Here is a 72,089-nt window from a genome sequence, read left to right as displayed (position 1 = left end):
GAAAATACGGCCACAAATCTGAATTTTGAGCAAATATACAAAATTTCGACCTCATTTAACTCAAAAAGTAGTTCTTGAAGGTATATTTTTTTTTTACATATTTGATTTAATCAGGTAATCTGTATGTTATCATATAACTGTATAATGAATTTACGAATGACCATTTTTTAAATTTTCTATCAGTCGTTTCAACAACTTCCGGTAATGATCAAGGGACCATCTCAAAGTTATTATTCTGCATAAGTTCATCTAGTATTTCCGACTTTTTTTATATCGAATATTTGTTAAAGATTGAAGTTAATATACGAAGGGAAACATTAAGTATGGTGTGTTTATTTTAGTTTTAAATGCCCATATATGAGCCTCCTCATACCCGTAGCCAGGGGGGGGGGGGGGGTTCGGTTCGGTTAATGAAAACAAATAAGCACTGTTAAAGTCAATGTTCTGTTCGAATTGTGACTGTTAAAGTCGAGTTTGTGAGTCCAACGACCCCCCCCCCCCCTTGGAAATTCCTGGCTACGGGCCTGCTCCTTATGGGTTTTTTATTATGTGATAATACTGCCATATTATAGTGATTATTTGATAACCAGACCAAATATTTAATGATTATAATATTTGATTATTTGATAATCTATGATTTTATTTTTGTAATTTAATTATCTTGTTTATAAAATTGATTATGTGATTACATGGCAAAAACCGAATGTGATTATGTGACTACTTTGACACCCCATTAGGTGCCTCGACATATATCGCTCTGTATCCTCAACTGGGCTGTAGCCGGGCTATAAAAACATGTCGGTTGTGCACCTCTAGATAGGTATACATGCATATATCAACCATGGTTCTTGGACACTTTCCAGCATTCATGATTGTGAATCCATGACAAAAATATTTTTTTGTTGATCTTATAGTTTTGCTGATCTTTTTTGTTTCTCTGTTACAGTTTCTCTCTGTCTCTCAATTTACAAAAAAGGGGTAACAAGTTGCAAGGATTTCAAAAGTCTCACTATACAAATCCTTGCAAATGGTTATTTTACCACAATCAAACCTATAAATAGTCTACTAACGATTTCAGCATTATTTGACTAATTTGCGGAAAAAATTGCCGTGCTGATCATCATAGTTTGCTACATTGCATTAAAAGTATAAAAAAAAAGAAGATGTTGTTAGATTGCCAATGAGACAACTCTCCACAAGAGACCAAAATGAGACAGAAATCGACAACTATTATAGGTCATCGTACGGCTTCAAAAAATGAGCAAACTGAAAGCCCATACCGTATAGTCAGCTATAAAAGGCACCTAAAGTGACAATTAATGTAAAACAATTCAAACGAGAAAACTAACAGCCTAAGTGTATTTATCTTTGACAATTTTCAAGATAATAGTAGAAAAAAAAGTTTAATATTGGTAAATATTGTCATTAATGAGCATGGTTTTGTGATATAGCCTTCAGTGGCGGATCCAGGGGGAGGGTTCCGGGGGTTGGAACCCCCCTTTTTTTTGGACGATCAATGCATTTGAATGGGGACATATAGTTGGAACCCCCCTTTTGTCCTGGGTTGGGAACCCCCTTTTTTTTAAATGGCTGGATCCGCCCCTGGCCTTCCAATTAATTTAGATATCAAAGTGGCTATCTATGATCTTGATAATAGTTGGAAAGACTATAATTATAAGAGGCAGAAAACTAAAAATGTATAATTTTTAGTAAAGAGCACAATCTTATCAAAATAAGTTCACATATAAAAAATCGAGGAGCAAGTGATGTGAACTTATTTTAATAAGATTGTAAAGAGCAACAACTCCAACGAAGACTGAGCTGGCAATTTTGATCAGAATAAATGTGAGAATGGAAATGGGGAATGTGTCAAAGAGACAACAACCCGACCATAGAGCAGACAACAGCCGATCAGAAGACTTGTTAGAAGATCTTAGTTTAAACAGTATTTATTAATGAAAAATTACAAGAATAAAATTATACTGTACAATACAATAATGTTACATGAAGTTCAAATATGGGATTCGGAAAAACTTATACAAATCCGTCCCCCCCCCCCAAAAAAAATCTTTTTAACAAACAACATCACCGTGCAAACAGTAGACTCTGTTTGAGGTAGCATATGATAAATTGAATAAATACACACACACACAAAAATACAACTAACAAATAAAATAAATTAAAATAAAGAAAATGGTAGATCTTGTCTTGCAGATTGTGAAAAATGCGCAATTGTAACCCTAGCCGTATTTGGCACAACTTTTTGGAACTTTTGGTCCTCAATGCTCTTCAACTTTGTACTGGTTTTGGCTTTTTTCATCTGAGCATAACTGGTTAGTCTTGTGTGGACTAATCGCGCGTCTGGCGTATTAAATTTTAAACCTGGTACCTTTTGTTAGCTATTATTCGTGTGTTTCTCTGTCCTATATGTTCTCCCATTCATTTGTATTGTAGTCCCGTCATGTAATGTTGTCATTTTAATGTTATATTTAACATTGCAATAAAAACGGGAGGTTTAGCATGCCACAAAACCAGGTTCAACCCACCATATTTTTCTTAAAATGTCCCGTACCAAGTCAGAAAAATGGCCATTGTTATATATATTATAGTTCGTTTCTCTGTGTGTTGTGTTTCGGTTGTGTCGTAGTTCTCCTCTTATATTTGATGATTTTCTCTCAGTATTAGTTTGTAACCCGGATTTGTTTTTTTTCTCAATCGATTTATGAATTTCGAACAGCGGTATACCTACTGTTGTCTTTATTTCTCCATAGGCGGTGATGGTAATGTTTTCTCCTGTAGCTCAGTCCGTATCGTAAACCTGGATATGATGGCTCGTCAATCGAAGCTGAGACATTTTCACAGTATGTGGTTAAATTTTCGGGGTACGTAGTGTCATTCATTTTCCCGTAAATTAACATACCTCGAAAAATCCTTTCGTGATGCGGCTCTTTATGGTAAAATATCCCTTGATTTTTTACACGACAAGTTCTTTGAAATTTAAAACTTGAATACATTTGATAATTACATAGTTTTTACACATTTATTCTATTGTCCCATACCTTTCAAATCAACACAAATGGTTAAGCTCAGTCACTTGTTTAAAATATAAACATGTCCAATATCACAGCACACAATTTTTTTGTATATTCACACAACTGTTGGAGGCGCATTAGGGATATTGACCCAGATCATTTTTGCTTATTTCAGTTTCTATCTTTCTATTATAGTTTTCCAGAATATTCAAATAAACGGCAAAAATTGGTAATAATCGTCACTACAGGACAATAACTCCAAGATCCTGCTGATCATTTTTGCTTATTTAAGCAGTACGTATCTATTATCTATCTATTATAGTTTTTTTCCCAGATATTCGACAAAATTGAAAAAAACATTGATAAAAACTGAAATCTCTCAAATAAGGAGTCGACTGACGATTTCGACCATGCTTCCTTATTGTAGATATAGTCTCGTTGATCATTTTTGCTCATTGAAGTTCTCTCTATCTATTACAATTTTCATGTTAATATACAAAAATATAAAAAAAATGGTAAAATTCGTCACTGAAGGACATAAACTTCTTCTGACAGTTTTTGTTGTAAACAGGCAATAGAAAATCTCATCATTTGAACATTTTTGACAAGCACCCATCAAATTTTCTTTATCTATATCAGCGGTTTTCAAGATAATACAAAAAAGTGCATTGTGTACCGCGATGTTCTTTTTTTTAGACATATTTTGGCCATGTTGGTTGGAAATCTTTTCTTATGAACAAGATACCCTTATAATGGATTAGACCAAGTTTTATTAAATTTGGCTTAGTAGTTTCAGAGGAGAGGTATTTTGTTCAAGTTCAAGTAAATGGATGACGGACGCCTTGGATCAGTGTGTGAAAAGCTAACTTACCTCCTTAGGCTAGGTGAGATAAAAAGGGAACCAGAAAACTTATGTCTGAATGTAGTAGAAGATATATATATAGTTACGAGGAAGGACTGTATTATTTAGATGATTGTCCATCCCTTTTCATGATTCATTTTTATTTTGGGACATGTAAAGACGTGGAGGCCACGGGCCTTTCTACAACTTTGTGGGATACTATAATATAGGACTTGTAAAGGACCATTTCATTTTCTATGTTCAGTGGACCGTGAAAATGGGATAAAAACTATAATTTGGCATTAAAATTAGAAAGATCATAGCATAGGGAACATGTGTACTAAATTTCAACTTGATTGGATTTCAGCCTCATCAAAAACTACCCGGATTGTCCAAAAACTTTCACCTGAAGCGGGACAGACAGACGGATGAACGAAAGGACACACATACAGACAAACATAGTGCCCTAGCTAAGTGGGGCATAAAAATTAGGTACATGAGGAACTCACGTCCAAAAATAGTTAAATACCAACCATCATCAATCAGCGTACGAAACGCATCCTGGTACAGTTTCAACATTGCTGGTTCATATGAACTCTTTGAAGTAAAATATATATATAAAAAAAAATATTTGCATTCATTCTCGTCGACCATCCACTCAATCAATTAATTATAAGAGAATTATAAGGTAAAATGAATTGTTAACTTTTTTTAATACACTTGCGTATTCATAATGACTTTTGAGAATCTCCCTACCAAAAACCTTAAAAGGGTTGTACTATAAAACTGGTACAAAGTGGCAGTAGGGTACCAGTTAAAAAAGGGTTCAAAATGGAAACCACTCAATCAAAAGGGAGAAACAAACATTTCGTTCTAAAGAAAAGAAGACGTAGGACAATAATTAATTCCAAAGACCTTGAAAAACTGGAAAGTTTATTCAAAACATCAAAATGGCCAGACAGGGCTCAAAAAGTAAGATTGTCGAAAGCAATAGGGAAAACTGAAAATTTCATCAGCACATGGTTTCAGAATAGACGAGCAAGAATGAGACGTCTGGCGTGACAAAAAGATTTATTAGATGATGTTGATGTAGGTAATCCTAAAAGTCAAGTTGACCTAAAAATAACTGATGTTCCGGAAGACGAGTCCAGCGGGAGGCTTCACAAATACAGATCTAGATCCAATAGTTTTCCAAATATCCATCTCAATGATGCAACACCAACGCACGAGCTTGAAGTTAATAGCCAAGATGATGAGGCCACACACACAAGACATGACGCAACGCTAGATCCATCTAATGCTCAGGAAACCTGCGAACAGTTGACAGTTGCGCCCAGAGAAGAGAGGAGTAGAAGTGGACAACTTACAAACACTCTTGGAAGTAAAACTACGACGTTTGTGAAAATGACAAAAGCTCCAAATGACGTTGTAAGTTATTTCAATAAATACATGTTATATAATAGTATATATAGTATATGTTTTCAGTGGACTGAGAATCATTGTGTGGTCTTGTGTGTGATATAAGTGGGTTACAGTAGCAAGAACGGATGATCATGGATAGTTTGTCTAAACGTTTTGACACAGTCACTTTTTTTTAATTTCTTTTCGACAAATGAAGGTTTTGGATGAATCATGAAAAAAAATAAGGCTTCTTGATCAAATGGTGATCATGTGAACCTGTGTCTCAACTTGAGACTGCGCTTGGAATAAGCCGATGTACTGCCCACCTACTTGACATTTGATTTGCTAATTTATTACGTAACGCCCACCATTGTAGTTTCTTTCTTGAAAAAAAGACCATATAACATTTTTAACAGTTTAAGTAACATGATTGACTAAAAAAGGGTTGTCACGGGTATATTCAAAATTTATACAGTTGCTCATTGACGCAAACAACCACACGATTTCCCGAGAGGCTATATATACATTCGACCTGTATGCAAACTATGTCAAGCGTCCTAAGTCTCAGGCTGGAAAAAAAAGATGTCAATAATTAAACGATAAAAAATTACCAAAAAAACTTTAAGGATGTACTTAGGTGAAATTTAAAAAATCAAGGTTTTGAAATTGATACTACATGTTGAATGAGCATCAGCTATGGCAGGGCCGTAACTAGGGTTCGAATTATGGGGAGGCACGGGTTCGGGACCGCCGATAGAGGCCCACAAGAGAAGAGATGGGGGCACAGCCCCCCCCGCCGATATTTCTCTCTCAGTCAAACTGCTAAAAATGACCCGTTTTCCTTCGATTTCCTTACTTTAAGACACATCAGTATTGGTGGATCCTGGAATCAATTTTTATGCACACAGTTATTATTTGTATTTGTATTTGTTACAAATCAGACTGGTAAGTTATAAAAAAAAAACACATACCATAAAGCAAGATCAAAGAATGCAAGATATTTTTTTTATGGAGGACCTTGAATTTCAATATTGTTGAAAGCTGAACAGACATGTATATAACTACAACCAGGGACTTTCTATACCAGTATATATTTAGTATAGAAAGTCCCTGCTACAACGAATGGGAGTGTTTTTAAAACTTCTAAAGCATTGACCATAAAGCTCTTGTACGATCTGGAGACGTTAAAAAATGGTCCAACAGCTGATTCAGCCGATCACGAATTTCCGAGATCTTAAAAGATTCACAATACAAAGGGAACTTCCTCTAGTTAATTGAGCCCCTGTGGCTAAATAAATGTGAATAGTTATAGTTTTATTCAAAATGTCGAAAGCAAAGTTGCATATGTGTTCTCCTACGAATACTGCATAACAGACGGACGGCTACACGAAAAAAAAAATCTATATACTGGTACGGTTCACTATCGATCGAAAATCCGGAAAATGACAGATATATCACGTATCATGATAACACTGTTAAAACTGTAAACTTGTGTTGTTTATAATATTAATTCCAGTTCTTCGTGTACATATTGTAAATATTTCATTTTATTACTTCAATAAAAAAATATTGGTGTAGAAAATTCAGGGGAGGCAGTTGCCTCCCCTGCCTCATAGGTAGTTACGGCCCTGCACAGGGTTGACACTACTAAATTGTCAAATTGTTACCTATTGTAGTATTTTAATCAGTAAGACTTTCTAAGATAACAATACGAATACTAAAAATCTGGACTAAAAATAAGGCGTATAGGTACAGTTTTCAATTTGTTAGTGGGCATGACGTAAAACAGTGAAGCAAAGAATTCAACTTTATTTATAATTTATATAGGACAATGCTGTTGATTAAAAAATACTCCATTCCAGGACCTTTTGTTTTCCAAATAATTAATATTATTGTTTCAGTTCGACGGGTTCAAACAGAAAGACTTGAAAGCAGAGAAAAACTGTGTATCTTATAATCGGCATGACTTTATCAGATGACAATACTAATACTAAAATAAGGCTTGCGCATAGTTATATACTTTAATTCAGTCACGGACCCGTGATATCACGGGTGTGTTCTAGTATTTCTTTAAAGGTGCAGACTTAATAGGACGTCTATCTTTAAGGTGGCTCTTCCCACACAAATGACCTTTCATGAGGTATTAAATCTTATATGAAAAAATAAATGGGTGTTATGGGGCAAAATATTTTACATTGTGTTGTATGGCAAAACACAAAGGAGTCCGAACATTTGACACAAATTCTAAAACCTCACCTAAGTACATCCTTAACCAAGAAAACTAAACATCGACCAATGAACCATGAAAATGAGGTCAAGGTCAGATGAACCATACCAGACATGTACACCTTACAATCCTTCCATACAACAATAAAATTGAGAAAGGAAATGGGGAATGTGTCAAAGCGACAACAACCCGATCATAGAGCAGACAACAGCCGAAGGCCACCAGTGGGTCTTCAATGTAGCGAGAATTCCCGCACCCGTAGGTGTCCTTCAGCTGGCCCCTAAAAATGTGTATACTAGAACAGTGATAATGGACGTCATACTAAACTCCGAATTATACACAAGAAACTAAAATTAAAAATCATACAAGACTAACAAAGGCCAGAGGCTCCTGACTTTGGACAGGCGCAAAATTGCGGCGGGGTTAAACATGTTTATGAGATCTCAACCCTCCACCTATACCTCTAGCCAATGTAGAAAAGTAAACGCATAACAATACGCACATTAAAATTCAGTTCAAGAGAAGTCTGAGTCCGATGTCAAAAGATGTAACAAAAGAAAATAAATAAAATGACAATAATACATAAACAACAACAGACTACTAGCAGTATAACTGACATGCCAGCTCCAGACCTCAATTAAACTGATTGAAAGATTATGTCTTCATCATATGAATATCAGGCACAATCCCTCTCGTTAGGGGTTTAACATCATACTATCATAAAATATATGAGAAGAACATAACCCGTGTCATGCCAATAACTGTTTAAAACAAAAATAAATGTGTTTAGTTCCGATGCAAAGACCCTATAAGTGAATCAATATTAAAGCCAAAATATGCAATCTTTAATGACCTGACAACAGTATCTTAACTATATCCCTTCTTAATAAGTCTGTTTAAAGGTTTTGTAAGCTTTTGAGGTGAATACTGACATTTTTGTGCTTTGTACAGAATATTACCATAAAAGATTGGATGTGAAATACCTGAACGTACAAGATGTCTGCATGTTGAGTTATATTTACGAATTATTTCCTTATACCGGTAATAAAATTTAGTAAATGTTTTGACCAGTTTGTGATATCGAAAACCCTGGTGTAATAATTTTTCAGTAATACATAAATTTCTCTCGTTAAAATCTAATACGTTGTTACATACACGAGCGAATCGTACAAGTTGAGATATATAAACACCATAAGATGGTGACAAGGGAACGTCACCATCTAAAAATGGACAATTAACGATAGGAAATGAAAAGTCATCTCTTTTATCATAAATTTTTGTATTAAGCTTTCCGTTAATGATATAGATATCAAGATCGAGGAAAGGGCAGTGGTCATTGTTAGTATTAGCTTTATTTAAATCAGGTTCAACAGGATAAATTTCTTTAGTATACATATTGAAGTCGTCATTATTAAGAGCCAATACATCATCCAAATATCTAAAAGTATTGTTAAATTTTTGTATCAAATGTTGTTTCGATGGGTATTTGTTAATTTTAGTCATAAATTGTAACTTATAACAATATAAAAACAGGTCCGTAATAAGTGGTGCACAGTTAGTCCCCATTGGAATTCCAATAAGTAAAAATTCAAGCGCATATATAGTATCAAAGCATGTCCAATTGACATAGTTCTTTTGTGTATTGCTACTAAAAAATGACCTAAAAGAGTTTGAACAGTATATACTCGCATTCTGACTTTTTAAATGTCCAGTTAATAAGGGATGTGAATTTTTTCTTAATAAGAATATGAGGCAAAGTGGTATAAAGGGTAGAAAAATCAAAACTTTGAACAGATTCAAAATCACCAATATATGCATACAATTTATCAAGTACTTCCAACGAGTTTTTGACATTCCAAAAGTAATTAATTCCACTATTTTCAAAGGCTTTATTTGGACAATTTATTATCAGGTTTTTTATTGTACCAAGTGTACTAGTAAGTAAAACAGACAATTTAGTAGTGGTCTGGAACAATGGCTAGAAGATGAAATAAATCTATATTTGTAAGGTTTTTTGTGTAGCTTCGGAAGCCAGTACATAGTTTGGACTTTCATTGTAATTGGTTCTGCTTGTAAAGAAGTAGCTAAAAGTTTGTGTTTGTTACAGATGTCGTTTTCTGAAAATGAAGTCAGTTGGAATGTTAGTGAATTCGTGATTTCCTTTTGCAGGACCTCTATATAAAATTCACGTCAAACAATAATGATATCATTAGCAGCTTTATCAGCCGGGACAAAAACAAATTCCTTGGCTAGTTCTTTTAGTTTATGTTTGATACACGACATAGGGTTTTTATGGTTGTTGTTAAGAGTAAAATGTTCTTTAAAATGTTGTATTCGAATATCAACTATCATCATTACTGAATTAAAAAAAGAGTCCAAAGATTTTTTGTCAGCTTTTTCCCGTTTTACCCATTTCAGCAGGTATGGAGTGAGTCGTGGAAGCTATTACGACACTCATTCCAATTAATAATTGACGGGGGACAATATTTAGGTCCTTTACTGAGGAATGATTTAACTCTCGGTCGCGAACGATGTTAAGGTCTCCTGTTATGATATGGGAAATGGGGCCATAGGTGTATTCGGAATTTCTGCGATTACACGACATAGGTGTATTTTCAATGATATTTATATCTTTACACAATTGGCTATAATTAAATTAAATTTCCGGGTAGATTTCTTGTAAATATAACAAATAAGAGGGAGTTCAGTATTATCAAAATATCCAGGAATTTGGTCTTTAACAGAATGGTCGTTAAAAATACCGGCAATATTTACAAAATCAAAACCTTTATTGACATACTTTATTTTAATAAGGCAGCAACCATTTGATTTTCTGGGTCGGGGGGGGGGGGGGGGGGGTGCTATGGATTTTTTTTTCGGACAAACTTTTTTTTTCGCCTTCGGCGAGAAACAATCTTTTTTTTTCGCGACAAGTTGAACACAATTTTTTTATTTCAATTTTAGCATTACATATAGTGGCAACTGAGGGTGAAACAAACATTTTTTTTTTCAGGGTCAAAAACAAATTATTTTTTTCTCCAAAAACTTGAAACAAACTTTTTTTCCAAAAAAATTCCATATTTTTGAAATAGAAATTAGGTCCGAAATATTTGTATGGTTGGTCCGAAATTTTCTTTGATTGCGATTTTTTCTGCGTCCATGAGAACGATTTTTACGAACAGTTTTAGAAACTATATCCAAAATGTTAACAGAATCGGTTCTTGATATATTGCCAATTCCCATGATATTATCATTAAGACCGAGAGGGTAGACTGTCTGTAATTTTTTAATCCAATTTAATTCAATTATTTTCCGTGATCGTACAAACTTTGAATGAGATTCACCAGGCTGCTTATTTACTACTTCTAAAGGTTGAACTGTTAAATATTTAATAGGATGATTGTGCTTCTTAAGATGTTGATAAATGATGCTTTTGAATTTATTGGGTCTTTTAAAACGATACAGGTGTTCTTGCGTGCGTTTAGATAAATATCGCCCAGTTTCACCTACGTACTGAATACCGCATCCCGGTTTGGTTCATGTGATTAAATAAATAATACTGTTTGTTTTTCAAGTAATATCAGTTTCAAAATTTAAAGAAAATGTGCGACCTTTAAACGTGGACCTTACCGTATTGTTGGTGGAAAGACGGGGACATGTAAGTCATTTTTTTGGCATGACACTTATCGATAGAAGGGTAACCACGACTTTTATTGTTAAATATGTTAGCGATGGTAGTATTTTTAGATAAGCGATTTTGAAGATTGAGACGTGTAGATATCCTTTGAACGAGTTTAGTATTTAATATTTTTCCATTTCTAAGCTTCATATTTGTTTTTGGTATGTAGATTTAATTACAAAGGAGCAAAGACTGGCGTCCAGAATATGAACCAGCACACAGTAAATTGAATAGTGTAAAAATGAAAAAAACTGTTCGGCTAAAGACGTCAAACGCTCTTTGTCATAAATTACCCGACAAATTTAACAAAAGATAGGGTATATCAAGGTAGCGACTGACGTCTGACTAAATAGATGAATGGGGCTGAATATTAAAATACTACTTTTTGATAAATAATCCAAAAGTAATGAACATAGAGAAGTTCTCGCTCGGACACACACTCCATAATCTAGTATAATATAAGAGCATAAACAAATATAGTTAACCTATTGCTCAAGGTTTCAGAAAAAAAAACCAGACCAAAACACATAAACTTAACACTGAGCAATGAACCGTAAAAATGAGGTCAAAGTCAAATAAAACCTGCGAGACTGACATGTACATCATTAAATATTTCCATACACCAAATATAGTTGACCTACTGCATATAGTATTAGAAAAAAAAAGACCAAAACTCAAAAACTTAACTTGGACCACTGAACCATGAAAATGAGGTCAAGGTCAGATGACCTTGACCTCATTTTCACACCTACCAGTTAGTTATGTACACCTTACAATCATTCCATACACCAAATAAAGTAGACCTGTTACATACAGTATAGGAAAAACAGACAAAAACACAAAAACTTAACTATAACCACTGAACCATGAAAATGAGGTCAAGGTCAGATGACACCTGCCAGTTGGACATGTACACTTTACAATCCTTCCGTACACCAAATATATTAGACCTATTGCTTATAGTATCTGAGATATAGACTTGACCACCAAAACTTAACCTTGTTCACTGATCCATGAAATGATGTCGAGGTCAAGTAAAACTGCCTGACGGGCATGAGGACTATGCAAGGTACGCACATACTAAATATAGTTATCCTATTACTCATAAGAGAGAAATTAACAATACAAAAAATCTTCCCTTTTTTCAAGTAGTTATTGAACCATGTAAATAAGGTCAAGGACAATGGACATGTGACAGACGCAAACTTCGTGAAATAAGGCATCTATATACAAAGTATGAAGATTTCAGGTCTTCCACCTTCTAAAATATAAAGCTTTTAAGAGGTGAGCTAACGCCGCCGTCGCCGGATCACTATCTCTATGTCAGGCTATCTGCGACAAAAGTCGCATGCTCGACAAAAAATAGCTTCCATGATATATGCCAAAATATAAAAACCAACAAACAACCAATCAATCAATTAATCCTTAAAGTCATGTATCCATTACAAACTTTCTCTAAATCTTATATATATTGTAGGGTTCAAGAATTTTATTTGTACCGATGTTTAATGACTTTGGTGATGTTTTTCACTTAGACAAAACAATGATATGATATTGTATGATGCCTTATCACCGAATATATAGTTTATAATTTAATCCATGGGTTTTAACCAGAGAAATACGACGGGTGTCACTAGAAGAGAAGGAACTGTTGGCTCTTCCGGATATATATATATAAATATGATTTATCATTTTATATCAATCAACGAAGAATCAGGGCTATTCTTATGACCAACACTAGGCTTCTTTATATGTCATGATCTATAGAAGTAGTTGAAAACGTATTGTTCCAACTTCTCTTGTATCCCACAACCCTTTTAAGTAGATTTTGCGCACTAATATTCACAACTTGATTGCATAGGCTTACAAGTTATTAAAGTTTGAAAATTGTATTAAGTATTGTACTTTTATGGTTATAGGCCCTGAACAACTTCGGTTTGCGTTCATGCCAGAAAAAAACGAGCCGCGTCTTGACGGTCACAAGACAAACATTTCTGGTCGTAAGCATTACTTTCTTTAGTGTATAAACATTTTATTGATAACTATTCATAATATTACAATGGGATTGAATTGTAATATAGATTACCGTCCTATGGTTCCTTCGTCAACATATAGCATTGGAGCGGGTCAAAAAAAAAATTGTCGTAGAGAAAAACACACTGTTACTTATGTTTATGTGCGAATAATATGATCGAATTGTATGATTATATATATCCGTACCAAGCCAGGACCATGTAGACTGAGTATTGCCATCTAGACGTTGTTTCGTAATATCTGTCTTTGGTTGCTGTCTCATAGCCGTTAACATCATCTTTTATCATAACTCAAAACACATGTATGTTAGGCTTGTGACGTCACTACTTTGATGAATGTTGCTCGCGTAGACGGATGCCGATTTATTGAATGAGCAAAAGAATGGAGAGCTATAACTATTTAACTGGCAAACTTTTATATCAAAGATTCAAATTATGAAAAAAAGGACAAAAACCGACCTACAAATTTTACAAGCGAAATGAAAAGTGGTATAACAAACACACATATATTTAAAACAAATCCCAATCATTCCTCGAAAAAAAAATGATAATAAAAGATCTAATTTTAAAAAAAATAATATAAAAATTAAAACAAAAGATACGTTGTTAATTGTAACAACCAATTATAACGTATCAAAACTGAAATAAAACAGAGAATGGAAACAAGGGATGTGCCAAAGGGACAGCAGCTTGTTAAAGATGCGTTCATAAGAACGGGTTTTACGAACAATTTTAGAAAACAATATCCAAATTAAAATGTTAAGTCTGTTAACAGAGCCGTCGGCTCTTGATATATTATCTCAATTTCCATGACATAATCAGAAAATTTATTGAGTATGTTTATAACATGAATTTAAGATAAGAGATAAAAAGGACAAGGTGATAATTGCCTGACCTCGATTTTACACCACACACGCTGGGATCGATTGATAATAATGTATGCTAGAGTTATCAGTCCTTGAAATAAATTTATTGACAAGATTGGATTACCTCCCTTAAACCGGACTAATTCTTGGCAATGACCTGAGTTTACCATGATGTCACTAGTTAGAGCAGGAAATGTTGACCCTTCCGGATCACCTGAGTCTACCAGGAAGTCACTAGAAGAGAAAGAAATATTGACCCTTCCGGATCACCTATGTCTACCAGGAAGTCACTCGAAGAGAAGGAAATATTGACCCTTCCGGATCACCTGAGTCTACCAGGAAGTCACTAGTAGAGAAGGAAATGTTGACACTTCCGGACCACCTGAGTTTACCATGATGTCACTAGAAGAGAAGGAAATATTGACCCTTCCGGATCACCTGAGGTTTACCAGGATGTCACTAGTTAGAGAAGGAAATATTGACCCTTCCGGATCACCTGAGTTTTACCAGGATGTCACTAGTAGAGAAGGAAATATTGACCCTTCCGGAAGACTTGAGTTTACCAGGTTTTGTGGAGTCGTGTTGCTCAATGCTTCAAGTTGATTTTCTGTGTAGAGTTTTGTAAATTGTTTTTGGTCCGATTTCATCGTTTTTCTTCTTATTTTTTGCCATAGTATAGTCTGTTTTTCTTCGATTTTTGTTTTGTTTGTTACTTTGGTATTCTAATTATCATGCGCAAATGAAAGTGCTCGCTGAAGTTGTGGGGGTGTGGATATGGTTTTACAGAATAGATCGACAATAATAGGTAAAAAGTGCAGAAGAATGACAAAAAAATAAAGAATAGTAGAATAGTGAGAAATAAGGCAAATAAATAGAGAAAAGAGAATAATGGGATGCTAAAATATATAGAATAGAGAATAATGAACCAAGAATATAAAGAAGAGAAACAAATTGAATAAAAGAATACAGAATAGTACCCTCCCCCATTCAGACCCTCAATCTCAACCATGTTTACCCCCACATATAGGAAATAATGATTCTTCGCATGTAGAGGAAATATTTATCCGCAGATGCATCAAATGGGACTAGTAAATCTATGCATTTGGTTCTAAATGTACATTTTATGTTCAGAGATAAGAAAGAAAATTCGAATTATTTTTGATAAATTGTATTTAATTTTCCAATTTGCTTTTAAGCTCACCTGGCCCAAAGGGCCAAGTGAGCTTTTCCAATCACTTTGCATCCGTCGTCCGTCGTCCGTCGTCGTTAACTTTTACAAAAATCTCCTTCTCTGAAACTACTGGGCCAAATTAAACCAAACTTGGCCACAACCATCATTGGGGTATCTAGTTTAAAAAATGTGTCCGGTGACCCGGCCAACCAACCAAGATGGCCGCTATGGCTAAAAATAGAACATAGGGGTAAAATGCAGTTTTTGGCTTATAACTCAAAAACAAAAGCATTTAGAGCAAATCTGACATCGTTAAATTGTTTATCAGGTCAAGATCTATCTGCCCTGAAATTTTCAGATGAATCGGACAACCCGTTGTTGGGTTGCTGCCCCTTAATTGGTAATTTTAAGGACATTTTACTGTTTTTGGTTATTATCTTGAATATTATTATAGATAGAGATAAACTGTAAACAGCAATAATGTTCAGCAAAGTAAGATTTACAAATAAGTCAACATGACGGAAATGGTCAATTGACCCCCTAAGGAGCTATTGTCCTTTATAGTCAATTTTCAACAATTATCATAAAATTTGTAAATTTTTACCAACATTTTCCACTGAAACTACTGGGCCAAGTTCATTATCGATAGAGATAACTGTAAGCAGCAAGAAGGTTCAGTAAAGTAAGACGTACAAACACATCACCATCACGAGCGACACAGGCTCTTTAGAGCCTCTAGTTTTGAAGTATAGTAACCTGCTTTTATTCAAAAGATATTTGGAATTCAACTTTTCACATTATATATATATATAAAATAGAGAATGGAAATGGGGAATGTGTCAAAGAGACAACAACCCGACCAAAATAAAAAAACACAACAGCAGAAGGTCACCAACAGGTCTTCAATGTAGCGAGAAATTCCCGCACCCGGAGGCGTCCTTCAGCTGGCCCCTAAACAAATATATACTAGTTCAGTGATAATGAACGCCATACTAATTTCCAAATTGTACACAAGAAACTAAAATTTAAATAATACAAGACTAACAAAGGCCAGAGGCTCCTGACTTGGGACAGGCGCAAAAAATGCGGCGGGGTTAAACATGTTTGTGAGATCTCAACCCTCCCCCTATACCTCTAACCAGTGTAGAAAAGTAAAAGCATAACAATACGCACATTAAAATTCAGTTCAAGAGAAGTCCGAGTCTGATGTCAGAAGATGTAACCAAATCATATATATATGATTTGAAAATTTCACTAACATGATTTCAATGTTGGGACAAAAGCTCTGACTTCTGGACCGAAAGAGTCATTTACATTGAATGTAATTTTGCTAACAACTCGTGATTTATAAATTACGAAAGAGTATATTGAAAGGAAATTCCATTATAAGATACAAACTGTGAATTTTTAAATTTACAATCAACTATAAATGACATGTATTTGTCAATTTACTTTATTGAAGTGATACTGCTGCTTTTATAATATAAAATAGTATTGTGCACCAAGGTATAAAAAATATCCATTGAATTATGAATCACGTATAATTACGCAGTTTGTATTAAAACTGGACACTCCAATAAACTCAGCCTGAATCGCTCAACTGGAACCATAGGTAATACAACGACCAAGTTGCAGGTTTTTTTTTCACACACATACTTTTAGATTTTGAGATAATTGTCATGCAGATCACATTTTGTTATTTTCACTTTCAACTTATTAGCTCCCAGTTTTTTTTTTTTGTTTTTTTTTGTGTTTTGGGTATTTTATAAACTGGTAAGATCGCCAAAAATTAACTTTCCAGGTGAATTACTTCTGAATCAGTTCTCATAAATTTCTGAAAATTTCAGGGTTGATAGAAACTGTCCTGTTGTTTGTTTTTGCAATTGACACGTTAACGGAGATCACATAGTGTTCTAGATAATATAGCGACAATCAACAGCAACAAATATTTAAGGGGTAAACTGTCCAACAACAGGTCGTAGGGTTTCAGGGTAGGTAGATAATGTACGTCATCGTGCTGCATTTTACAATGATACCTTTAACCTTATACTCCTTTCGTTTTTAATATAACAACCAAGAACTGTGGTTATCGGTAAAATCTCGCCATTGGGGGACAATACTAGGATTATCGGGTTTTTCTTGAAATATTTAAGATAGACAGAACTGCCATGTTAATATTTTTTTTTTTAATTTACTCGTTTAGCTTAGTTACTAAAGGTTTCGAGACAAAAGACAAGGACTGCAAAATAAAGCTAAAAATAAACATTTTTATATGCAATAAATCGAAAACAGTTTGACAAAATTGTCTGACATGTTTGCGGTAGATAAGACTCGCCATGCTTACCATTTCATCTTGCCAGTTTTTCGTTTATTGTTATAGTTTTCGAGATATTAGACAAAGATTCGGCTACAAGATCCATATATTACATTTTCCGCACGGTAGTCATGAAGGGTGGTCGATATGGTAGACATCATGTATACATCAAGACGGCTCAATCCATACAGCGGTTTCAGAGTAGAAGATTTTACGAACGACGAACGGAAGGACGCCGCGGCAAAGTGATGACAACAGCTTACCTGGTCCTATGATACAGGTGAGCTAACAATGGAATAAATATGCATAAAGCGGACAAAAACAATACAAAAATGGGTCCGTATGTATATCCAAAACTCGTATCCTTGATGGGAACAGTTGCAAATATTCTTGCTGGACCTCCGCTTCCATCGTAAATCTTGGTCACGGCTACAAAAATCATACTTCCAGATTCTGGTATAGCGTCCAAATTTGCAACATTTTCTGCACCCGAAATATTGGCTTTTCCTAAGCTGATGTGAACTGCAAATGTTTTAGTTTGTCCAAAGTCAGTTGACGGTGTGTCAACACCAACGACGTTCACTGAGCGTTCACTGATAAGCCACTCAATGGTGTCTTCATGCCAGGCGGGGAAGTGAAATGTACTTGAATCAGTGGGACTGTCTGTATTGAATACAAGGGATGCGTTCGGGTAGCGCTCGTGCCAGCCTGAATTCATAATGACAATGGCGTTTTCCGGAATCTGATCGTACATGCTTTCCCATTGTTTTAAATCATCAATCGATACCTGATAGTCGACATTCGTCGCAGCTTTATTCTTAACGTTAATTATAACTCCCGGACCGATCAATTTTTCTAGCGGAATGTTGTGTGTCCGGTTTCTGTTTTTGTAAAAATGTGAAGGTGAATCTAGATGTGTCCCAGCATGTTCCGCGGTACCAACATAGTTCATTTCTAACCTGTAAAAATAATGAATCCACTTTAAATTTTGTAGAAAAGCACTTGCTAGAACTTCTGAATGTCCCTAATTTATGAAGCCATTTCTGAATGTCCCTAATTTATGAAGCCATTTGTTCCTCGCATGCCCAGGTTAGAAAAAACCTTATGTAACTATTTTCTGATTACCACCACCCCCTCTTTTTTTCCAAAGGCCTATTGAGACACATCTGGCTTTATTCGAATTAGACTGATTGTTAATAATGAAAATAGTAAATAGATACGGCATGCGACTTTACGTTCTGTAAATGAAGGTATCAGCAGGTATGTATCACTGATCTGACGGATTTTAATGATATCATTTTTGCAAGCAACGTAGAACTAGAACACGAGGAACAGAATGTTATATAAAAATAAAAACTATAAGTAGTTTTTATACTTCCCGATCAAAATAATATCTTGTTGATATATATAATTCGTCTTAATAACAGCAGTTATTTAGAGCTGTTATTTAGACGAATTATATATACAGAATTTGTTTTAAGCCTTGTATCACCATCACTGGTGATCCGATGGAGTTGTCACTGGTTCAGACGTACTTATCTATAATACCAAAATAACGAGGTCCAATTTGTCAGCCGTCATCACGTAAAAACGACGAATCCAAGAATTCAACTTTATATATAACTAATATAGTACAAAGGTGTAGATTAAAAATCACACCACTCCAGGCCCTTTTGTTTTTCACGTAATTAATATTGCCAATAATTAAGAAGTTCCGGGTAGAGTCCGATACCGATACCAATAGTATATTCACCTGTTACCTATTACCTTATCTGTACGTTCCGCATCTGACAGTGAAAATGTTACATATTCAACGGCAGTATCTTAATCAATAAGACTTTCTTATATAACAATACGAATACTAAAAATCTATGACTAAAAATAAGGCGTAGGTACAGTTTTCAATTTGGTAGCGGGCATGACGTAAAACAGCGAATGAAAGAATTCAACTTTATTTATAACTAATATAGGACAATGCTGTTGATTAAAAAATACTCCATTCCAGGACCTTTTGTTTTCCAAATAATTAATATTACCAATAATTGATAAGTTCCAGTTCGACGGGTCCAAACAGAAAGATTTGAAAGCAGAGAAAACTGTGTATCTTATAATCGGCGTGACTTTATCAGATGACAATACTAATACTAAAATAAGGCTTGCGCATAGTTATATACTTTAATTCAGTCACAGACCCGCGATATCACGGGTGTGTTCTAGTATATAATTTATATATAAAATGAATAAATAGTCAACAATTAATCTTACAGGGCGATGGATCATGTAATGATACTGTACACTATAAAATATAATATATAATATATAAGTCAAAAAGGGTACAACATCGCCATATAATAACTATAAAATGAACAAATATTAGATATTTCGGATAACAGATATCCTTCTTCAATAATAGCACGATGTCAAATGAATCATGTCAATATATTCAAACTGAGACACAGTGACTATCAAAATCTTGAAAATTTATACAATTTAAGCGAACATCACAGACTCTGGTACAATTTTAAAAGTTGCGAACACGGCGCAGAGACTGCAAAGATATGCCAAAACAAAAACAGTTACTCGCGATGTGAACTGACACAACTCTAAATTTCCAAAGGTGGTGGCAGTTGAGATGTCACAACTACTGCATGGATAGCAGTCCTTAAATAAAAATAAAAAAATGCCTTAACCGATACAAGTTGGTATAATATTTCAAATTAAACAACAGTAGGGCAATTTCAACAGAAACTACATATTTAAGCCTCCCAAACGAATAGCAGTTTAATAATGTGGCAAAATAAGTAAAATTTTATTTATTAAGGTAAAATAATTGAACGTGGCTACGTACTTGTACATGCATCCCAAATGAATGGAGCCCTGTAATTTAAACTGGTATGCTTTTTTTAAAATTTAAACTGTAAATCCAGTGCGGAAGCCGGAGTTACTGGAAACAAGTGATAGTAGGAAAACAATTTTTGAAAAAAAGTGATGACAGGAAAATGAATGACTCAGTCTATGTTTTTTCATTTATTCCCTCTGGGGAAACTGTCCTTAACTTTCTTATCCAAAATCTTTCCCGAGCGACTCTGTTGACCTCCGACCAACCCTCGTTGTGGTCTATGATTGTGATGGTAGGGTTTTTGAGATCAGCTTGGGCGTGCCCTGGTGATCTCAAATGACGACTAAACGGGTAGGTCGGGCTTGCAAGTGTAGTCACTTCGATGAACATTCATGCGTTTGTTGAATTGCTGTCCTGTCTTGCCAACATACTGCATGCCACATCGACACTGAAGGAGGTATACAACATTCTGGGTTTTGCAAGTTACATTGCAAAATATAGTGTACACAAACCCAGTCGAGTGGCAAGTAAATATTTGAGTATTTAGAATTTTGTTGACAAGTCAGACATCGTCTGTTACCACATGACTTGCACCATCCTGCAGTTGAACAGCCTTTATTTGAGGAGACGTCAGCTCTTACAATTAAGTCTTTCAGACTTGCTGGTCTCCGAAAAGCTAAGACAGGAGGATTGGGAAAGATCTTGGATAATTTAGGGTGTTTGGCAATAATTTGCCAATTGGCACGGATCAAACGTGAAAGGTTAGTAAAGGCTGGATTGTATGTTAGAACAAACGGGACTATTTTGCTTATTTTGCCACATTATTAAACTGCTATTCGTTGGGGAGGCTTAAATATGTAGTTTCTGTTGAAATTGCCCTACTGCTGTCTAATTTGAAATATTATACCAACTTGTATCGGTCACTGAGGCATTTTTTTTATTTTTATTTAAGGACTGCTATCCACGCAGTAGTTGTAACATCTCAACTGCCACCACCTTTGGAAATTTAGAGTTGTGTCAGTTCACATTGCGAGTAACTGTTTTTGTTTTGGCATATCTTTGTAGTCTCTGCGCCGTGTTTGCAACTTTTAAAATTGTACCAGCTTCTGTGATGTTCGCTTAAATTGTATAAATTTTCAAGATTTTGATAGTCACTGTGTCTCAGTTTGAATATATTGACATGATTCATTTGACATCGTGCTATTATTGAAGAAGAATATCTGTTATCCGAAATATCTAATATTTGTTCATTTTATAGTTATTATATGGCGATGTTGTACCTTTATTGACTTGTTATATACTTGTGAAGCCCAGGTGGTTGTGTGGTCTAGCGGGACGGCTACAGTGCAGGCGATTTGGTGTCACGATATCTCAGTAGCATGGGTTCGAATCCCGGCGAGAAAATTTGCGAAAGCAAATTTACAGATCTTACATTGTTGGGTTGATGTTTAAACGAGTTGTATGTATATATATATACTGTAAATTCAGAAATTATTTCGTGCATTAATTATTGCGATTTATAGTCATTTGAGACCAAAATGCGATTTAATTTTTGCGATGCTGAGAAAAATCCTATTCACGGAATTCATATAACAAATTTCAAAATGCGAGTTTAAATTATTGCGAATTTACAGTATTGAAAAGTTATAAATTTCAGGACTAAATAATGATGTCGCTAATGGACGTTACACCTGATACTGGTATAGGATGTCTATCCAGCATGAGTACTCATATTGAAAATAAATATTTGGTGCATTTTCAGCCTAATTTTTTCTTACAATATATATATTACATTAATTTGTAAGATCCTCTACGATAGATAATTGAGCTAATCTAAAATTCCATCATCATGCCTTATATATCATGTACTGTGTAACGACGCTAGATTAAAACTGACGAGGAAAAGTAAAACCGGCCACCGAAAGCTTTATTTTGGAGGAGCTTAGGTGGTCGAGTGTAGCGCGTCGGGCACAGTGCAAGGCGATTTGGTGCTATGATATCTCAGTAGCATGAGTTCGAATCCCGGCCAGGGAAGAACAAAAAACTTGCGGAAGCAAATTTACAGATATAACATTGTTGGGCTGTTTAGACGAATTATATATATAAATAAGAAAAAAAAAATGTATCAAGCATAAATTAGGGAAAAAAACTTAGCGAAAACTTAATGGAAAGAAACATTCATGTCTACTTAATTTAAAACATCACACATCAGCGGTTTTTTATTGTACATTCGATTCGCTTCAATTGCATTGGTTCATATACGTGACATTGCATATAGTTACACATTTTAGTTCGAAAAGGTGAAATCTCATATTTTTAATCAGTAACCAGGGAATAGATCCAGGAGTTGAGGTTAGGGGCAGGCGTTAACCTAATGAATTTGCAGAGCGGAGCGAGTCGGAAATTATCAACGTTTTTAAGCAAAAACCAAATAAGGGGGAACGCACGCTCACTCTAGTACGTCCGCACCTAATCTATTCCTGAGTAACATCATTACCAGAAAGTTTCTATGGAGATTGGTGCATGATTACTATGTTAAATTAAAATAAAACAAAAAAGATTTGATAACAAAATTACACAATGACATGAAAAAATAAAATTATATGCAATACAAATAAAGGCTGTGTACAGGTTGCAGCAAATATACAATAACTTGTGTCTGGTAAAAACTGAAAAAAAATATAACTTTGCACAAGACAGGATAAGATTAAAATGAATATTCTGCAACACAAAATGCAGTTTACAAGATACCACATTAAATTATAAAATACTCTTCCCCATCAATTTTGAACACTCCTCAAGATAATAAAAGATTCTTTTTAAAAACACTTACCAATTCCCACCGGCAGTTTTCCCGCGGGCTAGGATTGTAAAGTTATATTCTGGATTTCCGGGCCAGTTTATTGTTGTATTGCTGTGATCGTGTGTAAGGTCCACTACTTTGAAATCCAATGGTATTCCTCCACATATGCGAAGGAGGACGCTGACAAACAAAATATAGGTAGGGTGTTGCATCTTTGTTTCACAAGCAATATGTGTATCGTCACCATTATAACGATCGAGTGAATCGGGCCTTAACCATTCTATATTTTAACTTTTTATACTTCACTTGATACTCATTGATGCAAGTAATTTTAGTTATATAAATGCAATTCTTCATTGAACAAATTATACAAAAGTACCAACTAAAATATTCAACACATATATGAAGTGACCCATAAATTTGAGTGAGAGACTTTGAATAGGTATGATTTTGCGAATAGAACATATAAATGCAATTCTTCATTGAACAAATTATACAAAAGTACCAACTAAAATATTCAACACATATATGAAGTGACCCATAAATTTGAGTGAGAGACTTTGAATAGGTATGATTTTGCGAATAGAACACTACTTTAGTTTTTAAACTGATTACAAAGCCTAACCAAATAGCTTGGACTAATATATTAATATATATATATGTTATTGTAATAGTCTTACTTTATTTATTCTATATTCTATATCTTTTTCTAACTATATTCGTTTTCCCTTTTTATCTCACCTGGCTATAAGCTTTCCTCATCACTTGACGTCCGTCGTCCATCGTCCGTCGTCGTTCGTCGTCGTCTTTAACTTTTACAAAAGACCTGTCATCTGAACCTACTGGGACAACTTACTTGGCCACAACCATCATTAGGGTATCTAGTTTTAAAAAAAGGTGTCAGATTAACCAACCTGCCAACCTACAGGGCTGATATGTCTAAAAATAGAACATAGGGTACATTGCAAGTTTTGTCTATTATATTGAAAACCGCTGTAGATAAAGAAAATTTGACGGGTGTCAGAAATGTTCAAAATGATGAGATCTTTATTGTCTATTTTATATCAAAACTGTCAGACAATTTCTTATAGGAGTCATTGTCTTTAAGTGACGAATTTAACGATTTTTGTTTAATGTGTGCCTTTCACCTTGAAAATTGTAGTAGATATAGAGAGAACTTTAAAGACCAAAAAATGATCAACAAAAGTAGATCTACAAATACGTAAACATCGTCGAATCGAAATCGTCAGACGATTCCTCAATCCTGAGATATTGCACTTTAATGACGATTTTTATCAATGTTTTGCGTTTTTGTCGAATATTTGAAAGAAAAAAAACGATAATAGATAGATAGAAACTTGAATAAGCAAAAACGATCAGCAGGACAGTCAAGAGCGTCAAATGAGTTTGATTGTTAAAATCGTCATTCGATCTCTTATTGGAGTTTTTGCCTTTTAATGACTATTTTTACCATTTTTGGCGTTTTTGTCTATCTGGGAAACTATAATAGATAGATAGAACTGAAACACGCAAAACAAGATCTACTAACAAGTCTACTGATCAAAATCGCCAGTTCACTCCCCGTTGGAGTTGTTGTTCTGTAATGACGATTTTTACACATTGTTAGTGTTCTGCCTTTTATTAGCTGCTTATAATCTTGAAAACTGTTATAGATAGATAGCCACATTAAATAGCTAAGCTAATCATAAAACTAAAAATCTTAAATCGTTTCAGTTATTAAAGTCTATACCTAACGTTTGTATTTTGGTTATGGATTTATACTAATAAATTTAAAAGGTAAAAGAACACTTTATACAGTATAAGTTAAGCGGGAATAAGCCTTGCCTGTATTGAATAAGCTGCGTATGATGAATTTTGCGGGATTTACCGTGATGCATTTCGTTTTTCGTCCACCATTACCGGCATATTACCGCTTAACTTATACTGTTTAACTATTACTGTATACAGTATCCTACTAGATTTTAAATTTATACGTATACATATAAATAATTACATTAGATGTATGTTTCATTATAATACGCTGTTCTGATTGGCTCCCTGCACATCACGTGTTATTCCTTAAGCAATTGCATCACTCAATAAAACTTATCATTCATGATAACACGAGGTCCCAAAATAATAATAATAATCTTTTATTCGTAAGCAATACAGCTCATAGAATATAAATATTACAAATATTCAATTACATCAGTGAAATATATTTACATTTAAACAATTAGTCAGATAATCATATAAGTAAGTATACCCATATAACAGTACAGCAAGTATGATAAAACATAACACATATTAAGCATTTATAATGATAAGACTAATTACGTGCCTTCTCGGCCAGAAATAAAAACTTTCCTAAATTGTTAAGTTCCTTTACATTATGAACAGATAGCAGTTGTATGAGGTTAAAATTCGAAGGTTTTCTCCAATAATATGGTTTGATAAATTTCTTTCGAAGTTCATTATACTTGTCACATACTAAAATAAAACGATAGTCATCTTCAATTACTTGTTTATCACACATATTACAAAGTCTCAGATGTCTCTCAATATTATAAAATCGACCAGTTTCTATATTCAAACAATGAGCAGATATGCGATATTTACAAATAAATGGCTTATAAATATAATTTACAGCATGATCTAAATAAAATTGTAACATGTTGGGGTCAAATACACATCTATACAACATACATTTTGGCGAGTCTTCAAAAACTGAGTTCATTTCACTATGAAAGCTACCCTTTACTCTATCTTTGAATTCACTTAAAAACAATCCACATTTTTTACACCCTGATATAACCATACATCCTGGAACCCATACATGTATAATATGTCTCTAATTCGACAGGCCCAGTTATATTTGTCGTTTGGTTTTTTATTACATCTCTCGAGCATTTCTTCATAACAACATTTAAGAATACAGTTATCAGTACATAATAACTTAAACCAATATTTTAACATTCGACAATATCTTTCTAAAAACATAGGGTATCGTCCCAACTCACAATAAACCATATAATTAACAGTAGATGCTTTCACCTTTAATGTACTTTTAAAAACTTCATTTGAACTTGTTCAATATCATCACATTTAGGATTTCCCCAAATTTCTCAACTATAATTCAAAATACTTGCTACATACGTGTCAAACAATGACAGCATAGTTTCAAAATTAAAACAGTCATCCTGCAATTTACTATACAGACTAAATAATGCTTTACGACCTTGGTTTGCTAATGATTTTTGAGTATATGTAAAACAATCATTATATCTAAATAAAATACCCGATATACAAATTCATCACACATGTATGTCTATTGAATTTTCATTTAAATACCATCTCTCATTTGCTTTAACTTGTCCTCTGTTTCTGAATACAACAATTTTTGTTTTTAAACAATTAATAAATAAATTGTACTTATTAGAATAGACATTTAAACAATTAATCATCTTTTGTAAATCTTCAATATTTTCGCTGAACAATACTGTGTCATCTGCATACATAAGTAAATACAAGTTCAACATTTTTAACTAATAAGACTGACATCCTTGACTAATAAGCTCTATTTCCATGTCATTTACGTACAATGAATATAAAAATGGGGATAATGATTCCCCCTGCATTAAACCAACATTACTATTAAAGAAATTTGAGAAGCTACCATCAAATTTTACACAACATTTAAGCTTTGAATACATAGATTTCAATACATTTAATAGTTTACCAGTTACACCTAATCTAATAAGTCGTAACCATAATTTCATTTGTGTGACACTGTCAAACGCCGTTTTATAGTCTACAAAACAACAATAGAATCTTTTACCAGATTTCAAAGATTTTGAAATTAAAGAATTGAGAGCGAAGATGGCGTCAGTAGTACCATAACCGGGTCGGAAGCCAAACTGGGCATCTGTTAGGCAGCAACCTTTTGATTTTCTGGGGGGGGGGGGGGGGGGGGGCTATGGTTTTTTTTTCTGTGCAAACTTTTTTTTTCGCCTTCGGCGAAGAACAATCTTTTTTTTTTAGCGACAAACCGAAAACAAGTTTTTTCTTTCAATTTTAGCATTACATATAGTGGCAGCTGAGGGTGAAACAAACAATTTTTTTTTCTCAGGGTCCAAAACAAATTATTTTTTTCATAAAAAACTGGAAACAAACTTTTTTTTCCAAAAAAAACCATAGCCCCCCCCCCAGAAAATCAAATGGTTGCTGCCTTAGTACATCATGATTTCTACTCCATTTAGTAAGTCGAGCGTTGACGAGAGTTGTAAACAGCTTTCCAATATGGGACACAAGAGATATTCCACGAAAGTTTCCAGGCTGATTAACGTCACCTTTTTTGAATACAGGGATAACTAGATATCATTGAGATGGGAGCTATCTCTGTGGGCCCCGCTGTGAATAATGTGCATTAAAAAATTGTATCTTTACCATAGGACATGGGTTTGTCAACTGAAATCAAAGTTTTTGACCTTGACCTTTGACCTAGGAAGTTGTAAATAAATTATGACACACCCTTTGGTGTTGGTTTATAAACATGTCAAGTATAAACTTTGAAATGATAACGGTTCTCAAGATATAGAGCGGACACGATCTTTACCATAGGACATGGGGTTGTCAACTGAAACCAAAGTTTTTGACCTTGACCTTTGACCTAGGAAGTTGCACATAAATTATGACACACCCTTTGGTGTTGGTTTATATACATGTTAAGTATAAACTTTGAAATGATAACGGTTCTCAAGATATAGAGCGGACACAATCTTTACCATAGGACATGGGGTTGTCAACTGAAACCAAAGTTTTTGACCTTGAACTTTGCCCTAGGCAGTCGTTCATAAATTATGACACACCCTCTGGTGTTGGTTCATATACATATCAAGTATAAACTTTAAAATCATAACGGTTCTCAAGATATAGAGCGGACACGATCTTCACCACAGGACACAGGGTTGTCAACTGAAACCAAAGTTTTTTTACCTTGACCTTTGACCTAGGAAGTTGTACATACATCATGACACGCCCTCTGGTATAGGTTAATAAACATGTAAAGTATAAAGTATGAAATCATAATGGTTCTCTAGATATGGAGCGGACACAAAGTGTTACGGACGGACGGACGGACGGACGGACGGACGGACGGACAGACTGATCACTATAGGGGACCCGCCTTTGGCGGGGCCCTAATAATACTTTTTACCCACAATTCAGGAAAATCAGCATTTGTAAGAATACAGTTAAATATTTTACACAACACAGGTTTAATGAAATATTTACTCATGATAATGTACTCGTTCATCATATTATCGTATCCTGTAGATTTGTCTCGTTTTAACTTTTTAATACCATCATCAAGTTCTTTTTCCGTAAATGGAGAATCAAGCTCATCGAACACAGTAACTGTATTTTCGTTTGGTAAATCTTGTGGGTGTATATCTGGGTTTGAAGTTAATTTCTTAAAATGTTCTTCAAACTGTTCTAAAGTTATATTAGGATGTACAACCTTTTTACGTTTCTTAAATTTCCTATAGAATTGTTTCGGATTAGTCCTTTTTAAAGATGCCATCATGTTACCTCTTTGATTCTTATATTGTCTTTTCAGTTTATTTTCAAGCCACTTATATTTCTGTTTTGCTAAATTAAGACTGAGACTATTTTCATTGGACCGATACTTATTAAAAGTTCCCAGTGCCTGTTGGTAAGCATTATATAAGTTTTTACATTCATCTGTAAACAAGGGTTTATCCGTTGTAGTTTTAAATTCAGTCAGGAGTCTACTTCGTCAAAATTATCTCCCCATAACGCCAGTTCATTTTCACAATCGTAGAAATGGAATCCAGTGTAGGGATGACGCGCTACCAATATTGCTCTTGGAAACCGATAAATTTATCCACATTGAACCATTACGATCCTTATATGTCAGTTGTATTTTAAAAGACAAATGTATTAACTAGCTAATGAGCATCAGTTAAAAATCTAGTCTGCATTGATTCAACTTAAAACTATTGTCTGATCGGTTGTCAGGTGGAATTTTCGAAAATTCATAAACATTTAAAAAAAAATTCTAATTAAATATTTCGTGGAAGGGCAGACTAGATTTTTTTAGTGTATGAAGACTATAAACCCTAGTAATCACACACAAAAAATTATAATTTTTCGAAGATATGCATTTTCATCATCCAACTTGAAAGACTGTCGTCAAGTACGTTCAGTAAAAAAATAGCTATTCGAACACACCTTCTCTGTTTTTGTGACTCATTAGATAGGTATTTCACTTGACCCATATATTTCATCTTTTAGTACTGTGATTTTTTTGTGTTATAAAGTCAACCTGTAGCTTTAATATATAAAAATGATAGAATCTGAAGCTAGACGATGTATGAATTATTCTTACTTTGTACGATATCAAGACAAAATACTCAACTCAAACACGCCCTAACATAAAAAGGTGCACTCGATTTTCTCTTTTCGATACAATTGTTGCCCATTTTTTTGGAATTTTTTCTTCAGTCACATAATGGAAGGGCAGACACAAAAAATACTGAACTAATAGATTGATATGTTTTCCGTCCGTGGTAATTTTTTCATAAAAATCGGAGGTTATGCATTTTCTTCATCCAACTTGAAAGATACCCATGTCGTCGACTTGATATCTAATTATTCTGCTTAACTATGTACTAAATAAATTGAAAACTTATGCAAATGGTGTTTTTAAAATAAAACACCTCGTAATTGAGAAGAAAATTGCAATTTTGTTTGTTTCTATTAACTTTTAAAAATTGTGTCATTATAGTAAACAATACAGTAAACATTTATCGCCTTCTCTAACAAAGAGCTTCGATTCTTTTGTTCTATTTCAACCTGGTTTCCGACTGAATTGTTTATAATCATCTGTACATACATCACAGTATTTTTTATGTCTAATTTCTGACTTTGTAAACTGTTCAAAAATATCAGACAAAAGTTTATTTAATTCATCCACGCATATATTTGTGTCACTATTTTCGTCTATATTGGTCAACATATCCTCAAACTGCTGGGCGTTAGACAACAAACTCTCTCTGACGTCATCTTCGCACTCGTTTCTCCGTTTAAGAGGGGGGCAAGGGGGGTCACAATAACAGCAAAACAGCAAATTGATTTGGCTTATAACAGATAACAAGGAATTAAAATGGACAAAAACAGATAACAGTAAATGAAATATTAAAATTAGTCGGGACCTTGACAAATCCAGTATTTCTTATTACGGGTATAATCCTTTGTAATGAATTCCATTTTCTATGAACATGTTTTTAAAAATTATGTATCTAGAATGTGTTTACTACTAAATATATTTTTATACGCTCGTTTACAGGACGTATTATGGAATACTGTTGTCCGTCTGTCGTCAATATGTCGAATATTGACTCCAACACTCTTTAACCAATTTGCATAAAACATTTGGAAATTGTTTATATCTATTGACGTGAGCTCCTCTTCGTATTTCATAAATTTCAGATTTTAAGTTTCTGCGAAAAATCCTTTCACAAATTTGCAAGGAGTTTTGGTGAATTGTTACTATCTATTGACATGAGCTCCCTTTCAATTTTTATAAATTTTAGATTTTACGTTTCCGAGTTAAGGGGTTTTGTTAATTAAAAAGGAGGGATTTTCCAGTTTTCGGACATTAACACAAAAACGTTTTCAGCAGTTTTCATGAAACTTTGCTGAATTGTTCATAGCTATTGTTGTAAGCGCCCTTTCTATTTTCATTCATTTTAGATTTGATGTTATTAAGTTAAGGGGTTTAATTCATTAAAAGTTGTGGTATTTTCCAGTTTTCGGTCAATAACTCAAAAATGCTTTCAGCAGTTCGCATGAAACTTTGGTGCATTGTTTATATATATTGACTGAAGCTCGCTTTAAATTTTTATAAATATCTGATATAACATAAAGAAGTTATCGAATATTTCAAAAAAGGCGACGGGCCGCGTATCATGCGCTCATGGCGTAGCTGTTTATTTATAATAGAATACTTTTTTTCAGCATTTATTTTTATACAGTTATAGAAACTCACACATGCTTGTAATTTAAATAGTGTGTAATAAAATTGAGAATGGAAATGAGCAATCTGTCAAAGAGACAAAAATGATATCTAGTAAAAATTCAAGGGCTGTTATGGTATTCAATTCACCAGAGAAATATAATACAAAATATATGTCTCTGAATTCACATAGTTCTTGTGTTTTTTGCTACTAAAAAATGACCTAAAAGAGTTTGACTATATATATTCGCATTCTGACTTTTTCTAAATGCCCATTTAATGAGGTGTGTGAATTTTTCTTAATAAGACTATGAGGCAAAGTGGTTATACTATATAGGGTAGAAAAATCAAAAGCACCAATTATAAAATGTAATTTATCAAGTACCTCGAACCAATTTTGACACTCCAAAAGTAATTTATTCCATTATTTTCAAAGGCTCAATTTGAACAATTTTTTTATCAGGCTATTGATTGGACCAAGTGTATTAGTAAGTAGAATATATAGTTTAGTAGGGGAGCAATGGCTTGAAGACGAAATAAATCTTTGTTTGTAATGAGCTATGTGCTGCTTTGGGACCCAGTACATTGTTGGAACTTTCATTGTACAATGTGTTTGGTTCTGCTTTGAAAAGAATCACCGAGCTGAGTCAATGTACCATATTATATAAAAGGTTAACTGGTTTTAAGGACCTAGTCCTTAATTGAGATTCTTGTCAGATATTCCTGGCCATATGTTTTCCTTTTTGTCATATAAATAATTGTTCTGATTTAATATGTTGGTACGGGAAACAAGGAACATTATCCTCATACAAAAAAAAATAAGATAATTCTAAATACATGTTCCAAAAATATGGAATTTATAATCATAAGATATACTGGATATCATACTGGAATTGTCCTGGACCTCACTTCTGTAATGGGTATATGTTAATGGAATCCTTCTCCGAATACGGGACCAACATATTACTAGTGGTAGACCCCAATGTCCAATGATCTTCAATTTCTACCGAATATTGGATGTCAAAAAAATGCTAACATTCCAATTTTCAAGAAACAGTTAACAGCAAATACATTATCACAATAACAGATAACAAAAAAACTAAAAGCCCAATAACAGCTAACAATAAATAAGACAATTAAAAACCAATTGTTCAAAGAACAATTGAAGGTCTTTCCACCAATAAGGATCTATTTTGATATGAAAATATTAAAATTCAGTTGAAAATGTCAGTTCCTATGGCTAAATGATCTATAAATATGAATTTCAAGCAAAGGTCAAAATCTAGAACGTCCAATTAACCTATGACCTTGACCTCAATTTCAAGGTCATAAACCAAGGATCCCAAATTAAAAGACCCTAGGTCTGTATTATGTATGGTTCATGAGTAATATCACTTTACGCATAATTCTAAATATAACAGGGGCAAAAATCCCATTTATTCTCTTCGCACCCTTCCAATCAAAATTTATAAGTTACGACATGTCGCAACTAACAATTTAGTAAAAATAATTTGTTGAAATCTTATAAGGTTAATGAAAAAGAGTGAAAATAAGCAAAAATCAAAATTTAGAATTTGACCTTGACCTTTGACCTTGACCTAATTTTCATTTTTTTGGACCAAGGATCTTAAATCAAAAGACCCTAAGCCTTTACTTTATAATGATAATGAGTTATATTACCATACAACTAATATAAGATATAAAAGGGGGAAAAGTTGCATCAAATGTTTCTGTACCCTTTTAACTAAAATTTACGTGTTATGCCATGTCGTAACACACATTTTGTGAAAATATTTTGTCGATATCTTATAGGATTTCTGAAAATAAGAGATAACAGCCAAAATCATATTTTTGAACATGACCTTGACCTTTGACCTTGACCTCATTTTCATTTTTTTGGACCAAGGACCTCAAATCAAAAGACCCTAGGCCTCTATCACTAATGGTTTTCCAGTAACAAATTTATTTCATTTATTTCATTACAAAAGGGGAAATAACTCTCATATGGAGTCTTCGTAAAGCTTCGGTGAAAATAAAACGTAACATCCTGAGGATATAACGAGCAATTTGGAAAAATAAATTTGTCGCTTTCTTTTACGGTTGCGGAGGAGATCTGATAACAAGAAAAACAGTGTTTGGGGAGATAACTCTTACAAAGAAAAGTGTTCGGTTAAACAGGGTCAGTTTCAAAAGCGTATAGACTGAATGATATCACATACAAAAAAACTAAGCGACATCTTTTGAAACATTTTTACACCGCAAGAAAATAATTAGGCGGAAGAAAAAAAAAATAATCAGAACAAATACAATAGGTCTTTCCACAAGAAAGGTGAAAAGACCTAATAACAGCTAACAGCAAATATATTTTCAGAATAACAGATTACAAAGAATTAAATTGCCCCATAACAGCATAACAGTTAAACCCCTTGCCCCCTCTATTTAAAAGTGTTATAAACATGATTACTACATGAGCATTGATCTTTGATCAAATTTACAGTGTTGTCCCTAAGGTAAAATTGAACAGACAATGGAGCGTGACATGAAAAACTGGTAAACATTCCTACGTTAAAACTCTTTACAATCTTAAACATATTCTCAGATAATAATAAATAGTCAATAACACTACAACCATTTTTATTATTAAAAGTTATTCATAAAGTCCACAGGTGAATTAAATAAACAAAATATAAAATTCGTGTTTTCATGTTCCTATAGCCAGTGTATGTAAAGTGCGGATCCTAAAATATCATTTTTACTGTATATGCCATAAATGTCTAATGTAGAATGATAAATAAACAGACGAACTTTTTTTAATTTTTGAAGAAAACGAAGAATATTAGTTAAAATGTATATGTTCAGAAATACATAATACTAATAAAACAAAGTAAGAGATGCGAGCGGGGTTTTATCGCGCATAAAGCCATCCAGCTGTGAAATATATACCAAAATAGGTGAATATTTAGGACATTTCACGAACAGATCGTCCAGGTGCTTTATAACTAACATGTAAGATGTTGTTGCAGTAAAAAATATTCATTTTAAGACAATTATTAAAGTTGTGTAACGTAAAATATGTTTTGTCATTCAGTTTCTTCATATTTAACTAAATTCCACTATGATGATTTCGTAATGCTAGTCATGTTTACTGTCGAATAATGATACTATTCTTTCATTTTCACTGTGGAGCGAATCATTAGTATTGCATATGCGGTGCATTTTCACTGTATACTTTTATTTTTTTTATCTATTACAGCTCATTTCTTTACGCATGTAGAGCAAGACTTTAGTTGATTTGCTTGCTTTTTTTTTTATTGTATAATCATTATGATAACACCCAATTTAATTCAAATATTAAAAATACAGGTTAAACTATGCCTATTCATATTGTTTAAAAATGTCAATCTTATTTACAAAGCTTGTATAAACAATTTTACAAACAAAGCAAGCAAACCAACCAAAGTTTTGCTTTACATGCAGTAGGAAATTATCTGTAAATCCTTAATTTAGCCGACTTGCTCAAATAATAGATAAAGTAAGAGAAAGATTTGATAAAATTTAACTTACGGAGGAAAGTTTGGTTTTAAAACACTCTAATAAATTCAATAGAAATAACATTTATTTCAAATGTATTCAATTTAGTTTCTTATAAAGCGTATAGGGATCTTTATCCTTATTTTTTTTTATTCATTTCACCACTAATTACGTACATCTTTGTTTTCCCGTTTAAAAGGTTTTACACTGGAGCCCTTTATAACTTGCTGTTCGGTGTGAGCCAAGACTCCATGTTGAAGACCGTGTTTTGACGTATAATGGTCTACTTTTATAAATTGTGACTCGGATGGAGAGTTGTCTCATTGTCACATACGACATCTATATATTGCTCAAAAACGAAACGAGACGGAATGAAAAGGGATAAAAAAATCCACGCTACTTTTTTAATATATTTATAATGGGCTTAATATGAGTCAAAATAGAGTAAAATAGTGGGTCGCATTTGGGTATAAGCGTCACGCCGGATTGCCGATTTTTTGCAAGCGTGACAGGTGAAAGTCAAATGATTGTGTAGTGAAAAACGGGAAATGAAGTCTAGCGGGACACGGATAATTACAAAAAATTAGAACTGCATAGTATAAGCGGGATACGGGAATCTGAAAATACGGGAATCTGCCAAAACAGTAAGCGGGATCCGGGATCAGAACCCCCCCAATGAGACCCCAGAATAAGATATTTTTGTATATTCATCCTATTGTTACAGTCATGCCTTCAATAACAAATGTATCCGATGCATGCATTTTTTTTATATTTTTGGTCCCTTTTTCAATTTTGTGGTGTCCAAATTTATAGACAAAAGTCCTTTAATATAGATATTTAGAATTCGTTGACATGCTGATTCTAACCTTGTATCTAGTTTGGGGATTTTTTGCCTAGTTGCTGAAATAGCCCACATAGAGTTCCAAAGGGTTCAAAATCAACAAAAGTGAATTGTAGCATGCATTTTGTGTACAATAACCCAAATGTGCATGGTTTTACCTCTGCGGTAGTATCCATTCGCGGATCTAGAATTTTTCATAAGTAGGGGCCCACTGACTGCCTAAGAGGGCCCGCTGCTGTCACGCTCCAGTGATTCCCTATATAAGTTAAAATCAAGGAGAAAAGTAATCTGAAGAATACAATATGACATTTTGAGAATCGCTTTTGTTACAAGTTTGAAAAGCTATATATTTGATGAAGAATGAATGAGGAGTTTGTATTTCAATTTGAAAATACATGCATCATAAATCCTAAAGTTATCAACTAAGTTTTTTTTTCATTTGTTGCAAGTGCATTTATCACATAATTCTACAATAAAAATTCCTCGCATCTTTGAAAATTCTACATTAATAATGACTGCACTAACAGTGATAATTCATCGCATCTATAGTTAAAATGGATCGCTTTCAATAATCGATATGCTATATTATGATGCTTTTATAACACTTATTTGAAGTTTAATGCTATGTTTGTATATTATAAAGACATATCACAATGAAAATATGTTAAAACTTAACTTAAAATCCTTTAACTTGATATTTTCAAAACGTAAACAAATACAGTTTTCCCATGATCCTTTATTCTACAATAGACATACCCGCATATAACAGTAAAAATGAACTAGCTGGATTCGCACTTTATATACACTGATAGCTAAAAAATGTTTTTACATTCATCTGTAAACAAGGGTTTATCCGTTGTAGTTTTAAATTCAGTCAGGAGTCTACTTCGTCAAAATTATATCCCCATAACGCCAGTTCATTTTCCAGTGTATGTAAAGTGCGGATCCTAAAATATCATTTTTACTGTATATGCCATAAATGTCTAATGTAGAATGATAAATAAACAGACGAACTTTTTTTAATTTTTGAAGAAAATGAAGAAAAATAGTTAAAATGTATATGTTCAGAAATACATAATACTAATAAAACAAAGTAAGAGATGCGAGCGGGATTTATCGCGCCTAAAGCCATCCAACTGTGAAATATGTATTAGATAAAATACAAAGGTAACAAAGAAACAGGCCGGTAACAACCGTTGCCGGATAGTTTTTCTGCACGAGTAGTCAGGTCAAGGTCCGAGGCGATAGCCGAGGACCTTGACCTGACTACAAGTGCAGAAAAACTATTCGGCTGGTTGTAACCGGCCTGTTTCTTTTGTTACTTTTGTTTTTTATCTGACTTGTACGACGTTTCAAGAAAGTAATAATACTTTTAGCAAGACTAAACATTTGAGAAACGTAGACAGCCATAAAGCAGTAGATGTAAGTTATAGCATAAACACATTTGTTTTTCATTTCCTTTCAACCGAGATTTTTTTTCATTAAAAAACCCAGGAATTTAATAATTTGATAAAAAAAAGAACCATTTCAAGTAAAAGATAAATGTTTTACACATTTAAGACTTTTTAAAATGCAACTTCGTAAAAAATTAATTTATTAAAGAAATATTTTAGTGGTAAGTAAAATAACGTTTGATTTTTATGAATAAAACGGAAAGCGGGGAAAAGAGGGGGGGGGGCTAATTCATTTTAAAATAAACAGGCTGTGATTTTTATTTTTGATGAAAAAATGCAGGATGTGCCATTCCATCCCCCCATTCCCCCTTAAAAAAAATCGTATAAATCGCGCGTTTGTTGCCAAATACATGAATTTAATATGCAGTGGTGGGAGTCCAGGGGGTTGGTACAACCCTTTTTTGACGATCAATGCATTTAAATGGGGACATAAAGTTGCCCCCCCCCCCCTGTTTTGTCCTTGATTTAGACCTGGAACACCACTGATATAAATTCGATAAAAGTGAATTAAAATGAAAAAAAGGGATTTTGTCTATATTTGGCCATATACTTTGATTTTTTTATAAATTCATGCTCGTCTCTAGATCTGCAAGTGTTGATCGGGATTAAACACGTGTTACTATATGATCCAATCGCAGCTTACCGCCCAAAATTGATGACATAAGTTGAATGATTTTCTTCTAGATTTGCTGCTTATTTGGACGTGTATTACATGAACACTTTTTGTTTATAGGATCAATCGTGCATTGGTGAGTTGATAGGGATTTTATCTTTTGATATTAGATTTGATTTTTATTTACTTATTTCCTGTCTTATTTTTATTGAAATATACACGTCAGTATCATCCTTTCTTTACTTTAAGCATTGTCCAAAATACTATTCATGTCCATATATTGAAGAAAACATTTATTGACCGAATATTTTGCTTCATAAAGGGGGAAGTATGTTCTTTTTTTAGTATATTAACTATTTACTTTTCAACGCCATCACCCAAATGTTTTTGTTTAAATTAGCACCAGGGGCGGATCAAGCCTTTTTAAAAGGGGGTCCAAGCCAGGACAAAGCGGGAGGGGTCCCAACCCAGGATAAAAGGGGGTTCCAACTATATGTCCCCATTCAAATGCATTGATCGGCCAAAAAAAGGGGGTACCCCCCCCCCCCCCCCCCCGGACCCGCCAATGAGCACTATTAACGGTATTCGGAAAATCAAGAATCATGCAAAACATTAATTTGTCATCTGCTTGACCATAATAATTTTTTTCTCATAAAATTTGGGATCAAAATATCTATTTTAGGAGAAAACCATAACCCCCCCCCCCCCCACTATTGAAGTTTAATGTCTAATCCCTAAGTGTACTGATATGAATAGTATTTAACTGGAAATGTTTGAAAAAAAGATATTGATGCTAACGTAAATATTTTGTTCAATAAAAAGACAGGAAATAAGTCGGTGAACCAAAAAGTTCAAATCTAATTAAAAGTTAAAGTCCCCATGAACTCACTGATCATGCACGAGTGATTCTATTCATAAAAAGTGTCCGTGTAACAACTAAAAAGAGTCCGTGTATCGTCTAAAAAGAGTCCGTGTAACACACGTTAATGTACTGTTTTTCTATAGCTCTGCGGGGGGCAAAGTCGTACAATTAAAAAAGTAAAGGTAGAAATATAGTTACATTATCAGTAATGGAGAAATCTGAGTACAATGATATTTTTAACTATTTAAATACAAAAGAAAATCGCATTGGAGCAAGTGACAATTAATGTTTCAGGGTTACATTGATTTCATAATGTGTTTATTTCATTTGATGGAAAATGGTTTATTTTGGTGTCTGTGTTCATTTAATTTACTAAATTTTGAACTTAATTTATATGTACAATTATTAAAAGTGCAGTTTAATTTGTAATGTAGTTGTTGATAATGTGACAAAATCAGATGAATCATAACACAACAATATATAGGAACAGAAACAACTTTAAAAGGTGGATCGTCTTTACTTGTGAAATATTTTCTGTCTTATTAAATTTTAATTAAAGTCATCCTTTTATATTGTAAAAAAATTAAGAATAAAGGAAAAAAAATTCACCATGAAATTGATTCCGGAATATAATATCTATGAAATGAAAATTGCTCATAATTACCTCCCTTTGATTGATAAATTATGCGAATACGTTCTACCTTGGTGACACATTTATCATTATGGTCAGGTATATATAGATTGGAGTACCTTACATAGTGGTCAATGAGATTGTATTTCACAAGCTTCTGTGAAATATGGAATGGAAAAGATATACTGGTAAATACTTTCCATATAAGATGGATACAATTTCACTCCTCTGGAAAAAATCTACCCGTGAAATACCATGTCTGGAAAATATTATGTGACAAACTTGCCGCCGGAAAAAATATCACAGAGGAAGAAATAACCGTTACACGTGCACATGACTTTAAATCTCGTGCGCAAGACATTTAAAATCTGGTGCGCACAATTTTCAAAAACTTGTACGCATCACTTTCAAACTGGTGCGCACGACTTTCAAACTGGAACCCACGACTTTTCAAACTTTTGCGCACGACTATCAAACTTTTGCGCACGACTTTCAAAGACGTGCGCACCAGTTCATGAAAGTCATGCGCACCATTTTGAAAGTCGTGTGCACGAGTTTCAAAATCATCTGTACGAGTTTCAAAGTTGTGTGCACGATTTTTCAAACTGGTGTACATCAGATTAAAACTCTGACAAACAAAAATATTAGTATTTACATAGCACTTAAAGGGTCCCGTAATAATGCTTTACTATACTGACTGTTATCAACTATTTTTTTTTATTTGGTTGGCGTCTATGTTTGGTTTAATTGTAAGTGTGTTTGAACGTTAAATTCAGTTGTGTTGTATGTCTGTGATGTATGTTTACAGTTTTGGCGCTGGATTTAAGATATGGCCACGTTAACCAATTATGTCTGTTTGGTTGCTCATCCAATTGGCAATATTACGGAACATTATACAACTTTCATACAAGTGGGCGCTTTTAGCTAGCTAGAAAAAAAACCCAGATTAAGCCTACCATTTTCTATGGAAAATGCCTGTGCCAAGTCAGGAATATGACAGTTGATTTCCTGCGTTTTTTTTAAGCAATGTTGATTTTTTCACATTTTTACAAAAATCAACAAGGATCTTCGTTTTATAGATATGACTTTGCATAAAAATTAGTTGAAATCAGATGAGACAGTCTTAACTCTCCAAACGACATTAATCGTACGCAGGACGCACATACGGACTTAAATTGTTATAAGAAAACTAGTCGGTGTGGTATTATCAAATAATCAGATACAATGGCATTAAAACATCATTGCCCTATTCACACACAAAAGTGAAGCTGAATAAGTCATGCAAATCCAATCTTTTGTTATATCAATTGCTAATATAAATTATCATTTGTTTATACTAAAGAAAGATTTGACCGTTTTCGTGGAGTTTTTGCAATAACAAATAAGCGCCAACAGATCTTTCACGGATCCTTTTCACGATCAACCAAATCACGATCTTTCACGATCCGAAATCTCAAATTTTTACGAATATTACCATTTTGCAAAGTTTTTGATTAATCTAAATAAAATTAATTTAAAGGGGTATTAGAAAAATAAAATATTTTTTTTTTGTTCAATCATTAATGAAAGGGATAAAGTGAAATAATAATTCGCTTTTAGCAGCCAATTTGGTTTAATTTTGTCAACATAAGCTAAGAAATATCGCTGATGAATTATGAATTATTCACTTGCAAGTGAATCCGTATTCATGTGACGTTCAATTTAGCCTCTTAACTGGAGATTGGTTACGCATGTATTTGGCGTGTTCAGCCATTAAAAGGAAAAGAATGTCAACATTGAAAGTGAAACAAGGATGAACCATTTGGTTTACTAATTCGATCCACATAAAAATGTATACTTATACAGGTAAAAAGGATGATAAATATACTTTTCAAGCTGCAATATGAAATCAAACAGTCTTTTTTTTTAGACCTAAAAAATCCCAATTGCACGTGTTCGCTAATTGTTAATATTTATATTTATGTTTATATCGGATTATATGACCGTCGGTATTCTTCGGATGTCATCTCAATGGTTGATTAAATGACGTGTAGACAAAAATACACACGAAATGTTGACACATATTATCGCGAGTCCATGCATCGTTAATTGTTTATTTTAGACTTCGTAATTTGGATATGCGTTTTAGTATGTTATAAATCAAATGTGAGAATTTGAGTCAAATCGGTGAACATGAATTTGACAGCTAATGCCCCTTTAAAAACTATTTTAAACAATAATATTGAACGATATTTTTATGAAAAAAGTAGGTTATGCATTAAAAATTTGAAAAAAAATCATGTTTGTTTACATTTTTATTACTTTGAAATTTCGAAGAGCAATCTGCCTTTTATAGTTTTGTAAAAACGGTGTACTTTTAAGCCTTGATTTTTCTTGGATACTAATAATAATTTTGAACCATTATGACAAACAAATATATTTTGCCAATATTTGTCATTATAATTTGATTAAATTAGATTATTTACTGACGTTGCGTGTGAGATCCATAAGATTTCCTTCACGATCCTATACCAGATCCTTCACGCTCCAATGAATCGCAATACTTGACCACCGTTGCTTATTCTTTCAAAATCATTTTCTTCGATATACCGAATGACAGCCGCGAATTATCTCTGGCTTCGCATTCAAAACTTGTCGAAAATGTATCCAATAATTATTAAAAAATAGATTAAAGGAGTTCGCTTCTCGGTTTCAAAGTAATAAACTTTTCAAAACACTAGTTTATATTGGCGGGAAAATAGTCTCTCTTGACTTTTCATAGCTTTATCATTGACAAGTTTAAGTTCTCAAAAACTATTAAAAAATAATTAAAATTTTATAAGACTTTTACAGATGGCTTATCATTACACATGTAAAAGATTTACAAAAAGAAAAATGAGGGTCACCGGGCAAATTTTTTCAAGGAATTCAAATGGATAAAACCAGAGGATTCCGAAAATCTGATACAAAATCCAAAACATGACAAGCCAGCTTCCTCAATGAAAACTTATCTATAAATACGATATTTACAGAATAACATGTGAAACGAAGTTCGCGTGTAATTATGCGTTTTTATCTGAAAACTGTACATCACTGCACTTCGGACACGTTTGTTGCGCTCGCTCGTCGTTAGTTATTGCAATTTGCAGCTCATATTTCACGATATACCTATATGCTGAAGAAGATCTAATAATTTATGAATACAGCTCAGTCAGGATTTTAATTCATTAAAATTATCTCCCAATTACACCAGCTAATTTGTACAATCGTATAAGGATGACGCGCTGCCAATTTAGCTCTTCTTAAAAAATGTATAACTTCAAAAAAACTTAATTTTTTGTGTGTTCCTGTAGCCTAAATATATAAAAATAATAAAATCTGTAGCGAGAAGATGTATCAAATATTTTTGCTTTATACCTTTTCCAGACAGAATAATCAACTCAAACACGCTCAAACATAAAAAGGTGCACTCGACATTTTCTTTTCGATGACATTATTTCCCATTGCCATATTTCCCAAAAAACTGTCGATTGGGACAGAGATGCAAATTAATGCTTTAATAAGAACAATCTTTTCAGAAGAATTTATGCTTACGCACATAAAAGATCCCATACCCAACTTTATCAGAGGACTGATAACTCTTTCGATATATAAATATAGGAGGGTATACAATGTTGTTGAAATCAGAGCAATTGTATTATATGTCTCTGTTGAAATATATTCAATAACAATTTTGTTTAACACAAGTTAAACTTTCAATATCGATTTATTGTAAGACTTTCCTTGATTAAATTAAATTTTTTATGCAGAATCTCTGATGTTTCTGTTATTTTCTTTGGTGATATTTCGATATGATTGATTTCAAAATTTCTTGATAAAAAAAATATTATTTCAAAGTGTGACACGGGAACATTTATTTCGACAGATATCCAGGATATACTGTTCCCAGAAAATAGTTAACTTAAAAAAAGGGATTTTTCTGGATTTTTCAAATTGGCGGATGATGTATATGGAAATGATGAAAGACGGAATTTGCTCTAAAATTAAACTGTTTTAAGTAGAATATTTTGCAAGATATATGTTTTTATATTCTAAATCGATTTGCAAAGTGTTACTTTTATTTACCGAATTAATGAATCTGAAGTACAAGTAGACGAATGTAGGACAGAAAGTCACAGGACAAAAAGTCACGGACAAAAAGTCACAGGACAAAAAGTCACGGACAAAAAGTCACAGGACAAAAAGTCACAGGACAAAAAGTCATTTTTTCTGATTATTTTCTTTGAATAAAAAACGCTTATTTTTACAAAAATAATTTTGTATTTTTCTTGAACTATTGTATAAATACCAACTTTGTAAACAAAATTTATCAAAAAAATATCAAAGCTGATTAAATAATTGTTAAAAAAACAAAATGTCAAAGTGGCTGGGCACTTAAATGGCTTCATGGTGCCAAGAAATCTTTCTTTTGCACGATTAAAACTAAATAAATCTTTATTTTTCGAGTATAATGACACATTTCCTAAACTTTAATATGAATATATGTATTAAAAAGTAAATATTTCAAGATATTTCTCTTACATATTCAAACAATTGTCAACATATTATTTGTGACTTTTTGTCCTGTGACTTTTTGTCCTACCAAATTTGTGACTTTATGTACTGTGACTTTTTGTCCTGTGACTTTCCGTCCGTTTACCCAAGTAGACATGGGGTCACTAGATTTTAACATTAAGTCAACGGAGAAATAACGAGAAAACTGAGTACGAGTAATCAAAAATTAAACTGTCAGAACCAACATTATAAAATAGAATTATGTTCGAATACCAAGAATTGATTTGTAAAAGTTGAAAAACGGGTCAAGTTTTTGAGAAAATTGAACTTTATTGAAGCACCTATGCATTTTAATGGGACAAAATAATTCAAAATGGCCGCTCATCATACGTCGCTAAAGTCACGTGATGTCTTACTTAGTAGGATATGACTTGCATTTGCACCTACCACAATCGACTGTTTTATGAAAATGTGTCTATAATTTAAAGTTTACAAATATCTCGAATCTCCATACTATAATTTAAGTACAAACACGTATATAAGATGAATAAAATCCTAAATTATGCACCTTTATTAAACTTTTAAAGTCCATAGAAACAGATGTAAACTATTTAAATATACCAATTTGGCTTTTTTACCTTCTCCAACAAAGAGTTCCATTTCTTTTGTTTAATTTCAACTGGGTATCCCCTTGAGATAACATGTGCACATCCTCTCACCTTTCTAACTCCCGAAAATTTCCGTCCATGCATGTTACATTCAATACTAACGCCCGAAGTTAAAGTTAAAATGTATTTTGATTTCACTTACCAAAAGCCGCCGGTCGTATTCCCACGAGCTAGGATTGTAAAGTTATATTCTGGAGTTCCGGGCCAGTATATTGTTGTATTGCTGTGATCGTGAGTCAGGTCCACTACTTTGAAATCCAATGGTATTCCTCCACATATGCGAAGGAAGACGCTGACAAACAAAACATGGGTATGGTGTTGCATCTTTGTTTCACAAGCAATATTTGTATCTTCACCATTAACGATCGAGTGCATCAGGCCTTAACCATTCTATACACTTGATACGCATTGATGCAAGTAATTCTAGTTACATAACTGCAATCCTTCATTGAACAATGATAAAACTAAAAATCTTAAATCGTTTCAATTATTAAAGTCTACCTTACGTTTGTATTTTGGTTATGGATTTATACTAATAAATTTAAAATGTAAAAGAACACTTAATACAGTATAAGTTAAGCAGGAATAAGCGTTGCCTGTATTGAAATAAGCTGCGTATGATGAGATTTTGCGAGATTTACCGTGATGTATGTCGTTTTTGTCTACCATAACAAGCTTAATTATTCCCATTTAACTTATACTGTTTAACTTTTACTGTATAAAGTGTCCTCCTAGATTTTTATATTTATACGTATATATATATATATAAACGTTAAAATCTATTCCCCATATTGATACTGTATAATAGTGTTCTTTTAGATTTTTAATTTCTTAGTATAATTGTGTGACGCGTTTTAATACACGCTAGAAGATGCCCGCGAAATCGCGGTACAATTGGGCAAGTGTTGAAACAAAGAGTTTTTTTTAAAATTTCGCAGGCAGTATGTCGACTGAGCGTGCGCGAAAGCGTATAAGACACGGATCGATAACGGTCTCTGAAATGGGATATTTTCTCAAAAATTGGCTTTTTCTGTAGAAAAAAATAGTTTCAAGGTCAAATTTTGGAAGTACAAACTACTACATTTATACGTCATATCACAAATATTTCCGACTTTGTATGATTTCAGAGAAGTTGCGGCTCAACGAAATCGGTCTCTTCCTTTTGTAGTATAGATAGTACACAACTGTATAGGGTGTTCCATAACTGGAAGGATATCCATGCAATAGAAGAAGACGAAAACGACAAGTTGAATTTATGTCACTTCCAGATAAGATAAACTCGGCGTTCTGTAAAGGAGCAACTATGGGTTTTTATCTGTCGTGAGTCAGATATTTTTTTTTTTCGCGCAAAGCGCACACACATTTTTATTTAGTTTTCCGACGCCCCCTTTTCAAGTTAAGTGGTCGTTTATGAAACGCCGTAACTGCCTTATGGTACTTCCTTCTTTATCATGATGAGGTTTTTTTTCTATTATGATGCGGTTTTTCTTTATTATGATGAGGTTTTTCTCTATTATGATGAGTTTTTCTCATTTATGATAAGGGTTTTCTCTATTATGATGAGGTTTTTCTTTATTGTGATGAGGGTTTTCTTCATTATGATGATGTTTTTCTCTATTATGATGAGGTTTTTCTCTATTATGATGAGGCTTTTCTTTATGATGTTGAATGTCTGAAAGTACCTAACAGCCACGTTTGCCTATTCTCCAGGACCAAACATGCCCAACACATCGTGTTTCTGCAGTACATAATAGGACAAACTCTACAATATTCCGTGGCTCATATGAAGGGTGGGTGCTTCTTCAGGAGTCCTGACCCATTCCTTTATGTTATAATAAGCTTTGACTACCGAGCTAGTCAGTATTTCTTTTATGTTCCGATGTCTACTATACGCCACCATTGGTGGTTTTGGGAATAGCTCCCTACATTTCGCATTGCGAAGTAGTTATTTATAATGTTTACGCAAAGCTTTATTGATATTTCCTAACGAAAAGTGATAATAGTTACACATACTAGTGGTATCTGCTTGTCAAATTCTTGTTTAAAGCGGAGTAACTCTGATCGTTCGATATTGAGAGCCGATTCACAGTTACAATGTATTTCATGCTCCTTTAATATATCACCTTTGCTTAAGATGGCCCTTGAATTTACAAATTGTATCTTTTAAATTCTGTGTGTTGCTGTTGTTTCGGTGGTGGCGAATAACTTCCCCTTTTATAAATCCAGAGAAGACTGTTGGGTAATGCATAGACGTCCTATCTAAATATTAAAATGTATTAGTAGGTTTGATGTAGCTCTTTATATCAAGGATACCGGTGTTTCTGAACCTCTTCCCTTTATGTATGACTGTATCGAGAAAAATAATTTCTTCGTTTGAAATTTCATAAGTAAACTTTAATTAAGGGTGACGATCATTTGCTATTTTAAAGAACTCCTCAACCTCTTCTCGTGATGAACGAGCTATTATAAACGCATCATCTCTATACCTTCTGTAAAATAAAATCTTATTTTTATAGTTATATTTTTCAATGACTTCATTAAAAACTTCGAATGCTCTAATATCACAAATTTCTGGGCTGCATTTACTTCCCATACTAGCTCCTGTTTTCTGTACAAAGTATCGGTCATTAAATTCAAAATAATTGTTTTTCAACATTGTGGCTACTAACAATTTAATTGTTTCACAGCTAGGTAATTTTATCGGATAATCTTCTTTTACTGCACTGCTATAAGCCCGTCCAACAGAATGAATGAGTTCATTGAACTCTATGTGTATACATGCTGGTGCAGTCAAAAGAGATTAAAAGTCAATCCCGATCAGGCCTTAAATTTTCTATTTTATCTATAAAATCCCCACTATCTCTAATGTAACTGCATGGTCTGTCTTTTAACTATAGGTATCAAAAAGTAATCAATAAATTTGCTAACCCTTTCGGTGACAGAGTTGCATTGAGAAATAATTGGTCTGCATGGGGGCAATTCATTTACTGCCATCGTTTTTTTTATCCCTTGAATAACATGTTTGCCACCACAGAAACAACAGCAACACACAGAATTTAAAAGATACAATTTGTAAATTCAAGGGTCATCTTAAGCAAAGGGTATATAAGGAGCATGAAATACATCGTAACTGTGAATCGGCTCTCAATATCGAACGATCAGAGTTAATCCGCTTTATACAAAAATCTGACAAGAAGATACTACTAGTATTTGTAACTAAATATCACTTTTCGTAAGGAAATATAAATAAAGCTTTGCGTAAACATTATAAACAACTACTTCGCAATGCGAAATGTAGAGAGCTATTCCCAAAACCACCAATGGTGGCGTATAGTAGACATCGGAACTTAAAATAAATACTGACTAGATCGGTAGTCAAAGCTTATTATAGCATGAAGGATTGGTTCATGACCCCTGAAGAAGCACTCACCCTTCATAAAGAAAAACCTCATGCATGTATCGTCATGATCAGATGAAGCATCGGCTATTAAATTAAGACATAATAAGAAATAAATATGTATAAGGCTAGAGGTCGTCTTAACATGCAAGTAAAATTCATCTTTAAAATGTATGAAAACGTATGTTCAAAAGTCAACACTAATCAGATATATCTTGATATGAGTTCATAAGTCAGTTCTGGCAGAATATTTGTAGCCAACACGTCGTAAAGAGGTCCACAGTAGTACTTTCACCGTTAATTTTACAAGTTTTGTATTTTGTTCAAGAAGGAAGTCCATCTTCTCCTTTTCATATTTCCCGCGAGCTGGTGCTTTTACATTTAGAGTTCTCATCTCTATGCATGATGTTGTTTGCAGTTCAATAACACATCGACAAAGACAAAAATGTTATGATGGCTAGCGTAAAACTGCTCGTTCAGGTGGGCACGAAAAGACTCGGCACCATTCGTTGTTCTCTTTTCCTCGGGGTCAGGAGGTGATGCCCAAATGGTTGGTGAAAATCTCTAATTGTCATCTATATAAAATTCCAATATATAATCGGCAAACTTCATGCATTTATCGTCAGATGAAGCATCGGCTATTAATTCAACAAAACCGTGGCATTCTTCAATCTTGTCAGTTGGCATACCAAAGAAATGTGTTAGCCATGTTTTCAAAATCAGTCAACCGGTTATATCTAGTATATTGTAGATATAAGACAAGAACCTTTTCTTTCTTAAAAAAATTAAAAAAAAAAATTTATCTAATTTATATTTACTAGAACACACCCGCAAAATCGCGGGCATTCAGAGCGTAGTTTAAAGTATCAGTATGTAAAGTGTTGTTGGAAGAATTTTGTTAAATACAGAATGACTGGAGAATTTCAGCAAAAGTATCATAAGTCATAGGTTATTGGGGACAGGGAAATGTTTTTTTTTAACCTCCACCTTTATTTTCAAAGTTCCCAATTTTTGGTTTTCTATCAATTTCAATATGAACATACATTTAGTATGTTATGAACATTTATTTAAGTAAGGAGCCTGTAATTCAGTGGTTGTCGTTTGTTTATATGTTACATATTTGTTTTTCGTTCATTTTTTGTACATAAATAAGGCCGCTAGTTTTCTCGTTTGCATTGTTTTACATTGTCATTTCGGGGTCTTTTGAAGCTGAGTATGCGGTATGGGCTTTGCTCTTTGTTGAAGGCCGTACGGTAACCTATAATTGTTAATTTCTGTGTCATTTTGGTCTCTTGTGGAGAGTTGTCTCAACATGGCAATCATACCACATCTTCTTTTTTTTTTTGTAATCAATGAATTTTGTAAAAGATTTAATGACTGGAGAATTTCAGAAAAAGTATCAAAAGTTCACATGAATAATTTTAGCGCTTATCTGTAAATAATGAACATTCATTACTGTATAAATAAAGCGTAAGTTTACTAATCGATCCATGGTGATCATTGATATAGTATACAGACCCTCTCTATTTTAATAAACTCTGTGACTGCCGTGGATAGTAAACTTGAAAATGATAGCAGATAAAATTCTGAAAATACACTTTATTCGTAGTATATGTATGGTCAAAGTATACAGAAAAACGCAAACCGGAAGTCTAATCTGACTTAAAATTTCGTACAATGACGGGACAATACCCGGATGCCTTTTTTCTCGTTTTTCTCCTAAAATAACCCAATCTGAATAATCATATGAATGGATGACAAATGCGACTATACACTGTACCTATAGGACACAGAGGCGTGTTGATTAATTTATTGTGGAAAGAAGAGAAGCGACACCAAAAATGAGGTCTTCTCGTTTAATAGTATAGACTAGAACACACCCGCGAAATCGCGGGGAAATAGAGCGTATGTAAATTGTAAAAAAAATTAAACTGACTGGAGAATTTCAGGAGCGATATCAAAAGTCAAAGGTACTTAGGGACTGGGCACATTTTTTGCCCTCCCCCTATTTTCCAAATACTGATTTTTATACCTTCTGTTTTTCTGTACTCTATGAACATGCATATATACTTTAATTACTATACAGAGAATTTCAGGAGAGGTGTCAAAAGTCAAAGGTACTTAGGGACTGGGCCCATTTATTGCCCTCCCCCTATTTTCCAAATACCGATTTTTATACCTTCTGTTTTTCTGTACTCTATGAACATGCATATATACTTTAATTAAATTACTATACAGAGAATTTTAGGAGAGGTATCAAAGTCAAAGGTACTTACATATATATATATATATATATATATATATATATATATATATATACATCAGTGAACGCCATGAATAGTAAAAATTTTGTTGATTATATGGGGAATCACTGGAGCATGAGAGGAACGCCCCCCCCCTTTTTAGGTCAGTCAGTCCCCCCCCCCTAATGAAAAGTTCTGGATCCGCCACTGTAAACTAATTGATAGTAAATAGCCAATATTATTCATTTTCGTTTTCCTCCCAAAAAAATAACCCAAACTGAAACACGTTAAGGCAGCAACCATTTGATTTTCTGGGGGGGGGGGGGGGGGGGGGGGCTATGGTTTTTTTTGGAAAAAAAAGTTTGTTTCCAGTTTTTGGAGAAAAAAATAATTTGTTTTTGATTCTGAGAAAAAAAAATTGTTTGTTTCACCCCCAGCTGCCACTATATGTAATGCTAAAATTGAAAGAAAAAAATTGTTTTCGACTTGTCGCGAAAAAAAAATAGATTGTTTTTCGCCGCAGGCGAAAAAAAAAGTTTGTACAGAAAACTAGAGGCTCTAAAGAGCCTGTGTCGCTCACCTTGGTCTATGTGAATATAAAACAATAGACACAGATGGATTCATGACAAAATTGTGTTTTGGTGATGGTGATGTGTTTGTAGATCTTACTTTACTAATCATCCTTATTGCTGCTTACAATTATCTCTATCTATAACAGTACTTTCTGTGGAAAATGTTATTGAAAATCTTCAAATTTTAAGAAAATTGTTAAAAATTGACTATGAAGGGCAATAACTCCTTAAGGGGTCAATTGACTATTTTGGTCATAGTGACTTATTTTTAGTTCTTACTTTGCTGTACATTATTGCTGTTTACAGTTTATCTCTATCTATAATAATATTCAAGATAACAAAAAAAACAGCAAAATTTCCTAAAAATTACCAATTCAGGGGCAGCAACCTAACAACCAATTATCCGATTCATCTGAAAATTTCAGGGCAGATAGATCTTCACCTGATGAACAATTTTACTCTATGTCAGATTTGCTCTAAATGCTTTGGTTTTTGAGTTATAAGCCAAAAACTGCATTTTACCCCTATGTTCTATTTTTAGCCACGGCGGCCATCTTGGTTGGTTGGCCGGGTCACCGGACACATTTTTTAAACTAGATACCCCAATGATGATTATGGCCAAGTTTGGTTAAATTTGGCCCAGTAGTTTTAGAGAAGAAGATTTTTCTAAAAGATTACTAAGATTTACGAAAAATGGTTAAAAATTGATTATAAAGGGCAATAACTCCTAAAGTGGTCAACTGACCATTTTGGTCATGTTGACTTATTTGTAGATCTTACTTTGCTGAACATTATTGCTGTTTACAGTTTATCTCTATCTATAATAATATTCAAGATAATAACCAAAAACAGCAAAATTTCTTTAAAATTATCAATTCAGGGGCAGCAACCCAACAACGGGTTGTTCGATTCATCTGAAAATTTCAGGGCAGATAGATCTAAACCTGATAAACAATTTTACTCCATGTCAGATTTGCTCTTAATGCTTTGGTTTTTGAGTTATAAGCCAAAAACTGCATTTTACCCCTATGTTCTATTTTTAGCCATGGCGGCCATCTTGGTTGGTTGGCCGGGTCACGCCACACATTTTTTAAACTACATATCCCAATGATGATTGTGGCCAAGTTTGGATTAATTTGTCCCAGTAGTTTCAGAGGAGAAGATTTTTGTAAAAGATAACTAAGATTTACGAAAAATGGTTAAAAATGGACTAAAAAGGGCAATAACTCTTAAAGGGGTCAACTGACCATTTCGGTCACGTTGACTTATTTGTAAATCTTACTTTGCTGAACATTATTGCTGTTTACAGTTTATCTCTATCTATAATAATATTCACGATAATAACCAAAAACAGCAAAATTTCCTTAAAATTATCAATTCAGGGGCAGCAACCCAACAACGGGTTGTCCGATTCATCTGAAAATTTCAGGGCAGTTAGATCTTGACCTGATAAACAATTTTACCCCTGTCAGATTTCCTCTAAATGCTTTGGTTTTTGAGTTATAAGCCAAAAACTGCATTTTACCCCTATGTTCTATTTTTAGCCATGGCGGCCATCTTGGTTGGTTGGCCGGGTCACGCCACACATTTTTTAAACTAGATACCCCAATGATGATTGTGGCCAAGTTTGATTTAATTTTGCCTAGTAGTTTCAGAGGAGAAGATTTTTGTAAAAGTTAACGACGACGGACGACGACGACGGACGACGGACGACGGACGACGACGGACGACGGACGACGGACGACGGACGCAAAGTGATGGGAAAAGCTCACTTGGCCCTTCGGGCCAGGTGAGCTAAAAAAAACCATAGCCCCCCCCAGAAAATCAAATGGTTGCTGCCTAAGCAAGTATGATGAATGCTAACTCAAAATGATAGCAGATAGCAAATTTATATACTTTATTCATAGTCTTTGTATGTTCAAGGTACAGAAAAGGAATTTATAGTAAATTATAACAAATACAGTTATTCATAGTAAATGTATACATGTAAGTATGTACAGAAATATATCCACAGTGACCGCCGTTGATTATAAACCATAGGCGGATCCCAGGGGGGGCTGGAGGCCCTGCCCCCATTTCGTTGAAAAAAATTTGTTGATTATATATATGGGGAATCACTGAAGCATGAGAGGAACGGCCCCCCCCCCCTTTTAGGTCAGTCAGTGCCCCCTCCCTTATGAAAAGTTCTGGATCCACTGTAAACTAATTGATAGTAAATAGCAAATATTATTCATTTTCGTTTTCCTCCCAAAATAACCCAAACTGAAACACGTTAAGCAAGGATGATACATGCTAGAACTCAAAATGACAGCAGAAATAAAATTTATATACTTTATTCATAGTCTTTGTATGTTCAAAGTACAGAAAAACACAAACCGGAAGTCTAATCTGACTTAAAGTTTTGTCCAATGACGGGAAAATATCCGGACGCATTCTTTTTCGTTTTTATCCCAAAATAACCCCAACTGAATGATCATAAGAATGGATGACAAATGCGACTATACATGTTACCTATAGGACACAGAGGCATGATGATTAATTTATTGTGGAAGGAGGAGAAGCGACACCCAAAATGAGGTCTTCTCGTTTAATAGTATAGATAATTTACCAGGTAAATTTCCGGAAAAGTAATAAATACATATTGCGGAAACGTATATATATACTTTAAATTTCGGGAAACGTAGTAGTTGGGACTTTGAAAATTAGCGAAAACGCAATACGCCAAGACATCTATCATTCACAACTGGAAGTTGAAAACCTTTTATGTTAGAATACCTTGTAATGTTGTATATTATGTCAATAAAAAAACAAACAAACATAAAACAATAAACAAAAAACGATTTTTTTACAGGCTTAGATAAGTTTTATTCTCCGAGATGCATATCAAGAATTTCCGTTGACAGAATTTCAAGTAAAGATACGAGATTGATCTGTTAAAGGTATTAACTTACACCCCTGTCTCCATCAAAAGTTTTTTTTTAATCTGGAAAATTGGTAACAACCTTATTCTGACGAGAACGTTATTGTCACATTCAAGCGTGTTTGAGTCCAATGCTTTTTCCTTTAGCTGTATAAAATAAAAAGCAAAGGATATAAATTATCAGCTCGCTTCAGATTCCATGATTTTTATATTTTAAAGTTGAATGTTGATATAATAACATAAAATTCATAATTTAGTAAACCTAATAAATCGGTCAGTTGAAATACCTTTTGTAATGAGTCACCAAAGCAGTATGCACAATAAAATAACCTTATGCTGATATAATTGTCAAAGTGTAGTGCGCACTTTGTTCTTGTCAATCCAGTTGTTTTTCTTTACCATGAAAGCTAAATTTAAGCATACTAATGATCTTACTTGTGAAACTGTATTATACAAATAGATTTGACTTGAAGTCAAACACACCGTTTTAGAAACCCCTTAAAATTCTGCCAACACTCTTAACGACAGACTTTAAGTTTCAATCTTGAAATCGCAATGGGAAATTTGGTTTTTTGTATGTTATCTGATGCTATTAGTCATCAATTGTCTAACATATTCTAGTATAATAAAATAAAGGGCTGCGCTTTAGCGCATGATACGCCCGTTGTTTGAAAGACGACGGGCGTATAAAAATGGCAAAAAAGACTACAATGACAATGAGGAGCAGCAAGAAGATAACAGGGAAAGTGAAGATGGTGAAAGTGACTCTACTGAAAGTTATGATCTAAATGAGGAAGTAGGTGATGAAAGTAAGGATTTCATTGACGACGGGCGTATAAAAATGGCAAAAAAGACTACAATGACAATGAGGAGCAGCAAGAAGATAACAGGGAAAGTGAAGATGGTGAAAGTGACTCTACTGAAAGTTATGATCTAAATGAGGAAGTAGGTGATGAAAGTAAGGATTTCATTGATGATGAAGATAAAGATTTCATTGATGATGAGGAGGTCTCTTCTGAGAATGAAAATGAGGATTTTTCTGATGATGAGGACAGTGATTACAGTGAAGAAGACACTGATGATTAAACCTAGTTCAGCTTTTCAATATTTAGCATAAACAAGAATGTGTCCAAAGTACACGGATGCCCCACTCGCATTTTCCATGTTCAATGGACCGTGAAATTGGATAACAAATATAATAAGGCAATAAAATTAGAAAGATAATATCATAGGGAACATGTGTACTTAGTTTCAAGTTGATTGGACTTCAACTTCATCAAAAACTACCTTGACCAAAAACTTTAACCTGAAACATGCACTTTTATTTTCTATGTTCAGTGGACCGTGAAATTGGGGTCAAAAGTTTAATTTGGCTTTAAAATTAGAAAGATCATATCATAAGGAACATGTGTACTAAGTTTCAAGTTGATTGGACTTCAACTTCATCAAAAACTACCTTGACCAAAAACTTTAACCTGAAGCGGGACAGACGGACGGACGAACAGACGAACGGACCCACAGACCAGAAAACATAATGCCCCTCTACTATCGTAGGTGGGGCATAAAAACAAATATCATTAACATTGGCATATAACATAGAAGTCTTCAATGCAATATAAGGAAAGTGATATATGATTATGGGTTTTAGTAATTCTATGGCTGATTTCCAAATTTTATAGTACAAAAAACATGTAGTTTGAAAGAAGGTAATTTTCTTGGGGTATATTGCTCATAGTTAGATTCTGTTGAACACAGTAAGGAATCCATACTAAATTATACAAAGATGTATGCAAAAGTTGTTCAAATGGTGCTTAATATGGTGGATAATGATTATTACCTTTTTATTGTTTAGAATATTCACAAGATGATCATATTGATAAATGTTTAGGAGACTTGATTTCCTTATTTTTTTCATAAAATGACACCCTTTAACATTTAAGGAATATGTAGTCACATGTTAGGATTTTCATGTTGTCACTTGTTCACTTATTATGTGCTATTGTAGACTAGTTATGTTTTTTATTGCGCTCAACCCTTCCACCGAAACCGAACTGTATAAAAAAGCTGGAATGCTAAGGTATCATTTGTGATTTCATTGCAACCAATTTTAACAAGAATAAAACATCCTATATGCAAAAACAGTATTTGATTTTTATCCATAGCTTAGATAGTAAAAATGTTATCATAAAATGACATATGCCTCAGGGAACAGTTAGTATCTCAGGAACTGCTAATGTGCTTTCATCCTTGCAACCATTCAATAATAGTACAAACGTATGACATTCATGGAACCTATTTTTTACAAGAAATTTAATGTTTTAAATTGAACTAAAGATTTTACAAATTTTATGTTTTCATCAGATTTTATTAAGTATTATTTGTTACAGCAATAGATATAAACAATTCACCAAAGTTTCATGGACATTGGTGAAAGCCTTTTTGAGTTATTGTCCGAAGTGTTAAAAATCCCCCTTTTTTTATGAATAAAGCCCCATAAATCCAAAACTTAAAATCTTAAATTTATAAAAATTGAAAGGGAGCTTACATCAATAGATATAAACAATTCACCAAAGTTTCATGGACATTGATGAAAGCCTTTTTGAGTTATTGTCCGAAGTGTTAAAAACCCCCCTTTTTTTATGAATAAAGCCCCATAAATCCAAAACTTAAAATCTGAAATTTATAAAAATTGAAAGGGAGCTTACATCAATAGATATAAACAATTCACTTAAGTTTCATGGAAATTGGTGAAACTGTTTTTGAGTTATTGTTCGAAGTGTAGACGACGGACGGACAGACGGACGGACGGGCGGACGGGCGGACAACGGTATACCATAATACGTCCTGTCTAAAAGACGGGCGTATAAAAAATTAGGCCCGGAGGAAAAGGGGGGGGGGCAATTTTAGCAAACAGAAATCTGCCTGTTTTTATTGAAACATATAGAGTCAGACGACCTTTTTTCTCAAATATCGGTCATTTATACAGAACTGTTGCCGATTTGACGAATTTATTGAATATTTAAACATGCTTTGATGATAACAATTCACTCCAGTCTTTCAAACGATTTGGATAAAAATGCACAAAGCGCACATTAACAATACAAAACTAAGTCCGTGTGCACATCCAGAACTCGTATCCTTGATGGGAACAGTTGCAAATATTCTTGCAGGACCTCCGCTTCCATCGTATATCTTGGTCACGGCTACAAAAATATTACTCCCTGCTTCTGGAACCGCATCTAGATTTGCAACATTTTCTGCACCCGGAATATTGGCTTGACCTAAGAGAATATGAACTGGAAATGTTTTAGATTGTCCAAAGTCATTTGACGGTGTGTCTACACCAATGACGTTCACTGAACGTTCACTAATAAGCCATTCGATTGTTTTTTCATGCCAGGAGGGGAAGTGAAATGTACTTGAATCTGTAGGACTGTCTGTATTGAATACAAGGGATGCGTTCGGGTAGCGCTCGTGCCAACCTGAATTCATAATGACAATCGCTTTTTCTGGAATCTGATTGTAAATGCTTTCCCATTGTTTTAAATCATCAATCGATACCTGATAATCGGCATTCCTCGCTGCTTTATTCTTAACTTTAATTATTACTCCCGGACCGATCAAATTTTCTATCGGAATGTTATGTGTCCGATGTCTGTCTTTGTAAAAATGTGAAGGTGAATCCAGATGTGTTCCACCATGTTCTGCTGTACCAAAGTAGTTACTTTCATACCTAAAAAACGTTTTGAAAAAGACTGATTCTATATATTTAAAGAAAATTATGTACTAAAAATCAAATGTTTTTAAATTGTGTAGCAATTTCAAAAAAATATTAAAATATATTTAAATTTACCTTTTAAGATTAAGGAGCATGCACGTTTTTACCTAGGAATATTAATGACATGGACATGATTTCCTAGGAAAACTGGTTTAGGGACATGAATTTTATTAAATATTAATGCACTCTTTAACAATACTACAACATAAAAATTGAATTTCCATTGTTTACATGTAAAGAATTTGCTTCATTAAATATTCCTTTTTAAATAAAGGACTGGGACGTTTTTACCCAGGAATATTTATGAAATGGACATAATTTCCTAGGAAAATTAGTCTGGGGACATACATTGTATTAAAAAAGTTGATATACAACTCTTAAACAATATTAAAACATAACATTTATATTACCTTTTTAAAATTAATGGGCATGGACGTTTTTATCTATGAATATTAATGACATGGACATGATTTAGTCAAAAATATAAATACACAACAATATTAAAACATAACATTTAAATTTCCATCGTTTTAATGTAAATGATTTAATTCATTCATATTTTCCTATAAAAAAAGGACACAGACGTTTTTTTAATACCTATGAATATTTATGACATGGACTTGAATTCCTAGGAAAATTAGTCTGGGGACATAGATTACTAACATCGGACTAAAAATGCTAGTAAATTAAAAACCAATTGTTCAGAGAACAATTGAAGGTCTTTCCACCTCGTTAATAAAGAATGAAATTTAAAACAAGAGTGCACACGCTAAAATGTCTCGCCTTCTATACTAATTATTGATATTATGTTGATACATGTAGTCCTAAGTATAAAGCTAAGCTTTATTACAACTGTCACATAAACTTAACATTAACCAAGTTAACTAAACAAAGACCAATGAACCTTGAAAATGAGGTCAAGGTCAGATGAACCATGCCAGGCAGACATGTACAGCTAACAATGCTTTTATACAACATATATATAGTTGACCTATTACTTATAGTTTAAGAAAAATAGACCAAACCACAAAAACTTAACACTGTGCAATGAACCGTGAAAATGAGGTCACGGTCAAATAAAACCTGCACGACTGACATAAAGATCATAAAATATTTCCATACACCAAATATAGTTGACCTATGGCATATAGTAATAGAAAAAAAGACCAAAACTCAAAAACTTAACTTTGACCACTGAACCATGAAAATGAGGTCAAGGTCACATGACATCTGCCCGCTAGACATGTACACCTGACAATCATTCCATACAACAAATATAGTAGACCTATTGCATATAGTATGTGAAAAACAGACCAAAACACAAAAATTTAACTATAACCACTGAACCATGAAAATGAGGTCAAGGTCAGATGACACCTGCCAGTTGGACATGTACACCTTACAGTCCTTCCATACACCGAATATACTAGCCCTATTGCTTATAGTATCTGAGATGTACTTGACCACCAAAACTTAACCTTGTTCACTGATCCATAAAATAAGGTCGAGGTCAAGTGAAAACTGTATGACAGACATGAGGACCTTGCAAGGTACGCACATATCAAATATAGTTATCCTATTACTTATAATAAGAGAGAATTCAACATTACAAAAAATCTGAACTTTTTTTTCAAGTGGTCACTGAACCATGAAAATGAGGTCAAGGACATTGGACATTTGACTGACGGAAACTTCGTCACATGAGGCATCTATATAAAAAGTATAAAGCATCCAAGTCTTCCACCTTCTAAAATATAAAGCTTTTAAGAAGTTAGCTAACACCGCCGCCGCCGCCGCCGGATCACTATCCCTATGTCGAGCTTTCTGCAACAAAAGTTGCAGGCTCGACAAAAACGGTGTTTGAAAATGTCACTCCTGGTCCATGTATTTAAATTTGTTATTTCAAACTGATATTAACACATAAGAATTCTTATTTTCATAGCCTTCATAGGATTAGTCTGAAATAGGCTCTTTCCGGTTAAAATACGGTCATTTCCGGTTGACCTGTTAAATGTTGAAATGTCTACAACCAAATGCAAAAGACTTTATTGTTTTATAAAGAACCAGTAAGGGTACAATCAACAGTTTTTTCTATGACGTCATATTTTGAGGGACCACGCATAAGTGACCCTTAGTGGTGGACTGATTAATAAAGATACTTGTATAAAACTAGATATCACTGGAATCAGAATGTTCTCTAGTTTATAATTAAATGAAAATTAAAGTGTACTTTTAATATATTAAAAAAATTCCACCCAAAGAACATATGGGGGAAAAATGCCTAATTTGAACATAAAAAACCTGAAATCAGGTCATGTACATACCCATGAAGACATGATCCATGCACATTTTACATAATCAAAACTGTAGGAAATTTATAGGTTTTTACCTGGCATTTAAAAAAAATCTTGTTTCCTGCTTCGAAAAAAGCTACATTGGCTGCAAATAAGTTTTCAAGTTTCACTGCCAAAAAAAACAAAACAGGATGTTTACAGTGTTGTCTCCCCTCTAAACATGTATACTTAATATAATTTTTAAAATTATTTCAATCATTCAATCTGTTTTTATTGAAAGCTAATTAACTAATTTATACAATCAAATACAAAAAACATGATACTGTTTCACCAATAAAGTAACCTCTGATGGTTACTTTTAGTCGGGGAATAACCCTAGTTTTTTTTTTATACGAAACTGTTTATAGCATCATAAGAACTTTAGCAAAGGTCAAAATCTAGAACGTCAAATTGACCTTTGACCTTGGCCTCTATTTCAAGGTCAAATGTCAGTGATCTCAAATCGAAAGAACCCAGTCCAGGTCATTCGCTTGTATGGTTGCAGAATAATACTGATTTTAAATACATAAGGGGAGAAAACTCCTAAAAGGGTTGACCAAAACACTTCGACTTAAGGGATCTACCATTTGATTTTTATGGGGGGGGGGGGGGGGGGGGGGGTGGCTAGGATGAAAAATTTTGTCCAGCATTTTTTTTTTAGTTGTAATCTCTGTCCTGCCTTTTTATTTTTCACTCTATTCGGTCCTGCCTTTTTTTATTAGTTTATCCTGACTTTTTTTACCTAAATTGTCATCCTGCCTTTTTTTTTGCAAAGTGGTCATCCTGCCTCTTTTTGTTACTCAAAACTCTTGTCCTGCCTATTTTTTTCAAATTTCATCCTAGCCCATGACCTTGACCTTTGACATTGGCCTCAATTTCCTCTAAATATACCAAGGACTTCATGTTAAAAGACTTTAGGCCTCTTTGACTTATAATGTATGAATTTATTCAACACATCACCTATGTTAAATTTTCGAAGGGAAATAACTCCCATGATATGTCATTCGATCACATCAGTTAAACTTAACCAACACATTCTTAAGAGTAGACAAACAATTTGGTGAAAACAGTTTGTTGAAATCTTTTACGATTTCAGAGAAATAAAGATAACAAGAAAAAAGGGACGCGGGAAGATAACTCCTATAAGAATAAGTGTTTGATTGCACAGGGTGAGTTTTGAAATCCCTGTCATTGTACGATATCATTGGCCAAAAATCCTCTCGATATGTTGTAAAATAAAAAAAAAAGCATCTCAGACGGCAGTAGAAAAAAGTAGAAAGACCTAATTATGTAACAATGGACTTTTTATACTAGTAAAATTTGTCCGCCCAGACATATTTTACCAGGCCGAATTTATCGCTTACACGACATGTATATATGTTACATTCATTACTAACGCCCGAAGTTAAAGTTAAAATGTATTTTGATTTCACTTACCAAAAGCCGCCGGTCGTATTCCCACGAGCTAGGATTGTAAAGTTATATTCTGGATTTCCGGGCCAGTATATTGTTGTATTGCTGTGATCGTGTGTAAGGTCCACTACTTTGAAATCCAATGATAATCCGCTACAAATGTGAAGGAGAAAAAACATAACATGTGTTTGTGGTCGCATATTTAACGTCCAGCTGTGGTCGAATAACAATACTCAATGAATAGATCTACCTTTATCATATATGATCATAAGTGCCCTGAGCAAGTACGACATACACAACTATACATGTAACATACACAAATATACATGTAGGGTACCTGTTTGCCATTATGTACAATATATATATATATATATATAACGGCCAGCGAAAGCTCTTTTTTTGAGAGCCCAGGTGGTCGTGTGGTCTAGCGGGACGGCTGCAGTGCAGGCGATTTGGTGTCACGATATCACAGTAGCATGGGTTCGAATCCCGGCGAGGGAAGAACCAAAAATTTGCGAAAGCAAATTTACAGATCTAACATTGTTGGGTTGATGTTTAGACGAGTTGTATATACATTATGTACACAGCCATGTATCACCATCATTGATGGCGATCCGATGGATACATCTGTTGTAGGGTTGTCACTGACTCAGACGTACTTATAAATATAATTATTTTCTGTGACTGTATCTTACATTCATTTGTAGGATCCTTTACTATAGATAATTTAGCTGATCTGTAACAATAACATCTTCATGCCTTATATATCATGTACTGCAGTACGCCGCTAGATTAAAACTGACGTGGAAAGGTAACACACGGCCAGCGAAAGCTCTTTTTTTGAGAGCCCAGGTGGTCGTGTGGTCTAGCGGGACGGCTGCAGTGCAGGCGATTTGGTGTCACGATATCACAGTAGCATGGGTTCGAATCCCGGCGAGGGAAGAACCAAAAATTTGCGAAAGCAAATTTACAGATCTAACATTGTTGGGTTGATGTTTAGACGAGCTGTATATATATATATATAGTATAAGTGGTTGTTCATAGTCAAGGGAACTCTAATTAAGAATTACATAATGATGTGTTTTTCGTTTCGTACTATTTTGTGTTCATAAATTAAGCCGTAAGTTTTCTCGTTTGAATTGTTTTACATCTGTAAGTGCAAGGTCTGTTATAGCTGACTATGCATGTATATGAAAAATTTTGTCCTGATTTTTTTTAAGTTGCAATCTCTGTCCTGCCTTAAGCTTTTTATTTTTCACTCTATTCGGCCTTCTTACTTTTTTTTTTTTTAGTTAATCCTAACTTTATTTTTCATAAATTGATCAAAATTGTCATCATGTCTTTTTTTTGTCAAGTTGGTCATTCTGTCTTTTTTTTTTTTTTTAACTCCAAACACCTGTCCTGCCTTTTTCAACTTGAAATTTCATCCTAGCCTCCCCGTAGCCTGAAATCAAACGGTAGCTCCCTGAGCGGTGACGCCGATACACCACTGTTATTTGATCTTATTTTGCTGGCTTTAAATTGTGCCGCAATGTCCCAAAACTTTCCTTTGCTATTTTAGACAAATATTAAATTCAAAAATACATATAATAAATACATATTGATTTTGGGATTTTGTACCACTACAAAAAAGATAAGTTGCTTAAAGTTAGAAAGGTGTAGGATTATTTAAAGACAATTTTTAAATGGACGTAATCTTTGAAACAGTTGTACAAAAGACATTTGTACTACGAATGTAAATATATCAACAATATAAGAGCAGTAACAGGGACGTTTCATTTACCGCCGATTTCATTGGGTGTGTAGCCAAAGGTAATATCGTTTAGGCGAGTGACTTATTTCAAAAAGACGCTTAGTTAACGACTTTAATGCACCCACCTAACACACGGCTGTATTATATATCATTCGAAAGCTGTTAATCTGTACTTTCTGTTTTGCCCGGTCGTAAAAAAATCGTACGGTGCAATTTTTGTTAAATCAAGGTCAAAGGTCATGAAAAAACATTCCAAAATTTGCGATTACTAAATAAAACGCCATTTTCTAATTCTTGTACCATAAAATTTTCCAAAAGATCATATGAACTTTATGGAACATGATACAGAATTTCCAAATCAAACAAAAAATAAGAGATTCGATGCGCAAAATTTCCCGAAAATTGAAATTTATCGCAAATCCTAAAAAAATGAAAAATTATCCAAAAAGCAAAATATATCTTGGGGAATCGATATTTGTATGCTAAAAAAATAGATAAATGTATATGTTTTAGGTCAAGGAATATTTTTTTTGTAATTTTAAGATGCAATTATTAATTAATGTTCATGGAACAGCCTTCTATTGAAGTGTTTGCACTTGCCCAAAAATCTGCCATCTGCAAATAGCGATCATTTTGTTAATCTATCTGTCTATGTTAAAATAGCACATCGCTAATTGTGAATATCAGGGAGAAGAATGATTTTCCATAATAAAAGAAGGGGTATCTAAGTAAGAAAAGAATAAATGTGAGGTAATTGAGGTTAAAATATGTTTTTTACGAAGTCAAACTTTTTTACTTTTTGTAATCATGTTCAAATGCAAACATTACTTTGCGACTAAATCGTAGGCAACATTGAAATAAGTAACCCTGTTTAGAAACACTTGGTTGTCTAAAGCGGGATGTAAACGAACTAGATAAAATGCGGCTGCTTCTTGTTTAGTTTAAAATCGTGTTATAGTAAGTCATATTAAATGTGTTTAGAAGTTTAATCGCTTTAATTATTTGAATAAAAGATGCTTTTAGCATTTTCTACATAAGCTTTAAAAATACAAATGCATGTCATTGTGTATGTAAAACACTATAAGCATGCAGTTGTGAAATAACAAAATGAAAAAGTTAAATACCCTTCCTGACCTCATAAGATCATTCGCTGTTTTAGGAGTGTTCGTTTTCATGGTATGCTGTGTTTTTTGGACTGTTGTTCGTCTCTTGGACTTTGATTTTATTTTGTTCATGGTTTTAATTAACTTTATTTGATTCATGGTTTGAGATGTTGGTTGTCCCTTTGGTATTATTTTACTTTAAAGACATTAACTTGCAGTAATGAAAAAAATCACCTCTATATTCGGTTGGTGACATTCACGGCAGAAATGACGGCAATTTGGTTACGTCGATGGAACTTATCAGTCGTCATCTGGCGAAACAGATATCTCATAATTGTCAACCAACTCGTAGTGGCGTCCATGAAATTTTCAAAGGGATGATTCCAACTTTGCATTTGAACTCTGGTTTAAAACATGTTTAAACCACCATTTTTCTTGAAATGTCCTGTACCAAGTCAGACATATGGCAGTTGGTATCGAATAATCTGTTTCTTTGTATGTTGGCGTTTGTTTTTGTAGCGGTTCTGTGTTTCTGTTATATCGTTGTGTTCCTCTTATAGTTGATGCGTTTCCCTAGTTTTTGCTTTGTGACCCGGATTTATTTCAGTTACTAGTAAATCGATTGATGACTATTGAATAGCGGTATAATATAGTTGCCTTTATTTCAGAGGAGTTGAGGCTCAAAGAAATTGGTCTCTTCCTTTAGTAATGTAGATATGCCGGCGTTGCTATAATGTTGTTACATAGAAATGAAAAGTTTATAATTTGGTAGTAAGGGGTGTTTTTATGGGTTGTTTTATGCTCATCTCTTTTGTCGTAAGACTTGTTCTCAACCAACCCTCATCATCGATTTCAAGATACGTGATAGAGTAAACTTTATCTGTTGAGTCTTTTATTTTCAATTTCAATGGAAAATACGAGTCCAACATTATCACAAAGTTTGCACTATTCAGTGAGATGACATCATTTATATAATGGAAAGTGAAGTTTCAAGATAATGATAGCTTCTTTTCAGTCGTCATCAGAAACTCTTGTATGAAGTCATCCTCGTATGAAAAATGAACTAGTCATTCAAGCTTTTCAGGAAGTCTAGTTGTAACTAGAATCGTTGCGTATTAAATATATATATTTTTTCTTCAAAATTATTCTTATTTGATGAATTAATGCATGTAAACAATGAACAACGCAATTTAAGCAATCAAGTAGTCAAGCTTTATAATGTGTTTACTAGTTTTTGACATTCTTTGAAATTTCAATTTTCATCAATTTATTTTCTATTTATTTTGGTCAAATTTTCAATTCACATAAAATAAATAAAAGGTCTTTTCACTACATCAATATTTATAATGAAGCTTCAAATCAAACAATTAGAAAAGTCGAAATATGTTTATTTTAGTCTGGTAGTTACAATGCAGATTGCAATCTCTTAGTTTCACCCCCTTTATTTCAAGCATTAAGATGATTCGCGCACATATTTTTTTACTTTAAATTTTTGAGATTCTTAAGAATTTGTTTATTAAATCTTATATTGACCACATACAATGTTTAAATAGGAAGAAATGCTAAAAAGCTGTTTTTTTTCGCAGATGGCGGTATTTTGGGCAACTGTATGCGTTGTTATGATTTGCTGTTTGATTAAAAGTAAGCATAATTTTAGGAAATTTTATGATGTCAAAAACTTCTTTGATAGTTATTACAGGGTTTTACTTAGTTTTAATTGATTAGCATTTGCACCAGAAAGAAAAATTTGGGTTTTCACACATTTTGTTAACTTTTACTCGAATTTCAGGAAACGTGCTCTCTGTAAAAAAAAACGCTTTAAATATTTAAAAATGCATTTGAATAATGACTGTTAATCTCTCTGCTAAAAGCTTAAATTGTTTGCATATGTGAATTTAGTATATAAAAGTCATATTATGCAATCAGGCTGAAATCTCAGAAAATATGCACTTATTCGTCCTTGGCCTTTGATCTTGATTTGACGGAAATAGCACCGTACGATTTTTTTACGACCGGGCAAAACAGATAGTACAGATGTGTAGCTTTCAAATGATATATAATTTAGCCGTGTGTTAGGTAGGTGCATTAAAAATTTAATTTTATGGTTAAAGTCACTCGCCTATTTGGTTAACTTGCTTTTTAGCTGAACCATGAAGTCATTCACGGTTAGGTTAGGTAAACTATCCTACTTTAAGAGTAGAATAGTCCGACAGATAACCAATCTATATGTCTGTTCGACTAGGCTACTTCGAAAGGAGGGTAGTATTCCTGACCTAATAATGACTTAACGGTTCAGCTAACAAGCAAGCTAACCAAAGAAATTACCGTTGCCTACACACTCAGTGGAATATTACCACAAGTCAATTACATTCTACTTTTCAAATGTCTTTAAAATGACCTTCTAAATCAGTACTATGTTTTACAAATAACATTATAGGATAATTTCCTTTCTCAGCACAGTCGAGTGAAATGAAAACCGTAATCGTGTACGAGGCCGTTATCAATGAAATTAACTTGCAACGTCGTCACATGTCATCCTAACTCGATTCTTTTCTCAATTTCGTCTTAAGCCCCGGTCACAACAGATCGTACGATTTTTTTTGTCGCGGAAGATCTATAAAATAGTTGTCGTACGACGATCACAGATGACCCACGATTTGACAAAAATTCCTGTCGTGGCGCTGTATAGATGTGTCGTGGGTTCGTTGTGACCAGGGCTTTACCAGCTCAAGCGAGGAAAGGTTGAGATGATCAACGATAATCTATAAATCATGTCTTTCTCCCTCAATATATATGAGAGTCAACGTTGATGCAAATGCCAATACGAAATGTACAATATAGGAAGTACAGTACCCACCTTCAAATACTCAAAATATACATCGGACCCTTTTCATAAGGGGTACCCGCTTACTGACATAAGGGGGGGGGGCTCCAGTTATACATCAGTGGTTTCCTATGTAATTAACCTTTTTTCCACGAAAGGGGGCCGAGGGGCCGGGCACCCAGTCCCCCAGATCCGCCTATGATCAGCCCCTGATTGTATCCCCACACTTCATTTGTTATAAACAGTCACTCGACCTTAAGATGGATCATCAGTATATATTTTCTCAGAGAGAATTTTCTTATACCGTCCGGCCGTTGCCAAAAAAAAGATTTTACTATGGTTTTTTTTCAAAAATATAATAAAAAGTATGGGTCACCATAGGATATTAAAGTTTGGGTTTTAAAAATTTATTAATTAGTGTTTATCAGGTATAATAGGCTTTGGCTATGATGACTAAGGGCGTTTTTATTTTAGAAGAAATGTTATTTCAACTTCAGATTGACCAAATATCACATTGTTGACATTTAAAATATCAAGCATCTTATTCATACAACAATATATTTGTTTATACCAGAGACATATAATACATATTATATGTTTGGGTTTTAAAAATTTATTAGTGTTTATCAGGTATAATAGGCTTTGGCTATGATGACTAAGGGCGTTTTTATTTTAGAAGAAATGTTATTTCAATCAAATTGACCAAATATCACATTGTTGACATTTAAAATATCAAGCGTCTTATTCATACAACAATATATTTGTTTATACCAGAGACATATAATACATATAAAAAAATATATGTCTCTGTTTATACATTGACTCATTTTATTTTTATGAAACAAATTAAAAGTTGGACCTATAAATTTTGAATGAAAACTTCAACTGTACGTGACTGACTAATCAAATTAGTTTCAAGTAATGGCCCGTATCAATAGTTCAATAAAAGCTCCACCGAGAGTTAAAAAGAAACAGTCAGTCATTCTTGTAATGTTGTTTTCACGGTCCAAACTGTAACGTTTGTAGCCTATTCTGTTATCCGGCGTGACGTAGCAGCCGGTAGTTACAGCATCCGGGCATCACTGTAGGTGACGCTTTTCCCTAGATACTCCAATCACCGCTAATGGTCAGTGGTAATACCCGAGGGTAAGTTAATTGAGATAACACTTTACATTTATTAATTAAGGTGTAAACAGTAATTAGATGGCATACAATTATTTTGATAAGCTAGACAGTGTGGCACAAGGTCGTTATAGTACCAAATTAGTGTTAATTAACAGTGATGAATGTCCATACAAGTTCCCTGCAGGTGTTTGGAAAAATAACCCATCATGTTGGCCAGATCTCCAGTTTGGAGATGTGTATTCCTATTTAATTGACTCGCCAGGTATTTAGAATTAAAAATTATTAAGCTGAGCACACCTATAGATAACTTTAATTATTTTTTTCCGGTTTTGAAGAATAAGGGTGTACCGATTTATGCAGTGAAATATTAGTATGAAAAGATGAGGCATATATTCTGTTATCCGAACATACGGGCATTTTCAAAACGAGTAATCTCCCTTTCCTAGTTACGCCGATTTCCGATGTCAAGGAGGTGAAGCTTTGGTGTATAGATAATAGGGCAGATGCTCATTTTTAATAAAGAATTTGTCGTGAATGCACCTGTGTCTTATATTGTTATTTTAATTGAAACATGCCCAAGTCATGTTGTGCAGTTGGCTGTAAAAATCACAACTTGATGCTGAAAAGATTATCATTCTTTAGATTTCCAAGAAATGCAGACAGACAAATTAAGTGGTTAGCTGCACTTAAAAGAGACAAACCAGACGGTACACCGTGGGTTCCAACAAAACACTCAGTAATATGTAGCGAGCATTTCATCACAGGTAATACATTTGGAATATGATTGGTTGTGACAACCCACAATGTAAAACTCAGTGGTATCATCTTAAATGTTTAAAAATGAAAAGAATACCAAAAGGACAATGGTTATGTAAAGACTGTAAAAACATTCCCGTTACTAGCTCTTAATAAATACTTTTGCATGTGGACCTGTCACCATCAGAGACGTATATAACAGTGTTCAACTTTTGTAGTTATTTATTGTTATAATTTTGTTTTTGGAGACCATTACAGCAAATTTCCTAATGCATGTAAAGGAAAACTTTGTTGGCTTGTTTGCTTTGTTTGTATAATTGTTGACACAAAGGCATAGTTAAACTTGTATATATAATATTTGAATTTAATTGGGTGTTATCATAATGATTGTACAATATAAAAACAAAGCAAGCAAGTTAACTTAAGTCTTGCTCTACATGCTGTAGGAAATTAGCTGTAAATGTTGAACTCAACAACAGTCAGATATTGATCATAAGTGCATGCATATATGTAACCTAGAACTACATATATTTTTTATTTACTATGTATATACAGTCAATATTTGAAAATAATAAACATTTATCATTCAGCCACTATAAAAAGGATGTTCTAAATTAGAGGTATTGTCAATCACTTTCTTCATTGTAGACAATTCCTTCCCCCATGTTGGTTAATGATCCGCAAATGCGGACGAGTTTGTCTATTCGAGCTTGCTTCTTGGTGGATGCCTCATCGGTGGTTGATTTAAGCATATTGATTGGTATAGTCCCTTGTAGAATTTTGTACCGGTTTTTCATCAAACCGATCACTCTCTCAATATGAATTCTGATGCTGCTCATTTTACGCGATGTTTCAACCTCCTCTGCAGATAACTGTGATTTTCCCTTTGTAAAAGCCGGAATTATAAGTTCTGCAGAGCATACACTGGCAAAGTCGTCTTGAAGAGTAAAGCCTCTATCTGCAAGAATTTGATCACCTGGGTGATGATATATTGAACTTATAAACCCAGATGACCTCACAATTTCGGTGTCTGACACTCTACCGCCCCATACTTCAGATAAAAATGTTATTGAACCTAAAGGGCTACAGCCAATTAAAACTTTAACAGTACTGTGCTTTTTATAGTTGGAGTAGCATTTTGCTCTGGCGTTTAATTTTTTTGGTCTATCTATAAATATTTCAAAACAGTCTATTATACATGTTAGTCGAGGGTATTTGACCTTGAAAACACTTGGTAAGGTACGTTTCATTGTTTCACGATCAGGCCAGTGTATCAGAAAGTCAAGCTTTGTACTCATTAGGTCAATCCACCTCCAGAACATGTCATGAAGAGTAGAAGAAGGAATTCCACATTGGTCTGCAATATACTCAAACGGCATATCTAACTTTAATTTAACTAATGTCACAAAGAATTGATCACGCAATGCCAATTTACTTGCTAGAGGCGTTCTTGTCATAAATGTCTGTAAAAATGTAAATACGGACAGGAAAACATCCCACTTCAAACCAGTATAAAAATTGGATTTGACGTCATTGTTTTCAATGATAGAGGAAGAAAGTCTAAGCGTTGTTATCTAAGAAGAGAGTTTATCATTTTCCTGTATTAGACGGTCACGTTCTGATCGTAAGTTGTCCATTTCACTATAAATCATTTCCCGTTCAGATGAGGTAACGGGTCTGTGTATGGCAGACGTGCCCCTAGCAGGTGATTCCATGAAAGCATTATTAAGATACGGCATAGGTGATAACGGTGAAGTTGCTATATTTTCCTTCTTTTGTCTTAAAGGTGAACATGGTGTTGCTTCATACATAATACATGATTCAGGGGTTGGAAGATTTTGGTCAAATTTCACCCTTTTCACTGCTAAATCTGGTGATGTGAAGTGGATTTTCCTTTTAGCTACGTTTTCATAACGCTCTATTTTTTTCAGTTGAACTGTCTTTGTATTGGTTACAGCAAAGGAGAACACAGAAGGCACATAGTCAGGGTGATCGTGATCTTCATTTGGTTTACCTGAAATATTATATTTACTCAATTCAGTTAATGGGAAAAAAATGCTAAGAGGTTAGATAGTCTAGATATATATTTAAATACATGTACTATACAAATAGTTCAAATCGAGAGGTTTATTTATTTGAATTTGTTTTGATTTTAAACAGCGTATTTTAATGACCAATAAATTCAAGGTAACATTTAAAATTCGGGTTTCACTTGTCTTAATGCAAACACAATACTTATTTATGTTAATGTGGTCAGAATCACCTTCCTGTTAATTAGTTGCCATTCAAGATAAACAGTTCATATGTTATCAGACTGATCAACTTGTTAGCACCTTATAAAAACAGCTTGATTCCGTAAATTTTATCTTTGCCAGATGACCACATCTACCTGTTATCTTTGATGTTTATAATTTTAATATCGCAATTAATTTCAACAGGAATACGATCGTGGCTAATCAAACAAGATATACAATCGCACATGGCTTGGAATTCATTAAAATAATTTCTAATATCCATTTGACTTCAAAATGTTTTATTTTACATCAATTATATTTAAAGGTATTGCAAACGGACTTAAAATAAGTTAAATTAAATGAAAAATATTCAAAAACAGGATTTTAAAAACTTGTCTTTAGGAATTAAAAAGTAACAAGACGGTAAGTGCTGAAAAAAACAAAATTTGAAGGTGTGTGTTTGTGAGTTGAAATAAAACAGTTAAGATCGTGTATCTGTATGTTTTAAAACAGAGGAATTAATTAATTTATAATCATTTTAAACATATGAAGTGAAATACAAATGTATTACCTGTGATGAAATGCTCGCTACATATTACTGAGTGTTTTGTTGGAACCCACGGTGTACCGTCTGGTTTGTCTCTTTTAAGTGCAGCTAACCACTTAATTTGTCTGTCTGCATTTCTTGGAAATCTAAAGAATGATAATCTTTTCAGCATCAAGTTGTGATTTTTACAGCCAACTGCACAACATGACTTGGGCATGTTTCAATTAAAATAACAATATAAGACACAGGTGCATTCACGACAAATTCTTTATTAAAAATGAGCATCTGCCCTATTATCTATACACCAAAGCTTCACCTCCTTGACATCGGAAATCGGCGTAACTAGGAAAGGGAGATTACTCGTTTTGAAAATGCCCGTATGTTCGGATAACAGAATATATATTAACTAAGAGACAAGCCATGTGTACTGATTAACATACTTTAATATAATGCTAGAGCTAAGTAATCAACACAAATACATAAAGCAATACGACGCGACCTTATCTGCTATGTCCATCAACACAACACGTGCGTGAACTCTGAACTGTATAGATATTTATGAATGAATGAAAGTTACAATATTACATCTCTTCTTTTCTCAGATTAAACTTCTACTTTAATTAATTATATTACTGTCTGTGTAGTCATAAAATCTTTAACTGTCTGTGTAAACAAATTAAGTGATAAGATGCATAAAATTGTATCAATAGAAAA

General features: G+C 33.7%; 3 protein-coding genes across 4 annotated transcripts; all 3 read right to left on the bottom strand.

Annotated features, from left to right (window-relative positions):
- Nucleotides 1-17,497: 17,497 nt before the first annotated feature.
- On the bottom strand, nt 17,498-44,772 carry LOC143057376 (isatin hydrolase-like). Of its 2 annotated transcripts, none has more exons than XM_076230681.1 (2): nt 44,520-44,772; nt 17,498-18,523 (listed from the first exon to the last, which is right to left on the bottom strand). In XM_076230681.1, the coding sequence occupies exons 1-2, from the start codon at nt 44,750-44,752 to the stop codon at nt 17,824-17,826; spliced, it is 933 nt and encodes a 310-aa protein (XP_076086796.1). In that variant the 5' UTR covers nt 44,753-44,772; the 3' UTR covers nt 17,498-17,823. The 2 variants fall into 2 exon arrangements, with proteins under 2 accessions (XP_076086796.1, XP_076086797.1); XM_076230682.1 differs by lacking the exon at nt 44,520-44,772 and adding an exon at nt 23,237-23,443.
- Nucleotides 44,773-56,500: 11,728 nt separating this feature from the next.
- Nucleotides 56,501-61,335, bottom strand: LOC143057375 (isatin hydrolase-like). The gene is made up of 2 exons (XM_076230679.1): nt 61,058-61,335; nt 56,501-57,242 (listed from the first exon to the last, which is right to left on the bottom strand). Exons 1-2 carry the CDS (start codon nt 61,231-61,233, stop codon nt 56,567-56,569), a joined length of 852 nt encoding a protein of 283 aa, XP_076086794.1. The 5' UTR covers nt 61,234-61,335; the 3' UTR covers nt 56,501-56,566.
- A 7,308-nt stretch (nt 61,336-68,643) lies between these two features.
- LOC143056327 (uncharacterized) lies at nt 68,644-71,757 on the bottom strand. The gene is made up of 2 exons (XM_076229416.1): nt 71,400-71,757; nt 68,644-70,608 (listed from the first exon to the last, which is right to left on the bottom strand). The coding sequence occupies exon 2, from the start codon at nt 70,049-70,051 to the stop codon at nt 69,221-69,223; it is 831 nt and encodes a 276-aa protein (XP_076085531.1). The 5' UTR covers nt 70,052-70,608; nt 71,400-71,757; the 3' UTR covers nt 68,644-69,220.
- Between the last annotated feature and the right edge of the window lie 332 nt (nt 71,758-72,089).

Source organism: Mytilus galloprovincialis, chromosome 13, assembly GCF_965363235.1.
Source record: "Mytilus galloprovincialis chromosome 13, xbMytGall1.hap1.1, whole genome shotgun sequence".
In the NCBI taxonomy this organism is placed as follows: Eukaryota; Metazoa; Mollusca; class Bivalvia; order Mytilida; family Mytilidae; genus Mytilus; species Mytilus galloprovincialis.
Note: the sequence above shows the minus strand (reverse complement) of the source record. Positions and strands in the feature narration are given on the sequence as shown.

Coding starts and splice junctions, on each gene's coding strand:
- LOC143056327 (XM_076229416.1), bottom strand. CDS start 70,051: ATGACAAGAACGCCTCTAGCAAGTAAATTGGCATTGCGTGATCAATTC.
- LOC143057375 (XM_076230679.1), bottom strand. CDS start 61,233: ATGCGACCACAAACACATGTTATGTTTTTTCTCCTTCACATTTGTAGC. Junction 57,243..61,057: donor AATACGACCGGCGGCTTTTG/GTAAGTGAAATC, acceptor AACGTTTTTTAG/GTATGAAAGTAACTACTTTG.
- LOC143057376 (XM_076230681.1), bottom strand. CDS start 44,752: ATGCACTCGATCGTTAATGGTGAAGATACAAATATTGCTTGTGAAACA. Junction 18,524..44,519: donor AATACGACCGGCGGCTTTTG/GTAAGTGAAATC, acceptor TTATTTTTACAG/GTTAGAAATGAACTATGTTG.